This window comes from Cynocephalus volans, chromosome 17, assembly GCF_027409185.1.
Source record: "Cynocephalus volans isolate mCynVol1 chromosome 17, mCynVol1.pri, whole genome shotgun sequence".
In the NCBI taxonomy this organism is placed as follows: Eukaryota; Metazoa; Chordata; class Mammalia; order Dermoptera; family Cynocephalidae; genus Cynocephalus; species Cynocephalus volans.
In genome coordinates, this window is record NC_084476.1 from 32,255,110 (window position 1) to 32,327,198 (window position 72,089).

A 72,089-nucleotide genomic window follows, 5' to 3' on the forward strand; every position below is an offset into this window, starting at 1 on the left:
TTTTTTCAGCCAAGATTTTATTTATTTTTTTTTTTAAATGTCTTTCTGACATTGAAACATCTTAAAAATAAAATTTATTATCTTTCCATGATCTGAGGTCACTCTTCCTACTTTTTCTTTTTTTTCTTTTTTTTTTTTTTTTTTTTTTTTTTTTTTTTTTAAATTTTATTTTGTCGATATACATTGTAGCTGATTAATGCTCCCCATCACCAAAACCTCCCTCCCTTCTCCCTCCCCCCCTCCCCCCAACCATGTCCTTTCTGTTTGTTTGTTGTATCAACTTCAAATAATTGTGGTTGTTATATCTTCTTCCCCCCCCCCGGTTTGTGTGTGTATGTGTGTATGTGTGTGTGTGAATTCATATATTAATTTTTAGCTCCCACCAATAAGTGAGAACATGTGGTATTTCACTTTCTGTGCCTGACTTGTTTCACTTAATATAATTCTCTCAAGGTCCATCCATGTTGTTGCAAATGGCAGTATTTCATTCGTTTTTATAGCTGAGTAGTATTCCATTGTGTAGATGTACCACATTTTCCGTATCCACTCATCTGATGATGGGCATTTGGGCTGGTTCCAACTCTTGGCTATTGTAAAGAGTGCTGCGATGAACATTGGGGAACAGGTATACCTTCGACTTGATGATTTCCATTCCTCTGGGTATATTCCCAACAGTGGAATGGCTGGGTCGTATGGTAGATCTATCTGCAATTGTTTAAGGAACCTCCATACCATTTTCCATAGAGGCTGCACCATTTTGCAGTCCCACCAACAATGTATGAGAGTTCCTTTTTCTCCGCAGCCTCGCCAGCATTTATCGTTCATAGTCTTTTGGATTTTAGCCATCCTAACTGGGGTTAGATGGTATCTCAATGTGGTTTTGATTTGCATTTCCCGGATGCTGAGTGATGTTGAGCATTTTTTCATATGTCTGTTGGCCATTTGGATATCTTCCTTAGAGAAATGCCTACTTAGCTCTTTTGCCCATTTTTTAATTGGGTTGCTTGTTTTCTTCTTGTAAAGTTGTTTGAGTTCCTTATATATTCTGGATATTAATCCTTTGTCAGATGTATATTTTGCAAATAATTTCTCCCACTCTGTTGGTTGTCTTTTAACTCTGTTAATTGTTTCTTTTGCTGTGCAGAAGCTTTTTAGTTTGATATAATCCCATTTGTTTATTTTTCCTTTGGTTGCCCGTGCTTTTGGGGTCGTATTCATGAAGTCTGTGCCCAGTCCTATTTCCTGAAGTGTTTCCCCTATGTTTTCTTTAAGAAGTTTTATTGTCTCAGGGTGTATATTTAAATCCTTAATCCATTTTGAGTTGATTTTAGTATACGGTGAGAGGTATGGATCTAGTTTCATTCTCCTGCATGTCGATATCCAGTTATCCCAGCACCACTTGCTGAAGAGGCAGTCCCTTCCCCAGTGAATAGGCTTGGTGCCTTTGTCAAAGATCAGATGGCAGTAAGTGTGAGGGTTGATTTCTGGATTCTCTATTCTATTCCATTGGTCAGTGTGTCTGTTTTTATGCCAGTACCATACTGTTTTGGTTATTATAGCTTTGTAGTATAGCTTAAAGTCAGGTAGTGTTATGCCTCCAGCTTTATTTTTTTTGCTGAGCATTGCTTTGGCTATTCGTGGTCTTTTATTGTTCCATATAAATGTCTGAATAGTTTTTTCCATTTCTGAGAAAAATGTCTTTGGAATTTTGATGGGGATTGCATTGAATTTGTATATCACTTTGGGTAGTATGGACATTTTCACTATGTTGATTCTTCCAATCCAAGAGCATGGAATATCTTTCCATCTTCTTGTATCCTCTCTAATTTCTCTCAGCAGTGGTTTGTAGTTCTCATTATAGAGATTTTTCACCTCCTTGGTTAACTCAATTCCTAAGTATTTTATTTTTTTGGTGGCTATTGTAAATGGGCAGGCTTTCTTGATTTCTCCTTCTGCATGTTCACTATTGGAGAAAAGAAATGCTACTGATTTTTGTGTGTTGATTTTGTATCCTGCTACTGTGCTGAAATCATTTATCAATTCCAACAGTTTTTTTGTAGAGGTTTTAGGCTGTTCGATATATAGGATCATGTCATCTGCAAACAGGGACAGTTTGACTTCATCTTTTCCAATCTGGATGCCCTTTATTTCCTTCTCTTCTCTGATTGCTCTGGCTAGTACTTCCAACACTATGTTGAATAGGAGTGGTGAGAGTGGGCATCCTTGTCTAGTGCCTGTTCTTAAAGGAAAAGCTTTCAGCTTTTCCCCATTCAGGATGATATTGGCAGTGGGTTTGGCATATATGGCTTTAATTATGTTGAGATACTTTCCCTCTATACCTAACTTATAGAGGGTCTTTGTCATGAATGAGTGCTGAACTTTATCAAATGCTTTTTCAGCATCTATAGAGATGATCATATGGTCCTTGTGTTTGAGTTTATTAATATGGTGTATCACATTTATTGATTTGCGTATGTTGAACCAACCTTGCATCCCTGGGATGAATCCCACTTGATCGTAATGAATAATTTTTCGTATGTGTTGCTGTATTCTGTTTGCTAGTATTTTAGTGAGGATTTTTGCATCTATATTCATCAAGGATATCGGCCTGTAGTTTTCTTTTTTGGTTATATCTTTACCTGGTTTTGGTATCAGGATGATGTTTGCTTCATAGAATGAGTTTGGGAGATTTGCGTCCGTTTCAATCTTTTGGAATAGTTTGTAAAGAATCGGTGTCAATTCCTCTTTGAATGTTTGGTAAAATTCTGCTGTGAATCCATCTGGTCCTGGGCTTTTCTTTGTTGGGAGCCTTCTGATAACAGCTTCAATCTCCTTTATTGTTATTGGTCTGTTCAAATTTTCTACGTCTTCACGGTTCAGTTTTGGGAGCTTGTGTGTGTCCAGAAATATATCCATTTCCTCCAGATTTTCAAATTTGTTGGCGTATAGTTGTTTATAGTAGTCTCGAATGATTCCTTGTATTTCAGATGAATCAGTTGTAATATCGCCTTTTTCATTTCTAATTTTTGTTATTTGAGTCTTCTCTCTTCTTTTTTTTGTTAGCCATGCTAATGGTTTGTCAATTTTATTTATCTTTTCAAAAAACCAACTTTTTGATTCGTTGATCTTTTGAATTGTTTTTTGGTTTTCAATTTCATTCAGTTCTGCTCTGATCTTAATGATTTCTTTCCGTCTGCTAACTTTAGGATTGGATTGTTCTTGTTCTACTGCAAATTTTGTAATTGATTCCTGGTATACTTTTTATCTCATAAATGTGGGTGCTGAAAGTGAGACAGTTTGATATCAGCTCAAATTTGAGAGCTCTGATGTGATCTGATGAAGTTTTTGTTAGCAGATGGTTTTTTCTCAACCACATTCTGCGTTTACTCAACAAACAAAATTGTGTACTGCATTCTGTGTCAGCAGCTGAAGAACCAAAAACAGGAAGAAATCAAAACTTTAGAGAGAGATACCTTCCAACAATCACAGTATAACATAGGTTGTAAAATAGATACAATCACAAAGTGAGTGCATAGAGGAAGTAAGCTAGTCTTGCCTTAGAGATTTGAAAAAGGGTTCAGAAAATTGATGACATTAGCAATGGAACTTCGAAGATGAAGGAATATCCTTAGGTGGGAAGAGACAAGAGTTCCACAAATGACTTAAGTAAGGAATGAATGAATTCATGGCTGGAGGAAAGAATCCTCTTGGGGAGAATGAACAGAGAGTTAGTGTGATCTTGAAGGAGCTTTTGCACCATATTAAGGAGTCTACCATTAATTTGTAAGCGGTGAAGAGACATTGGAGGAGAGTGAAGTCATCTCATTTTTTTCCTCACAGGCACTCCAGTGTTTTCTTTATTGCATTTTATATGTTAACAAACCGTATACACATAATGAACCATCTAGACACACATAATTTTATGCTTTTCCCCAGTTTTAAGTCTGTAGGTATGATGTCATCATTTTGGAATACCCTTCCTCTACTTTTTTCCCCCAACCATTTAATTTTGATGAAAGTGAAATCATGGACAGCTCTGCATGTAGGCTAGAATAGAAAACTGTTTGAAGCAGAGAACCTGGTTTTCTAAGCTTCTGCAATTTTTCTAGAAAGAAAAGGTGTTGGCTCAAATATAGCACAAGTAGAGTGGATGAGTGGAGGTAGGGCATTAGCAATATTATTCCAGACTGACAGGATTTATTGACCAAATATATGTGGGCTTTGAGAATGTGGAGTGTTAAAGTGTGATAGAAATAGCTTGTAAAATCAGAAAACCATAGTGCCAGCAATCAAAAGATGGTAAAATTAAGATGTATATTGTGATCTTAAGATGTGAGGAAAAGAGGTAGGGTACAAAAATATTTCTATTGTTATTGTTTAGCCTCTTAGAGAGTACATGTTTTATTGTATGAATGTCTCCCTTTTTAAGATGCTCAAGTTAATCTTCTATTTATAAATTAAGTTAAATATTTTATTCTATTAACATTTATAATTCAAAGTTAAATTATCAAATTGCGTGTTTATGTGCACTCTACTTGAGCAGCAAGTCGATCCAATATGTAATTAACTTAGTAGATTAGGCTATTAAATGAGCCCACTGCTAGTTAAAGAACAAAGGAAAGATCAATTACTTAATACTCTGAGGATTTTGGCTATAATTATGTGAGACCAACCAAAATCTTAGGCTAGGTTTTCTGTAAATGAATAATTATACAACTGGAAAAATAAATAATTATGCTGTATTAATTATCTATGGAAACAATCCAGGAGAATCATACATTTTTACCTTATCTCTTGGTCCCAGAGAATGAAACACCTTGCTTTAAATCTTGGATCCACATTGTCTACTCCCAAAGTCAACACTTATGAACACTTGCAATTATATATCTCAAACAGATTAGTGAGGAGGACTGATGGAAATTGTGTGGTGACTTTGTAAATCAGCAAAGCCTTTGGATGCATTTTATTTCACAATTAAGCCAGATCCAGGATGTTCCGCATTTAATGGAATGAACACTGCAAGAAACAGAACATCCAGGTCGTGATAACAGCTCCATTGCTAATTAGCTTAAGAACTTCGTCAAGGTAAAAGCTGTTTGAATCTTAATTACCTCATGTATAAATTATAGCTAATGATACCTACTATACCAGCTATGTAGAGATTTTGCATGCCAAGACGATCATATATGAAAGCAGGTGGAACTCTAAAACAGTACGAGAATGAAGCTGTTACAAGCAGAACACTGAACCGCATGCTCGGTGTGTCACAGCTATTGAGAGGAGTAAATGCAACCACATCCTCATGTCTGTGTCTTCCACTTTTCTTTTTCTAGTCTGCTTCTGTTTTTCAGTCTGCATAATTTCAAATTTAATTTAGGTGAGGAAAAAATGTAGACTGTCCTCTTCTGACCCTTCCTGACCCAAAATTTAATCTTTTAGATACCTTGTACTTTTTGAGAAAAATAACTATTTGGACTCATTTGTTTATGTTATATAGAAACTGAGTGTATAGCAACCAAGTGTAGCATGTTATATAGGTTGTCATATGGCAACCAAGTTTGGCATTAATATAAAATAATTGAAATAATAAGAATGATGATAGTTAACTATTGAGCACTTTCTCTATGCCAGGTACTGAGAATTTTAATTTATTAACTAATTAATTCTTTTCTAAAACCCAGGTTATTGTTGAAAATTGTTCACTCTCCACACTCTGCCTCTATGAATGGAGTTTATATCTCTGTCTCTTGACTTGAGGTTTGGCGCTGTGACGAGCTTTAACAAACAATGTTAGCAGGTATACTGTAACCAAAAGCTGAAGTGCTGGCATGACTGTGCTTGCTCTTGTACAAGGAATAACTTGTCCTAGCTAGCCTGCTAGTCTCAGGAGAAGAAAGATAGATTCGTGGAACAAGGACATCCCAAATGAGACCCACCAGCTGGGTCTCATCTGATCATCCAACCCCCAGCTAACCACAGAAATGTGAGCTAAAGAAATGTTTATATTGTACATCATTGAAATTTTGTGGTTGTTTGTTACACATCTTTATTTTATCAGTATTGACTGATAGAATAAGGTACTATTATTATCCTTACTTAACAGTTGAGGAAATTGGAACACACAGAGATTAAGTAATTTGCACAGAATCACACTGATAAAAAGGACCACAGCTGAAATATGAACCTCAGGAATCCAGCTCCAGGACCCATAAAGACCAGGAAATCAGGGCACTTGGATTCCATTCTTCTTACTCTGTGCACACAAACTCTAGAATTACAGCAGATGTATTTATTGACTTAATTTATTTCTTTATCTTTTCAAACTCTTGTATTGATAAATGCCGAAAAGGATGCTGAAAACAAAGACTGATGCCATAGCATTAGTGGAAAGGTAACGATAAGGACAGGTTTTCATATGTATTTAGTATATAGTGTATTATTAAAACAATTACTAAATATTACATTATATTATTAGTATTTCAATCGTAAAAGTTCTTACATCAGTAACACACTATGACTGTTACCTTCTCTTTTTGTTAAATTCAAGTTCAGTTTCATTTTTCTTTTTCTAATTTGTGCACTATCTTTATGTATTATTCATTCATACAACACTTTGAACTAGTCATTACCCACCACATCTGACCCTCTCAAAAAAAAAAAAAACGTAGAGTTTTCATTCTAATTTTATTATAATTTTCTATTAATTTGTGGAAGTCTTAATGATATTTAACTTTCCGTCCAGGAACATAATTCTTCTCACTTGATTTGTTTTATGTCTATAAGTAAAGTTTTCTAGTTTTCTTTAATAAAGTTTCAGTTCATTTTTATAACATTTGCTTTGTTTTTACCTCCTTTGCGGGTATCCTACTCCCTCATTCACTGTGTTATGTCAACACAGAAAACACAGAAAAGCAGCTGATGCCTCTATATTTGACTTACAGCTAGGCTGACAATATCTCTCTCCCATTTTGCCCAGGATATTATCAGTTTACACCTGTTGTCTTGATGTGATTGTTATAGCAACTCTTTTCATCTCAAAAAAGAAAATCACTATTCGGATAACAAATTAGTCACCCACTTACCATCAGCATATTACAGATAATTTAGTTCCTTGATTTTCCACGGAATATTATATCTTGTCTTAGTTCATTTTGTGCTGTTGTAACAGAATATCTTAGACTGGGTAATTTATAAAGAACAGAAATTTATTTCTTACAGTTCTGATGGCTGGAAAGTCCAAGATCAAGGCACCAGCACCTGGTGAGGCCTTCTTGCTGTGTCCTAATATGGCAGAAGGTGGAAGGGCAAGAGAGGACCAATGCCATGTCCTCACAGGGAAGAAGAGCAGAAGAGAGTGAACCTCTTCCACAAGGCTTTTTATAGCAACATTAATCCACATATGAGGGCAAAGCCTTCTTGACCTAAACACCTACCATTAATTCTTACCTCTTAACACTATCTGATTGAAGATTAAGTTTCAACATTAGTTTCAGAGGGGACAAAAAAATTCAAACGTGACATATCTTTATTATATAATTATCTTAATCATAGTTCACCTTATTTCTTAAAAACAAAATTTACTAGATTGGATCTATTATTCAACTATTTTATGTTATTAATTTTTATTTTATGTTAATTGAGTCCATCCTTTTTATCCTCTTCCCCCTAGGCTTATTTAGCCTTAATTTTTAAAACATCACATGTAATGCTTGTTTAATTTACTTTTGCTTTCTCATATTTGGTTATGAAACATTTATTGCTCTGAATTTTCCTTTGATTTCAGCTTTAACTGCTCTCATATGATTTGAAAGTTATACAGTCTCACTAGAAATAAAAAAGCAAATTAAAACAGATAATTATTTCTTATTTATTAGATTGGAAAATATTAGACAAATAAAAGAAACAGTGTGGGATAATTATCACCCAAAATCAAATATTACGAAATTTGGACTATATATCTTAAGGGCAACCTAGCTTTTTTTCATAAGAAAATAGGGAAGTACCCCCAAATATGAAATATTTTCTAGTCTTAACCTATCTTATAATTTGTTTCTAATGCTATCTCAAATAATTCATATATATGAATATATACACACCCCCCCACATACATTCTATAAATGTTTGTCAGCTGCTTCAAAATTATCACCTTTGTAGCACAGCCATGGTTAATCCTATTTCTAATTAGAGCACAGCTTTTGTAGTTGAATCAAAAGACAGAAAATAGATGTGAAGCAAAGTGACTTCCAACCTGTTTTCCTGGCAATTTGTTTTTAGGAAGCAAAGTGTGTGTGCCATTCCACAGAACCAGAGATGGTTTTAAGTGCATCGTTCCACCTGCCTTGTGGGCAGTATTATTTCCTTCCACACTTGAGAGTAGAAAGTTTTTAAGTTTCATTTTCCCAAATTTGAACTTTTATTTTTTCTAGATAACAAAACATGTATTAGTGAATAGATAGTAGAGGCCGCTTCAAGGATATGCTAGACAGACGGACATCCTGTTAATCTTAAGGTCTGAAGTTCTCTTTGAGCATTTAAGTATTCTACTGATCTTGTTTTCATTGTGACTGACTACCTGTCCTGTTTTTTATGCTTAATAAGTAACTATTTTAAATCTTAATTCAGAATTTCACAATAGCATTCAAAGAGCAAAAACACCATGTTCACTTACCTCCATTTAATTGTGTTAGTAGTTTTAGAGATAAAATGCTTAATAAATTTAGTGGGTCATCTTTCTCATTTTATAGATGAGAAAGAGTTAACAGCTTTCCTTTGGACAAAAGATAAGCTATTATTAAAGCAAGTTCTAAAATCCAGGCACTTGTTTGCTTACTCCAAGTTGCTTCTAACTAAATCACACGGTTTTTAGTTGTTAATGTAAATTATACTAGGAGGTAAATCTACTCAGAGACTGAGGGGTAAATTGTGGAGAACAAGAAGGCTGGAAATACAGAAAGGAAATTCAAGTGATTTATCGACTTATCACATGCTACACAGTGTGAGAGTGTCAAATGTTACCTCATCTAATATTCACCACCACCACATGGAGCATGATATTTTCCCAATTGAAATGCAATAAAAAAAATCCTTCACTGAGGTCTTCAGTCACTTGTTCAAGGTCACACAGCCAGTAAATTCAGGGCCCTGATATTAGTACCAATTTGAAGGGTGTATTGAACTTCTCTTCCCATTTTTAGACATTGCTTACTTTGTCATGCTACTTGCAATCCCTGAGTCTTAGTTTCTGCATTTGTTTAAAATAAAAAAAAGGAAAAAGAAGAAAAAGATTATTACCTATCTTATAAAATTGTTGTGAGGGTGAAGTTGGAGAATGAATGTGCAAGTGCTTTGAAAAGCATATTGTGCTGTACAAATGTTAGATCTTATTTATATCCTCTTAAAGTAGTCATCATCACCAGGTTTTACCATCACATTTAACACTGAAAGGCAGTCGAGCATTACGGAGTTCTGCTCTGACAAGGGAAAGATAACAGCAGACTAAAATGAATGCTCTCTAATCCCTATCCACTCATCCACAGTTGCTGTGAATTGATAATACTCCTCCGAATTTTCCACTGTGGTTTGCTAGCATCAAAAGTCTGATGAACGAATGTAGCTATTCAGCCCCAAACAGCATTTATCTGCAGAAGTCCATATCTTTTTGCTTACAGAGTTGTAAAAACAACCTGCCAAGATGAAAAACATAAAATATTGCCTTACGTTTATTTATAGCAGGTTATCGTATATTGCAGACGTATTTTGTCCGTCCATGCTGATAGAACACCTGGTGGCCACTGTTAAGTGTGAAAGTGGAGATTTTGTCAACTCAGGATGGGAATTTAAAGCAGTTTTAAAAATAAGGATTTGTTTTGACTGTTTTGTGGATTTCATTTCATAGTTTGGCATCTTGGTTTCCATGTAGTTGTATGTGCTTAAAATAATACTATTATCTTTTAAAAATAGATATTATTTTATATTTTGCAGGCAAATATAAACATATCAAGGAAAATTCTGTCAAGTAAGGGAATTTTTATAAGAATAAAAGAGTCTCAAATATTCTGAAATACGTTTAAAATAAGAAAGGAATTTTAAAAAAGGATAAATGTTTAAAAAATATTAGAAAAGTATTTCAAATTGTGTAGCTTAATGAAAATCTCTGTGTAGAGAGAAGGACAAGTATTATACCCCTGACAGACAGACAGGAAAACTGAAGATGGTGATATTAGGTGTTTTCTCATTGTCATTCATCAGTCAGAGTTCAAAGTATATGTGTGAAGGGAGAAACATTTTATATTTACCCCTCTTTTTTATCACCAGACAGTGTTCCTTGGGAAGTTTGGTATTTCATATAACTGAATTCCCAGATAATGAATTTTTATTTCTTTGTATCCCCACAACCCAAATCTTTAATTTGAACACTTGCAAGAAAATGTACTAAAGATAAATTTAATATTTACTCTATCTTTTCCTTGCTAGCTCTGTGTTATTATCATGAAGGTCAGCAGGCAGCAGGTCAACAATGTCTTTAGAATCACATGGGAAGTGCAAGGATTTTTTGCCCCTACCCTCGATGTTCTGCTTGAGTTTTTGTCTGAATGTTTCTGCTGTTAGTTTTCAGTTGTCTATTTTCCCATACGCCTATTTAAGGAGGTAACATTTTTCCCCACTTTCACCACCAGTCCTGACTTTCTGTTTTGCTCTTTATTTTTTTTTTTAAGTAAGGGCAATACACCTAGACTTGAGGGTTTGAGGATTTTCCTGAGATTAAAATGTACAAGATGCAATGCCAAAAATTGCTAACTTTGTGAAATTGTGACTAAGAGTTTGTTTTTTAAATTCCTTGTTTTCAGTTATGTTCTGAAGGGGTATAATATATGCAGATTTACTAAAACTTCTTAATAGTGACATGTTACTTGTCATCAATTGAGAATTTATTTCGTAATATTCATTTCATGAATCACTTTTACTGGACCTCTATGTTTAATTTTTTTCTATATTTTTGTTCTTTTTCTTTACTCCTGTACAAACCACTTTTCGTTATTTTTGTACTAAACATAGAACTTTAATACAAAAATGTGCTAAATAAAGACATTGGAAAACTGAGATTCAAAGGTGTCTCTCTGAGCAATAAAAAAAAGTGATAAAGAAAAGGGAAGAGATACTATAATGGTCACCATCATAGGGGTTAATCGTTCTTGCCCAAGTTAAAAGAGAAAGGGGTTCCTAGGACTCTCTTTCCCCTGCATTTTGTGCCTTTGATGTCAAAGATGTCAGCAAAGATCAGCCAGCACTATTCAGACCAACAGAAGAACCTCAGAGTCTGTCATCAGAGAAGAAACGAGAGAGAATTTCTGGTCTCTTCCCTCATTTGACACTCTAATTGGGCCTAGAAATTGTTAGAAAAATGGACATAGATGAGAAGTGCAAATTCTTATCTCTGCCTTGGAATGGTCCTCAGTTTTCAAGGGTAGCAGGTAGAGAATGGCTTTTCTTATGTTTTATGTCTCTTAAAAGTCACACAAAATGTTTTGTAACACAAAGGACAGTTGGAGGACTTCCTGCTTGCTTACCATTTCACATTCCTCCATAAAGCTTGACCAAGAATTCAGTCTCTTCACTGGCTTTCACAAGGCATGCTGCCCCACCTAGGATCAGTGAGTCTCTGAAACTTTGCTTAAGTAAGGAACAAGTGGTGTTGGAAGGACCCCTTCTGGTTAGGTGATGTAACCACATGCACGACACACTTCCCACTGTTGGTCTGCCCTTTTCCCCTCACCCCCTTTTTACAGGTTCCTCCCGCAAGCTCTCAACTTACCAATTCTTTAATGCAGAGGAACTTTCTCTTTCTTGAATGTCTTGGCTCTGGTTACTGCATCTACATAAGGAAGCTTTTAAAAACATTTTCCCATAGGCTAAATTATAGATTAACTGTGATTATCTGTGACTAGAAAATAATACAATTTTCTATTTACATTTAAAGGAAAAAAGCTATTTAACACATGAAAAGTGCTTGATTGCAGGGAAATTCTCAGAAGCACTGGAAACAGGGACTCAGCCACGTAGAAATACTTCCTAAAAATAATTATTTAAATGAAGCCATGAACTGTTTAATAGTGTGTGTTGCTACATACTCATGTGCAATTTCTTTTGCTTTTTTTAATTTTTTAGTTATAAAAATTCCAAGCATACCGAAGTAAATAGCACAAGGACCATCACCCATCTTTAAAAGCTATCAACGGTATTCTTTATATATTTTATCTATTCCTTCTGCTGTTTTGCTTTTGCTGGGATATTTCAAAGCACAAATCCTTAAATTCTTCAGTCTACATCTCAAAAAGGACAGTTTACAAATCCATTGTGCCTTATCACATCGAAATTGTTAACAAAACTGACTAATCACATCTAATACCTAAGTTCTCTGGTTATTTAAAAATGCTTCTTTTTTATAAAATCAGCATCAACTCAAGGTACATTACATCTTCTAACATGTTTCTGTTTTAAATATAAAAGCTTTTAATTATTTTTTTCTATTTTCCTATCCTCGAAGTAAATGCTGAAAGCAAAATTCAAATAGAGCAGAAGAGGAATGCTGTGCATCACAGGGAAAGAGCCAGTTTGAAAAGTGGATGGCAAGAAAGAGGAGGTAGGTGAAAGGACGATTCGACACCAGTTGACGGTCCACCGGAGAGAGCCCGTTTATTAGGCAGCACACACACATATATAGGGCTTTAAGGGGAAAGCTGATTGGCTTAAAATACAATCCCTACTTAGCATACCGCATGGGGTTTGGGGGGGAGCTGATTGGTGTGCGATTTGCGCCGGCGGGAAGGAGAATACGGAAGAGAAGGGCAACCAGCGCCATGATGGGGTGTGGCCGAGAAGGGCTTATGTGATCGGGGTGTGATCCCTTGGGGCATTTGGGTCCCTACAGTAGGTCTCGGAAAGTACTTTAACAACAAAACACAATGTTTAGAGGAGTGGAACTGCCATAAAACTTGTGCAGATTCCATTGTGGGCTGTTTTTCAAACATATCTTAGTCTTAAGTTTTTAAATTCATTTTAACTTTTTCATTATTGTTTTTATCTTTTTTTCTTTTTCAACATTTATTTTTTTAACCGACAAATAAAAATTATATACAATGTGTTTTGAAATATGTATACATGTGGAATGGCTATATCAAGCTAATTAACATATACATTACTTTGCATATCTCTTTTTGGTGGGGAGAACACTTAAGTCTACTCTTTTAGCAATTTTCAAGAATATAATACATTATCATTAACTAGTGTCATCACATTGTACAATAGGGCTCCTGAACTTATTTCTCCTGTCTTACTGAAACTTTGTATCCTTTGACCAACATCTTCCCAACACCCCCTTCCCCAGGCCCAGGTAATCACCATTCTATTCTCTACTTCTATGAAATTAACTTTTTAATTTTTTTATTTTTTTAATTTGTGTATGTGTGTGTGTGTGTGTGGCTGGCCCCTGTGGGTATCTGAACCCTAGACCTTGTTGTTATCAGAAACACACTCTAACCGAGTGAACAAACCAGCCAGTCCTGAGATCAACTTTTTAAAATTCTACTAAATGAGACCATGTAGTATTTGTCTTTCTTCATTGGGTTTGTTTCACCTAATGTCCTCCAGATTCATCCATGGTGCCACAAATGACAGGATTTCCTTCTTTTTAAAGGCTGGATAGCATTCCATGGTGTATATATACTACATATTCTTACCCGTTTATCAGCTGGTGGACATTAAGGTTGCTTCTATATCTTGGCTATTGTCAATAAGGCTGCAATGAACATGGGGGTACATATATCTCTTCGACAAATTGATTTCATTTTGTTTGGATGTATACCCAGTAGTGGGATTGATGGACTTTAAAAAAATTTTTTTTTATTTAAACATATTGATGTTTATATAAATGGGTACAGAGTTATATTCCAATACATATATATACAATGTGTATGAACTATTCAAGGTAATTAGCATGTTCATCATTGCAAAACCTAATCGTTTCTTTGCAGTGAGACCATTTGATCTCCTCTAGTTTGGTAACATGCAGTAAATCATTGTTAATTATAGATACCTGGGTTGACTGTACACCACTAGGACTTATTTTTCATATCTGGCTGAAATTTTGTGTCCATTCACCAGCCTCTCATTTTTTTTTATGGTAACATTTTACATATGTGTGTTAGTTATATCTTAGGATATCATTTGTTTTAGGGTGAATTTTAACTTTTCAAAGGAGATATGCGTTTGATAACACTAGCATCATTAACAGTTAAACTATTTCAGCAACATTTTAATTCCCCACACTTTCCTTAGTGATGTTCCTCATTCTTTTTCATTTACCCAACCTTGGAATTCACAAGGACTTTTTCCAAATATTTCTGGTTGTTCTCGGATTCCTGCTTAATATACAATCTTGTCCTTTTGGAGTGAGTGTTGGGAATTTCACAGGATGTCTTTTCTCTTTCTGATCTCATTGTTATTAATGCTCAATATCTTTGAGGAGTATTGATCGTGTTCACCCATATTCTGGATTTGCAGGGATTATTTTGTCACCTAGTTCTCTTTAAGATATCCATGCACGTGTTTAAATTTTCACTTTACTATTTTTTCTTTTTGAAGAAGGGTTTTAAGGAGGTATATGATAGATAGATGCACAGATAGAGTGATTGTCATGTTCATGCTACTGAAATATTTCTATACAGCTGACAAAAAAGACTCTCACTTTGAGAGCACTGAATTGTTATTTCTGATATTTCACTAACATACCCTTAGAGAACACAAGTTCTAGTGATAACACATGCCAAAACAAAACCCCCTGCAATCTTTATTCTGTGTTTTTGTGTGTGAGCACAGTCAAGAATCCCTTGAGGATATAATACTTATAAATATTAAAGTTTGCTTCCAAGTTAAAGTTGTAGTTGTTCTAACAATTTTAGTATCACAATATACTTTTAGATGTAGTAACGCTGAGTTTCCGAATGTCACCGTAGAAAAGAATGACTAAAACACTTTGTTACATCATTTCACGTGAAGCAGAAGCAGGATAAAAGTTACGGGCATCTCTTGCCTGTAGTCATGGTGCTGGGTCACAGTTTGATGTCAATATGACCCCCATAAGCATTCATGTGAGTCCAGTGAGTATATGATGAACAGCTTTTTATCATCACAGAAACTAAAGGAGATAAATGAGTAGGTGTGAAGATGGGAGAATAGTTTTAGATTTAATCTACCAAATGCCCTGACTGAACTACCTCTGGATTACAGCCAAGATACCATCACCAGTCTCTTTTCCTGGCAACTGTAGGGAAATGCAGATACCCATGAGTCTAATTAGATTAAAATAAAGGATTAGCCACATTTACACATTGCCAAGGGTAATTTATGGATGTTTTACCTAAACATTAATCTCAGTTTGCTATTCAGCCTAGCTTGTTTTTCTACCATTAGAATGCATTTAATATTCTTTGGATGCCAAACTTCAGACTCTTAGGAGAATGCTGTGACTGACAGAATCCAAGTGGTAGGATGGGCTGTGCACCTGATTATATACACTGTTATTATTGGGTTTTCTTAGTTTAAAATGTACTCAGATCATGCTGAGGAAGCATGTGAAAGGATGTTCAGTAGGTAAATTTTGCTCAGCTTTCCTGATCTTCTTTACTAGCACACAGAATCATTAGCTGGTAAACCCAGCAGCTTGTAATAGGTGGGTCTCGTCATGTCTGAGGGGACCTTGAAAAGGGCTCCCCTCGCCCTGACTGATTTCCACAGGCATCCTCTTTGATTTTTCCTTTATCATAAGGAACAGCTGGCACTTACATTAAAAGATACTCAACATATTTCAAGTTAGGAGTATATTTAGCTTACATGTCTCTGGATTGCTTCCCTTGAACAGTTTTGAATGTTTGAACAACTATTGGCATAAACACACACTGCTATGCACATGCTGGTCCACTGAATTTTGTTATTTAATCTTTGAATCATATAAAAGGTGATGATCACCAGAAGGTCTCAATTCATAACTGTAGATTTAAATATTTTACAGTTTTATTGAGAATAATGTGTGGGGGTTTTTAACATGTTAACCCACACACTTGAGTAATAGGCACCTATGCCATCTATGCAGGAATTTAATTCTAAATTCTAAAATGCCAATTGTGTCACGATCATCCTAGTTACTACACATACATAGTCTTTTGAGAGGGTGTTATTAGGGGCTATGGAGAGTATGAAACTGGATACTTTTATAGAAAAATTATGAAGACAAATAAACACACAAGCGGCACACAGTTTCTGTACGATACCATTACTTGCCTTTCAGAGTGAACCATCTCCCTTTTGCCTACCTGAATCTTTGGTTAACATTTTTATGTGGTGTCTCAGTGTCCATTCAGTAGAATTCTATTCATTGCACAAAGATAAATATATTCTCCAGTTTTTCATCACTGGAAAAATTGTAGCAAGATGTTTTATTTAGACTAAAAGTTGTATGAGAAAACAAATGTATTCCACAAACATCAGAAGGCAGCATCCAGTAGGAATTCAAGTAAAACAGACAAAAACATCTCACTTGTCCAAAGGACCAGACTACTCCACAGGGCCGTTATTACTCCCATAACAGGATGTGGCTTTAAGCCCCGGGCTTCCGGACACCACTACCATATCCTTCATCTAGGACCACAGCAGGTTACCTGAAGGCTCAAAGAAGGGAGCAGAAATTGCTACCCAGTCTAAACCCCATATTGCCTAGGTAATGAATAATGAAGTTCTCTAATTATTTCTATCTACATGGTTATTAGAATAGTGAAAGATACTTTATATAGAATTCACAGATGTATTTCTGGGAGAAGAGAATCAAGAAAGAAAAAGTAAGAAAGTTAAATCATTCTTAAGGTTGAATAATTAACGTGTAGTTCCTTTTCAATAAGGGTTGCTTTTAGGTTTTCATGTTAACAAAGAGAAAAAATAAGGGATAAAATATTGTAGAAAAAAATGAGATTTTACAGTAAGGACTTAACCAACTGCATGGAAATTACTTGGCTGATAAACAGAGACATGAAGTGGTATTGAAGATTAAATTACTGGACTGTAGTGCCAAATAATTGATAAGTCTAACAAGAGTATCATGTGATAGGCTCAAATGCCATTTCCTTCAGCTAGTGATTACTACACTTTCTTCCTAAGAAGGAGGTTGTACTCAGAAAAACTGTGAGATTATACTAGCTAATTGAATTTACTACCATTTAATTAAATACTTAAAGTAAATTTTTCAATCAGGTATAAAAACTATAATTGCTAAGTTTGATTTGGAATGCTAATGACTACAGGTTAGAGATGCCTCTAACTTTTATCCTGCTTCTCCTTCACACGAAACGATGTAACAAAGTGATTTATTGCTTACAGTTTGGAGGCTGGAAAGTCCAAAATCCAGGGAATACGTATGATGAGGGATTTTTTGGTAGTGAGTTCAGCAATGCAGAATATCACATTGCAAGAAAGGCGGAGCAGAGAGAGAGCTAACTCCTAACTCCTCCTCCTTTTAAAGCCCTCAGAACCATGCCCATGGCCACCATTAAACCATCAACTTATTAGTTCATTTACTATGGCATGGTTCTCGCAATCTAATCACCTCTTCAAGGCCCTACTTTTCAGTCACTGTAATAGGATTTCCCACCTTCTCAAAACTGTCATAGTGAGGGTTAAATTTCCAATACATGGACCGTGGGGGACCCAATTCACTCCACAGCAAAGCCTAATTTTTATTCATCCTCCTGTACCTTCCATATACCCTGTTCTCCAGTTGAAACAAACGCTCACCATTCCACATACAATTATGCTTCCTCTTACTGCCATAATTTTACACATGCACATTTTTTCCACTGTGTCTGCAATTCCCTTGCTCTTTTCTTTGCCTGGCAAATTCATATTTCAGGATGAGTTTAAATATAACCACATTTATAAAGCTTGTCTGGTTTCTTCAGGCAGAGGGAGTGTTTTGCCTCTTCTAGGTTCCCAAAACATGTCATATATGTTTCTTCTATAGTTAGGAAAAAATATCAATCTTAGTGCTAATTCTTTCTAATGACAAAGAGTATTCCAACATGTGGAATGTTTAATTTACTTAATCATTTTTCTATTTTTGTGTAATTGTATTTTGCTTTTTAAAAATTTCTCTCTCTATATGTTCGTTCACATAGTTTTAAGATAAATGACAGAGGTTGAGTTACTGGCTCAACACTGTAGTATTGTTTATATCTATTTTTTGTCATATTGTTAATTTGATTGATATTTAAATACACTGAGCATCTCAAACTCTAAAGAGACCTACTTGTGAATCAAAGGGTATTTGTGTAATATAAATAATCACCACATGTCTTTCTGTCATAGTCCTTGTTTTCGGTATATAAAGTATGTTTAATTTAAGAAGATACCCATCCGTGTGATATTTTTCCAGCATTTATTTTTCTCATTTTGAGAGTTTTATTTTTCTAAATAAGAAAGATTTTATGTTATTAATAATGCACAAATAATATGCTTTTCTCCCTAAAGCAAATATTTTAGAATTTACATATTTAGATGACTGCCAGGTGCCTAAATTTTCATCTTGAATAAATGATTAGATATCCAAAGATGCTTCCATTACTCAAATAAGTTTTTTAATTTTTTTATTTTTATTTTTATTACTTTTTAAAATTTTCATTGAATTAAAATTGATTATACATATTTTGGGGGTTCAACATTGAGATATATTGATCAAATCAATATTACTAACATATATTTTTACAAATCATAATTATTCTTTATGCCCCTTATCCAATCCTTCCCCATCCCCTCCCCCCACCCCCACTCTAATTACCCTAGATTTCTTCTTTTTCTGAAAGAATAATGGTTACTCTATTGATTTGTTGCTGAGAGGTGTGATCAGGTCCCCCAATATTATCATAGAGCAGATGCTTCTTCTGTCACTCTGCAAGGGCTTTGTGGAGAGAGACATCCTCATCTTTTCTTTGTCTCTGCTGGTCACTCTCCTTGTGTCAATGCACTCCAGTGGCTGGTGGACCCTCTATGTGGTGGTTGTGGCATCTAGCTGCTTTCATGGCAGCCATGGTTATTGTGGTGGCTGTGGTGGGCCACCCACATGGAGGAGATGTTTTTGGCATGCTCCTTGTTGCTGGCGGTGTGCCTGGTTGTGGGGAATGCCTGCTCCCTGGCTCCATGCCTCAGGTCCCTGGGCGGGACCCATGGTACTGGTGTGGTGCCTGGTTGTGGGAGGGGGGTTTGGTCTCTGGATCCATACCTCAGGTCCTTGGGTGGGCTCCAAGGTTCTGGTGTGGTGTGCCTGGTTGTGCGTGATGGGTCTGGTCCCCTTCTCCCTGCCTCAGTTCCCCAGGTGGGATATGTGGTGCTGGCATGGTGTGCCTAGTTGTGGATAGGGTGTCCAGTGCCTGACTGCATGCCTTGGGTCCCCATGCAGGCCCCAAGGCACTGCTGGTGTGCCTTGATGTGGGAGTGGGGTCTGGTCCCTGGCTCCAGACCTTGGGTTCCTGGGTGGGCCCCGAGGTGCTGGTGGTGTGAGTGGCTGTGGGTAGGGGTCCTGTCCCCAGCTCTATGCCTCATGTTCTCTTGCAGGCCCCAAAGCACTGGTGGTGTGCCTGGATTGGAACTAATTTTTTGTCCTTTGCTTACTTCTAAAATGGGGGAACTTCCTGTGGGAACCAGTACTTGAGCTGTATTGTTGAGCTAAATTGCTGCTTTGCTGTTGTTTCCCTGGGGAAGGCTTTTTGTGCAGTTCAGGGTTTAATAGCTGACCTTATAGGTACTTCCGGCTCTCCAGAGACTAGGTGCACCTGGGTTTTGTAGAAACTCTGATCTGGGCCTGAGTTTTTTCATCAAACTGCACCCCATGCAATTCTGCATTCCCGACCAGTATCCTCTGAGTGGTCCCGCACTGATTGGAGGGCAGATCAGCTGTCCTTGCTGTGTCCCAGTGTTCTCCAGGTGGGCCCATCTCCCCTATTGCCTGTGCTCCAAACACTTCCCATGGGATGGGCCCTGTGCCAGTCCCTTGCATTGACTCACCAGCTTCTGAATGGCTCCCCTTTTTCAGCTGTTGTGATTCCTCACTCCTGCGTGGGTCCACAGGAATTCTATTAGTGGTCTTGCTGTCCTGGGGGCCACCAAGGTCTTCTTCTCCCCTGCCGCCTCCAAATAACTCCATGTGAAGGGCACAGCTATAGCTTCTGCCGACTCCTGCTCCCTGCACTCAGCAGCTCCACCATTAAAGTGGCCGTGGCCCAAAACACTCAGAGCATTTTTTCTTTCTCTCATCATGGTTTCTCCTGCTTTCATGAACTACGTAGGTCACTCCACCTCTTCCCCTGAGCTCCAGCAGTCCCAGCTTGGCTGATGTTACATTTTTATAGTTGTAAAGTTGTTGATTCGTGGGAGAGAGTGACACTAGGCACTGTCTATTCTGCCATCTTGAGCAGAACCCTCAAATAATTTTTGACCTCTCCTTTGGACCAGTCTTTGAAGACACCCTCATAAAAATTACTATTTTACACATACTTTCCTTTTTCCCTACTAAAAAATTCATCACTTCGCTGATAACTTGTATTGTTGACCAAGTTATATTCTAATTGTCCCCAAATTAAATATACCTTCATATTGCAAATGTTTAAATAAAGTGAGACACTTCCAAAAGGAGACTTTGTAAATAATCTTTAAGTTGAAATAAGTATAACCTTCTATAAAGACTACCTAAAAGTTGATAAAACTCACCTTTTTTTATTTATTGTGTTTACCAAGAAAACAAGGAAATCTGGGTTGGTTTTGTTTGTTTGTTTGTTTGGTTTCTTTTTTTGGTGCTCTACATTTGTATGGCATTTCTTAATTTTTAAAGAGTTTTCACACACATGTTTTTTCTTTGACCTTCACATCAGCCTTGTAATGTGTGCAGGCAGTTATCAAACATCATTATCTTATGGATGATTTTGTCACCCTCGAAGATACTGTGTCCAGCCTGACATCATAAGGAAGTACAAAGTAAAATGTAACCTAATACTCAGGACTCAATTTCTAGTCAAATTTTACTCATCATATTTTCTACAAGACTTTAGGGCTCCTTATTTGAAAATGTCTCTAGAACTGTGAATTAACTGACATAATAACAGACTTTGTAAATTCTTTACTTTATAATAAGTGTTCTCATACCTTTAGAGAAATAAAATTGGCTTCATTTTTGAGTACCTTTACATTTTTTCCACTAGCCTGTATCTACCTATAGCAATGAACTCTCATGTTATATTGCACACATGAACAATTCAGTTAACTTGCTGCACACTAGGTTTTAAGTACCTCAAATAGTCTTTTGACTAATTAATCATTGAGCTAACTGCTTTTAATTCAACAAAGACAAAATATCTTTCCAAGTCTTAAAATAAAATTTTTACCTAAGGATAAACATAAAAGGTTAAATAGCAAATCCCTTGTTTCATAAAAGCACTTTAGCCACTCAGAAGACATTGTACCTACAAAACGAGTTAGGACAATTGATTTATTAAGTTCCTTGCCATTTTTATGTATGTAACATATTGAAAATCTTCAAATAATGTACTCCAGGGAAACTCCTAGTTAGGAAGCTTAGGAAAGTTTAAAATCTCTAAGGCTTCTTTGGAAAGTTCCACATTATGCCAGATGGTTTTCCAGAATTCTGAGGTTATTACAGGATTCCCAGGAGTCTGTGAGGCAGAACAGAAATCTAAGTAAAATCTAAGTAAAATTCCTTCTGCCACTCTCTGTGTGTACTTTTGACTTTCAGAAACTTCATTCAGTACAAGTTAGCAAATACTTCATATTTAACTATATACCAAACACTTGGTAGGGCTGGCAACATAACAGTGAATAATACAAGGCTCTTACATTTAATGATCTTATCACCTAATAGAAGAAATAGGTAATTGTATTAGTCTGCTTTGTGTTGCTATAACAGAATACCTGAGACTCAGTAATTTATAAAGAACAGAGGTTTATTTGCTTATGATTTTGGGACAGCTGCATATGCTGCGGGCCTCAGGCTGCTTCTACTCATGGCAGAAAGTGGCAGGCAGCTGGTGGGTACAAGCAGATCACATGGTGAGAGGCAGCAAGAGAGAGAGAGGAAGCGAGAGAGAGAGAGAGAGAGAGAGAGAGAGAGAGAGAGAGAGAGCGCAATTCGGGGACGGGAATCACATTTATTCCTCAGAGTGCTCCAGTGATTTACAAAGCACCAAATATACATACCAGTATGGTGAGGTTTTCTTGGGATGTAACTTCTTATCCTGGTGTTTCAGACCCTACAGATAATCAGAGGACCCCATCTAAAAGATGTTGCTAAACCCTTGATTTAGAATTGCATACCTGGCTATTTTTTTTCCTTTTGCTAACAAAATAATTTAAATCATTACAGTCTATTCTTTGAATAGTTTTATTAAATGTTTTCTTTGAATACAAAAATAAGGTATAGATAGGTCATTGAAACAAAATTACATTAATCAGGTTTTAGTTAGGAAGACAGATCCCAAGCTAAGTATTTTGAATAGAGAGAAATATTTAAAGCAGAGAATTAGAAGTGATAGAGCATCACAAATGTTAACTTAGTGTATGGGAAGCCATGTTAGAGTTTAATGCCAAGGAAAGAACCCTGTGAACAATGAACAATCACTACAGTTTGCAGGAGTAATAAAGCAAGGCCATAACTCAGTAACTTGCAAAACTCAGTCTTGTTTGAAGCTGCAGATGCTCTAGGAAGGAAATAAATCCAGAGCCAAGAAGTCTGACTCCAGGCTTCTCAGGACTGAGTCCAAGGACAGAGATTAAGACATGCTGATCTGCACATAGTTACAGACCCCATCCCTGCTGCATTTTTCACTACACTTCTACCGTTTTCCTTTTGTCTTATATAAGCCCCCCCATCCCCCCAAAACTCTAAAACTCAGAGACAGTTCTAGTCTGTCTCCCCAGATGTCTGAATGTATGGTAATAAACTTCCTGCCTCACGTTCACATTTCGGACTGAAGAGTCTTTCGTTTCTGAGCAGAGAGCAGTGGGACCTGGGCTCTGGTAACGAGTTTGTGCAATATTTGAAAGGGTGCAGAAGCAGCAATCAGAAAGGTCACCACTGAGAATATTGGCTTCTGAGTGCACAAAAGTAGAGGATTCATAAGCGATATCATGAAAATATGTACGTGGTATTCTTCCTCATTTCCTGGCACACAGCTCCTGAAATCCTTAGGATCTCCAAAGTGATGTGTCTTGTTGTATGTTAATGAGTTGGCTGATGGCTGGCAGCCCCTAGGTAGCTTCAGGATGGTGGCTGGTCACTGGAAAGACCAAGGTGGGACTTTCAGACTCACTCCCCAACCTCTGGGGAGGGGAGAGGGACTGAAGGAGGTAAAGTTGATCACCAGTGGCCAGTCATGCCTATGTAACGAAGCCTCCATAAAACCTGGAGGGATAGGATTCAGAGAGCTTCCAGACAGCGGAACAGTGAAGAAGTGGAGGTTCCTGGAGGGTGGCGCACCCAGGGAGGGCACGGAAGTTCTGTGCCCCTGCTCCCATACCTCACCCTGTGCATCTCTTCATCTGTATCTTTTGCAATATCCTTTGTAATAAATAGTTAAATGTAAATGTTTCCCTGAGTTCTGTGAGTTGCTCAGCAAATTAATCAAATCAAAGGAAACTTGTAGGAACCCTGCTTTATAGCCAGTTGGTCAGAAACAAAGGTAAAAAATTGTGTAGCTTGCCACTGGCATCAGAAGTGTGTGTATGGGGGGCAGTCTTGGGGACTGAGCACTCAACTTGTGGGATCTGATGCTATTTCAAGGTAGACAGTGTCAGAATAAATTTGAATTAGGGACACCCAGCTAGTGTCCCCTGCAGAATTGCTATCTTGTTTGCTGGTGAGGAGAAATCCCCATACATTTGGTCATAGAAGTCAGAGGTTCGTCTTCTGTTGTGATTGTTGCTGAGTAACAGTACAGGGAAACACTTTGTACTTTGTGTGTGTGTGTGTGTGTGTGTATGTGTGTTTTGGTCTAAACACCTAGGAAAATCACTGTAAACAAAGAGAATCTGCAATTGACTTCACCAGCTGCCACCATCAAATAACAATTTGTCCCTCCCTCTTTATTATTCCAAGTCTTCCTCAAATGCTTATCATTGACAGAATCTTACTGGGAACCACATAGAAAATGGAATTCGAAGAGAATTAGATCAAGTTTTTTTTTCTTTGCCTTGCTGTAGTTGTGCAGTGCTTATGCGGAAAAAAAAATTCCATCATGCACCTGCCAAAATTACCCCAAACATATATCTATAAATTGGATTACTAATTTTTCTTTTCGTTATGTTCATCATTGTTTCCATATTTATATTATAATTTCAAACAGAGAATATGTGGAAGGATGGCCAAGAATTACCATATAAATGACAAGCCACTTAATAGCTGTAACTGCAGTTTTATGTGGGAAAGTGATAGTATATAAAATGGTTCAGAGCAAAAACTAAAATGACACTAGATTCAGATTTCAGTTTCACCTTTTCCATTGATCAGCTGCATAATTTTGAGCAAGATATTTAAACTTTCTAATTTTTAGTTTTCACATCCACAAAATGGGTATAATATTCTTCCAATTGCTTGGGCAGCTTGAAATAAATGATGCTTAAAGAGTACTTAGCAGGGGCCGAGCCCGTGGCGCACTCGGTAGAGTGCTGCGCTGGGAGTGCGGCGACGCTCCCGCCGCGGGTTCGGATCCTATATAAGAATGACCAGTGCACTCACTGGCTGAGTGCCGGTCACGAAAAAACGACAAAAAAAAAAAAAAAAAAAAAAAGAGTACTTAGCAGAAAGCCTTGCATATAGTAAGCAGCCAGTAAGTGACGGAAGTTACTATTGTTATCATCATCACCTTTATTATATTTGTTGAGTAAAGCATAAATTATTTGATTCTCAATCTGGTACTTAGTCTAAAAATGAGCTAAATTTAAAATAAAAGGATAGTTCTCAGGAAGATTAATGTACACATTGAGGTTTACTTTTCAAGAGAATGGGAGTATGAGGACACTAAGTAGAATATTAGCCAAATAAAGAAGCCCGTGTGTGAGTATGTGTGTGTTAATGTTTGAAAGGGTGTTATAAAAAGTAAAGAAAGCATGTTTAAGCTTAGAATGTGTGAGAATAAGATTTTTGGGGGGAACTGGAAATAGTTCAGTTTAGCTGACATTTAAAGTTTGATAAAGTACAGTATGTTAGGGCTTTCCATAGAAACAGACCCAATAGGATATATATTATATTTGTAACATTAAGTACAAACAATTCGTACTTATATTTATATAGATTTTTATTGCAAGGTTTACTCGTTTAATTATGAAGGCTGAGACAGTCTGCAAGCTCTAGGAAAGTCAATGAAGTAAGTTCTCATGTGAGTGCAGAAGAAGGCAGATGATTCAGCTCAAAAAGAGTTGAACAAAGAAAGAAACTTCTCCCTTACCCTGCCTTTTGTTCTGTTCAGGCTTCCAAGGAATTGGATGAGGCCCTTCAAAATGGGGAGGGCAATTTGCTTTACTTAGTTGGCTGATTCAAATGCAAACCTTATCTAGAAATACCCTTGCAGACACGTTTAACCAAATATCTGGGCACCTTGTGGCCCAGTCATGTTGACATAGAAAATTAATGATCATAGTTAGGGCATGAGGAGAGACAAGGATAAAACAATACATAACAGCTAGTCAATTGTAAATCAGGCTGAAGAGTTTGGATTTCATCTTAAAGGAAAACAGAAGCTAATGAATAATTTTTTGACAGTTCAGTGATAATCTCAAGTGTGATTTACCCCATACTGGACAGTTGTCAATAAGAAATAAACTAAAAAGATCAATCTGTTTAGTGTAGGGAAAATGAATTAGAGTGGGGAAAGGCTTGAATCATAGAAACAAGAATGGAGACCGTTATAATCTAGACAAGAAACAATGAAGGCTTGAGCTAAGGCAGTGGTGGTGGAAATGAGGGGAGAGGATAAATAAAATGAATTTTAGAGAAGACGGAATAAGGTATTATTACAAAAATGAATGACACTCATGTTTTGGCCTTGATTTGGTTGTACATAGTACAATTTAGGTATTAAGAGAGAGGGAACAGCAGGATGAAGGAGAAAAGTTCAGACCAGAAAAAGCTTAGCCTGACATGACCATAGGATATCGAGATGGAGGTTTCTTATAGTTACATGGACAGTGCAGCTCGGAGGACAGATTCACAAAGGTACTTCAAAAAGTTCATAAAGAAATAGAATTAAAAGACAATACAAATGTTTCCATGAACTTTTTGAAAGTCATCCAGTTATAGGATTGTTATGGGAATAGATAAGCACTTTCTGGAAAATATGTAGAATAAGAAAATAAATGTGCTATGGATGGATAACAAGGAAAAGGATAAAAGGGGAAAAGTAAGGGATAGAAAAAGGCAAGTTGCAAAATGTGAGCCTTGGACCTAAAAAATAAAAGCTTAGGGCACAATAATAATCTAAGAGCTCCCAGTTACCATCTCAGAAAGCAATAAAAACATAGTGAAGGGATTCTGAATGATTGGTCTTACACAATTCTCAAAACTTTGTCACTTTCTCATTTTTGCTGTTTAATTTTCCCAGTCATTTAACCACTATGATCTTCAATAAAGCCCTAAAATGAACACACCCTTGTAATTATTTTGAGGGTAGTAAATAAAAAGATATTGGGAGACAGAAAGAATTTCACTCTGGAAGCAGTTTTGGTATGAACAAGAGCCCAAAGAATAAAGTAAACAGGGGTAACTAAAATGAAAAGAGACCAGTATGCTGAGCTCATGCTCCAAAGGAGAAAGAACATTGTCACTGAAACCAACACTTTCCCAAGAGGCTGGTTTTAAGTCTAAGATAAAGATTTAAGAAATCCTACAGATTTCCTTCTCGTTATTATGGTAAGAGAGGAGAAGGTGAATGGAGAAACTTTAGCTATAGGAACAGAGGGAGCATTTGGCAGGAATATCCTCGGAGTCACAATTTTTAGAAAGTTGATTGTAGTGAAGTAGTTACAGCACAGTGAGAAACATGTAACACTCTATTTTCTAATGTATCTATCTATCCCTAACTGCAAGAACAGAGGCTTCTGGGAATTGATTAAAGAGGTAAAGATTCTGGTAACCCCTTGGTAGTTGATTTCTGACATTTATCAGTGAACCCACCTTTCTTTCTATTTTATGAATATCTCCCCATCAAATAGGAGACCACATTGCTCTTGGATGTGGAAACCAGCCTTCAGCTCAGCCTGATAAACTTTGCCCAGAATAAACTCTCATTGACTTCAGTTTAGAGATTAGAAGCTGTTGAAAATCTGTGATCTCCCTTCAAGGTAACTCTTAAAGTATCCGGCTGTTGTATTTTCACCTGGCACTCATAGTCCAGAGTAAGCACTTTTTCACTCATGATGCCAAAGACATTTCAGTGATAGTCCAACATGACAGTATTCTCTGTCTTCTGAAGTAACTTTCCTAAAATGTTTTGCTAATTTGAGTAGAGAGTTATTTTTCACCAAGTAGATTCTTAGAATGAGTGAAATATTTTATTTTGTCTCTGTTTTGAATACCTTGTAAGTGAAACATTCGGGTTTGACAAGTATGATATTCCTCCATTATTTGAGTAGGAAATAAAACATTTATCTTTTCTTAAGAAAAAGTAACCTCTTCCCAACACTCCACTGTTTTTTCCTCTCTGTACAACGATAGCCTCTCATTTTAACTCAATGCATTTGATTAGAGCATTGAATTTTTTCTATCTTCTCCCAGTCCCTCACTACCAAATTGTATACCTTTATTCTCCAGACTTACAGAGGGCAATCTGATATATTGGGAATGACACCTGTTTGGCTCTCAAGAGTTCTGTTGATTTCTGTTTCCACAATCTGATCCCTGTTGTCTATTTCCAGAATTAGAAGTGTTGCCCTATTTTTGACACCACGCGTGGTCTTCTTTCAAACAGTTTATTTTCCTCTCTCTCTTCCACCCCCCACCCCCGGGCTCCATAATGACTGCCCCTATTCTTCTTTATCATGATCGTCATTTTTCCCCCAGCTGGTTTTATGCCAAAGTTCCATGACGATTTCTATTTACATAAGATACTCTCAGTGCTGGCTAGAAACAAAGGCAGGTAGAAGAAGGAAGAAGAGAGATGGGCACCGTAGACATAGAGAAACTGACAAAGAAAGCTCTGAAAGGTTTGCAGAAAAAATATTTTATCTCTAGTAGACAAGCTGGCTAAGATTTGAATTTATTTATTTATGCCTTTTTAAAAAATAAACCTTAACATAGAAAGTACATTAATGCAAAACTAGAATTTGATTTTCTCTCTGTTAAAATTAACAGTTTTCTTAGATTATTTTCTCTTAATAAGAGATTGTATAAGAGGTTTTCTTAACTGTTTTAGTAACCTGTCTAGGAAACTAAGATTCTGTGTCTTATTAAAATAATTTCCTATGCTTTATGTTAACCTTTACTGTGTCCTTGGTTGTTTGAGAGAACCAAGATTTCTCACTTTTAAAAGAGCTAAGTTTTTTTGTTTTTTTTTTACATTTTTGACAGTTTTGCCTTCTTAAAATCAAATCCTAAATTAAATCTTCTTGTTCTTGAACTTGGAGATTTCCTAGAGGGCCCGTGGAAAATCTCAAAGGATTACTTTTACTTTTTAAGAGAAATGTTAAAAATAAGCCAATTTATTTGATATTTTAAATTGTATGAAAGGCATTGTCAGATAAGAAGAGATGCTATACTTGTATAAGTAAACTATTAATATAAGTGTTTCATAAATTGTATGAAGTTCAAAGAAATTTGTCAATACTCTTGTTGTCCATGATATGTCCATATAGTGTTTTCACTCATAAATCTGGTTATTATTTTAAAATATTGTATTTCACAATATTTAAACAACCAAATATTTTTGTCAAATGAGCTTTATAAAAATTTTAGCCATGGCCATTTTAAGATTTTTTTCTGTCATCAACAGATAGTATTTTTTTTTTTTTTACTCTGATGCTTTCTGAAAGTGCTTTCATACAAAAATGAAATGTTTATTTTTTTCTTTCTATCTGATTCTTTCATAATTTAGAAACTGTTATTGATTATTCTTGTTTTTATGGCAATATAGTTATTTGCATAAGTTCAGTAAGAATATATTCTCTTTATAATAATAAATAATTGGAAACACTTGTTATATGATCAAGGCTTTGACAGGAATGTCACACATGAGATTGATGTGCATAGAATCCAATTTAAGGAACTAAGGTTAACTTTATGGAGCCAATATTTATTAAGTGCTCGTGAAAAACCACCCTAGTACCTGTCTTACAGGGTTCTCAGCCTTACAGATGAATAATGAAGTTCACTTTCTAGTAAACCAGGGAACCTCAGGATGTCTTGGGGAACTTGAGTAGAGAGTTCACCAAAATCTATAGGTATAGCATGTGAAACCTGGTGGCAAGTTCCTGCCTTGAAAGGTTTTTAAAAGTCTAGTCTGAGATTCCTTCTGAAGTTCCAGCAAAACAAGCTCAAAAAGGCCTGTGTGATCAATTACCATTCTCACTGCCCATATGTAAATAATCAGGCCAAACCTAATGAGACCAGACTTATTTTGTAAACAAAAATAACCTACTTTGGTTGTATTTGATCAAAAAGGAAGGTGACTACAATGAAAAATTTTATATTTCAGTAAAAAGTATGGCATACCATTGTGGATTCTCAATTCTTCTGGTTTCCTCCAATATCTGGCTACAACTTCCCATAGTAACACTTTTAATTTTTCTCCTACTTTCCTTACTTGACATCACTGTGAACTAAAACAGCCCTTTTCCTGAAGCCTTGCAAGCTGAAGCTGGATGACTTTATATTAACTTCAAAAATTAGTACAACTTATCATGTATGGGCAGCCTTTGTGCCTGCTGCTGTGTGGACCACTCAGAAAGTTCACTGAAAACACCCAATGATATTACCAAAGACATTTAAACTACAAACCAGGAAATTCATTGGATTGCCTCTGCCTCCGCACTGCACCTAAAGAGACTTCAAGCCCATCATCTAGAAATCTCTGCTGGCTGCCCTCTGGACTCAGAAACTGGGTCCAACTATTAATTTTTTTCTTTTCTTTTCATAAAAATTTTTCTCCTTCAATGGCTGACTGCGAATCATGTAAATGTATCCCGCGAATCCATTCACTACCAATTTGCAGCAGATGATCTTGCTAGTCCTTAATAAACAAAAGGCAACTTAATAAGAAATAGACTTATAATGTTCAGAGGAAAGAAGAATGTTTCTTCTTTCCTTGAACAAGACGGTGAACTAACAAAGATTCTCTCCTTGATCAAACTCTAATCAGGTTCCTCTGAACTCTCTTCTCAACTAGACCCTGACTTTGGCCTCCATGTTTATATCTCTGCATTGTCCAGTTTTAACAAGAATCCTGCTAAGTCCATTTAGCCATAATCCCTCATCCACTTGATATCTGGTCGCTCTCAAAATCTAATTAGATCCCTCAGCTTCCACCATCCCCTTGGTAATGTCTGATCGCCCAAGCCTACCTTCCGTAAGAATACTGTTAGGTCACTTTAGTTCCAATCTTCCCCTACCTGTGATGTTTTGCCTTAGTAAATTTTCACCTGCTGACTCCAACCCTACTCCTTGGCTATACATTTCCACCTTTCCTTCTTATATTCAGAATTAGGGCTGACCTCTCCTTCTACTAGAAAACCCCATTGTAATAACCCCCTTGGATAAAGTCTTCCTCTCATCTTTAACAAGTGTAATAAATAAATAATTTTCTTTAACAAAGCATTATTCTTTTTGTCGATTGAACGCTTTTGTGGAAGAGAGTTCATACTTGTTCTGGGTGTCTTTACAGAACACAGTTACATCCAATGGTTGAAGTCAGTAAGAAGAAAGATTATAAATCCATATATATATGAACTTCTTGATAATTTGAAGGGTATAAAAATTGAATTTGGGTTGTGAAATAATTATCTTCTTCATCTCCAGAAAGTTTAAACAGAGCTACCAGTCAGGAATATTGTAGACAGGATTTCTTTATTAGGTGGGGGATTAGTTTGGAAATATTAAAAACCAAACAAATTTTTTTTAAAAAAAACTAATTTCCATAGTTCAAATAGAGTCAGTCAGTGCAGCATAATGGAAACGGTTATTAGAGTTTTGAGTCAGAAAAGCTGTCATCAATTCCTAGTTTTGTTATTAATTGAGTGTGGCTTTGAGTAAATCAGGTAGGCTCCCTGAGCCTCATTTCTTTTATCTGTAACATGGAGGTAATCATATCTACCCACCAAAAAGTGAGGATAAGATTAAAGAATGTGTAAACCACCTAGGACATAGTTTGTATTGAATAGATCTTCCCATTAATTCTATAGTTATTGTTTCTGGGACAGTTCTACCAAGCAGTACTCTTTATAAACTAGGGGAAGAGACAGAGTGTGAGAAATATGGGAAGCACAAATTTCCAGGACAGAATTGGAAGTAAACACTATTCTACACTACCATGTGAGTTTTCTGTTTCTAATTCTACTTGTGCTAGGATAAATTTGCCAAAATCATGACAAGCAGATGCCTTGTACACTTAGTTCCTATGTCAGTCATTGAACTAACCTAGAGAAATATATCAGGCATGTAGTTCACAAAGACTTGCTTAGCGCCTAGTAGAAGCCAGACACTGTGTCCCATTCCCAATAAATTTAGGGGAAAAAAACAGCCATAGCCCAGTGGTAGCATGCAGAATAATGAATTAAGATTGTAGAGTGTCTTTCAAAAACAGGCTGCCTTTCTTGAAATTTAAAATTAATCTTACTCTTGCTTTCAACATCTTCCTGGTAAAAATCATTGCAGCAAGGGAAGCATTGTGCCTACTCACTTTAAAACTGTCTTTTCATAGGAAATACATTTATACGTGTTATACTACTGTTGTCCTCAAAGTGAAAATAAAAGTTTTACCTGCTTTTCTTTTTTTTTTTTTTATAAATGTGAATTTTTAGTACTCTGTTTCCCCTTAAATTTATACAAATGATTAAGGCAGAATTTTATCATAACAAGTTCCTAAGTCGTCAGAAAATTTGTTAAGAACTATTCTAAGGAAAAATCTTTCCAGATTGTTTTAAATGTGGGCAAAATGGGCAAAACAAAAGAACACCACCACATTGTAAACAAAATTATTTTTACATCCTTTTAAATTGAAGGCTGTATCAGTTTGTTTCCAGTCAGGAAACAGAAACCATAGATTAATTTGAATAGAAAATTTTATATAAAGAATTATTAACCAATTATCAGGAAATTAAGTACTAAGTGTTAAAAATAATTCTAAAAAATACAGGATAAGCAGATATAGGGAGCAGACTTACTCTTAGGGCTTCTGCAGAGTACCCAAGAAAGGAAACAATTCAGAAGAGGCACCCTCTATTCCAAGACTGATATCTGGAGCTCACTGGAGAAGGGGATATCAACTGGATAATTGTAGCCAACTGGATAGTTGAGTGATATATGGAGGTTTCACAGGCTGTGGCTAGTAAGCAGGAAACCACCCACTGGAGTGCTGAGAAAACTTTCCAGGAAGCTGCCTTCTGGGGTGCTGAAGGTTACTGGAAAGCCACTAGGCCAACTTTAAGACTGGATAGGAAGCCAACTGTGCTGGTGGAACTTGCTAGGAATGCTACAGTGGCATTTACACTGAATCTCCTGGGAACTGGCTGTCATGCATGTGGAATTTGTTGAGAAGGCTACCTGCTGAAATTGCACTGAACTCCCTAGAAAGTCAGCTAGGTAATGACAGAACTGTGGGGTGTCAGTGAAACTCATTGGGGGTAAACACCACTGGGTGCCCTGCATAGTGACCAGCACTGCAGCAGCAAGAAAAGAGGAGAACATTGGGATCAGAAAGAGAAGCCCCTTCCTCTGTAGTGTCCCTCCAGCATCATCTACTGACAATTCTACTTTCACTGACAAAGGAAATAGGTCTGGTAAGGGCACCTAAAATGGAGCCTAGAGGCCATCTCAGCTTGAGCTTTAGGCAGATCTTAAAAGGGTTGGGGATGACATGCTGAAACAAGTTTGGCCTAAAATTGCCTCCACACCTATTTTGAGTTTGACCTAAAGGTTTCTCTGGTCTACGCAGTGCTTAAATGTAATCCAACTCTATGTGTAAACAGATTGTAACCTAACCTGGAAATACATTCTAGTAGTAAGTAGCTAAGTCTCAGCCAATCATAGCACCTGAACCTCTAGTCAATCAGAGGCTGCATGCTGCCAAAGAATGACCATATAAAGCAAATGCCAACTGCAGCCAATCAGCTTATTTCTGTATGTCACTTTCTTTTCTTGGCTATACACATGACCTGCAAATGTGGTGGGGGGAACGCATTTTCAAGACTTCTTGAAATCGTTTCTTCTGGGATGGAGTCCTAAAGAGTTCTCAAATAAACCCTCTTGTTTTAAATCTCGACCAGGTGGTTAGTTTACTTTGGTTGACAATATCATGCCAGCTGGCAAAAAAAAAAAAAAAAAATGTTTACAGGGTCTGGCTCCAGTATCACAAAGCAGGGCAATAAAGAATGGATTTGTTTTTAAGGAACAATACATTGATAACTGGCATAAGGCCATTAATAGCTTTCATCTGTGGAAATCTGAGTTAGTTGCAATGAATTATTCAAATTATCAGAAGCCTGCAGACTAACAAGTCACACATCATTGATGGAAGAAATAGCACTGTCCACACCACTACTTTGGGAGATGACAAGTGGAATCTCTGCACCTGGTTTCTACTAGATTTGTCCTATGCACCTTTTCCCATTGTTAATTTTTATCTATATTCTTTTCCTATAATAAGCCATATATAACAGCTCAATTCAGGGGTGTCACTGACTTCACAACTCTCATACTATACGTTATCTATTGCTGCATAACAAATCACCCCAAAATTTAGGAGCTTAAAACACACACATTTATTGTCTCACAATTTCGGTGCGTCTAGAATCCGGGCATGGCATAACTAAGTCCTCTGTTTCAGGACCTTTTACAAAACTGCAATCAAGGTATGAAGTGAGATCATGGTCTCATTTGAAGGTCTGAATGTTTCCTAGATCATTCATATGGGTCTTGACAGGACTGAGTTTCTCCAGGGTTGTTGGACTGAGGGCCTCGTTTCCTCACTGACTGTTTGCTGAAGCCTACCCTTAGTCCCTTGACACATGGGCCTCTCCATTGGGTAGCTCAAAACATTGCATTTTGCTTCATCAGAGAAAACACATGAGAAAAGCCAAAAAGAGTGCCAGCAATATGAAAGTCACAGTCTCTTGTAGTCAAATTTTGGAATTGTCATCCTATCCTTTTGCCAATTCTACTGATTAGAAGCAAGTTACTAGGTCCCCCCCCCCCCCACACACACACAAGGGAGGCATTACACAATGGCATGAGAAGTGGACCATTGAGAGCCTCTTCAAAAGCTGCCTACCACAAACACTTAAAGTATCTTACAAGCACTGAATAGAGTAATAGCTGTGAAAATACTTAACATAGAAGGTGCTTTTGCAATGATTAGTGTTATTAGTCCACAAGGTATAGTTTTTGCTTTGGCTTCTAATTTAACTCTCTATTCTAGTAAATTACCTGGTTCTTCCACCACATTTTATAATTAGAAGTTGACTTGGCTCTGGGTAGTTTCACTCTGGGGATTAGAGAGTGTCATGCCATATCCCTGAACAGCAAACACTAAGGTTGATGTAATAATTTCTAGTGTTAGGAACTGCAGATTTTGCCTGCCTGGATATAGAGTACTATTTAGTTTGATTCCCCATTATTATCTTATTTACTGGTTTTATCACTGGCTCAGTCCCAGAGCCAACTATTTGCTGAAGTGCTGGGAACCACACCTCGTCTGTTAAGCCAATTCCTGTGCTCAGCCTTTAGTCAAAGTACCACACTTGACATAGGACTTACTCCTCCCTAATTAAAGTATGTATGCAAGGGGGTTGGCAAGGCTTATGCCAAAGCATATTCCTACCCTACGCTTAACCAGTGTTCTAGAATTAGACCATAATTACTTATGGAATAGCGGATGACCACAGCATTTTTAATGTTTCAGAGACATATAGGATAATTCAGTGAAATTATATATACTCTGTGTGTGTGCGCGTGTGCATGTGCGTGTGCGTGTGTGTGTGTATGTGGTATGCCGTGGAGACAGAATGAGCATTTAAGAAAAACAATTCGTGGTTCTGAAACAAATTTTTGTATAAGTCTTAATTTGACCAAGGAAGCTAAGAATGCTAATGAAGTCGGAAAGATTATTTAGCAAAGGAAAATACTTATAATGATTAACACTTTTTCTGTAAAGACTAAATTCAGCCTTGTGTGCTATTGGAACTTTGTCATTTTGAGGTCAATTTCATTAACCTTGCTCTCTTTTGGTCATGCTAGACAATTGTTCTCCTCAGCAGGACAGGAATTTGTAATGTGCAATAGTTTACGAAGAGTCGGTTACATAATTTGACCTTTACATGCATGTAGAGCTCTTATTCCCACTAGCAGTTGTTAAAGCATAATCCTTTATGAGTTTAAACTCTACCCAAACTGTAGCGCTTCTTATGGGTGGTTAAAAGATTCTAATTTTAATAATTTTCTACAGTCCCAGCTCAAATTTATACTGTTATCTCGTATAAACTGAAAGCAAGTTCCTGATTCTTTAAGTTATAAATGACAAGGGTTTGAACTTTGGCAAGGCTTTAAAAATGTTTACAAGGAGGTTTTCCAGTTCTGCTACTCACTGCCTGATTTTGCCTTTCTGGATTTACTATTACAAGAGTAATAGGAATAACGATTCCATTATTGAGGGGTACATATGACTGATAAGTGAAAAATTGAATCCTGCAAGAAACTATTTTGCCTTTCAAGAATCCAAACCAAATTGTTGCAGTAGAAAAAGTATTTTACCAAACAGCCAATAAAACTAGGAAGAAAACTTATGATATACCATCTTAGAAAACTTCAAGTATATAATATAGTATTATTAACTATAGTCACATTGCTGTGCATTAATTAGATCTCTAGAACTTATTCATTTTGAATAACTGAAACTCTGTCTTTTAATTAATTTTTTACTTAAACTTACTAATTGTACATATTTATGGGGTACAGATTTGGATAGCAATACATGTATAGGACATGTGATGATCTAATCAGGGTAATTAGCATACTTATCATTACAAAACCTAGTCATTTCTTTGTGATAAGACCATTTGATTTCTTTTCTTCTAGTTGTTTGATAACTTGCAGTCAATTATTGTTAATTACAGATACATGGGTCAACTGTAACTTTGCACTCCCTGACCAACATATGCCTATTTTCCCCTCCCCCCATTACTGGCAACCACCATTTTATTCTCTGCTTCTATGAATTTGTTTATTTTAGATTCCACATATAAGCGAGATACTTGAAATGAACATCAAGTTGTACACCTTAAATATATACATTTTTATTTGTCAATTATATGTCAATAAAGCTAGAAAAAAATGGTGAAAGTTGTTTGGAAAAAAATAACAACGTAACTAGGAAGAAATAATTTATTCCTTTCTTGAAAAGAGCACTATCCAGCATTTCCTTCATAAGCCTAATATATCTCCCCCAACTATTATAGAGAAACTTCTAAGAAAACCTCTGAAATTCCCATTCCCCACCCCTGCTCCAATATATACACACTGTATAAGCTTCTTTCCTGGAGTGTGCATAGAGCATATGAATATGATTGACGTCACTTCAGTGATTAGGTTAGATTATATGGTAAAGGTAAAGGAATTTTAGCAGATGTGATTAAGGTCCCTAGTCAGTTTAAGTTAATTAAAAGGAAGATTATCACAAGTGGGCCTACCATAACCAGGTGAGCCTTTAAAAGAGGATCTAGAGGTCAGAGACTTGAAGCAGATTTTTTCTTTCTCACTTTCCCTGGCTTTGAAGAAGCGAGCTGCTATCCTATAGCTGTAAGGAAGTAAATTCTGCCAATAACTACATGTGCCCTGACCCATGGAAATTGTGAGATAATACATATGTACTGTCTTAAGCCACTGTGTCTGGTAATTTGTTACACAGCAATAGACAATTCTGTACCAATCAGCATTCAGCTGGAGAAGCAGAATCAGTAAGAAGGATATGGTTTATGCAGTTGTGGGGCTGGCTAAGGAAATCTGAAATCTGTAGGGAAGGCAGGCAAGAAGGGAAGATCACAAGTCCTTTATCAGACACATGTATTGAAAATATCAGCTCTTGGAACAACAAATCCTTTTTTTCTTTATGGTTAGTGCTTGTTGTGCCCTATTTATGGTATGTTTTTCTAGTCCAATGTAGTAAAGCTAGCCACCCATGTTTCCTTCAAAATACTTTAGTATTTTTCCTTTTACATTGAAATATGTACTCTATCTGGAGTTTATTTTTTGTGTGTTTTATGATGTAGTGGCAATATCAATTATTTTCCAAGTGGATATCCAATTTTTCTGTTGCCATATACTAAGAATGTACTTTTCATATTATATTATAGTAATATGCTTGTCATAAATAATTTCTTATTTATAAACACATATATAAATATACAAATGTGTTTATTTCTAGAAGCTCTATAATGTTCCATGGGTCTATTTGTCTACCTATGCTCATGTCAATATTGCACTGTCTTCATAACAATGACTTTGTAATACAAATTGATACGTATTGCATATCTCCAGCTTTGGTTTTATTTATGATTACCTTGGCTACCATTAGTCCTTTGCATTTTTATGTAAATTTTAGAACTAGCTTGTCAACTTCTACAAAATAATTCTGAGGTTTTGACTGGTTTGGCATTGAATCTGAAGATTAACTTGGGGATACTTGACACCTTTATAATATTGAAACTTCCAATCCCTGAAAGTGGTATATACTTCCATTTATTTAGATATTCACAAAATCTGTCAGTGTTTTATAATTTCTAGTATTGTGACCTTTTACATATTTTTTTGAGAATTATTCCTATGTATTTTATGGTTTTGATGCCACTATAAATGGTGTTATTTTTAGAAATTTATTTTCTATTGTATTATTAATATTTAGCTATTCAACAAAATTGTGTATATTAACTTTATATCCAGTGATCTTGCTAAATTCATTTCTTATTTCTAACATTTTAGCTACAGGTCCTTTTGGATTTTCTACAAATGCATTCACGAACTGTGTGTAGTAAGCCAACTGCATTCTAAGATAACCAACCATTAGGGAGCAAATGAGCCTCCAGTGTTTTTGTCTTTCTTTTTTTTTCTTTTTTGAGTAGGGAGGCACATAGGTACAGATAAAACTATACTAATTATAAGAAAATTATACAATCCTATGTTAATAAAATAAAATCTTGAAAGAAATAGACAATTCTATATGAAATGTATATAGTACTCCGAAATTGCTCCAAGAATTTTTGCTCACTTAACAAGTATAGTTATCTCAATAGAAGCATGGATTTAAAGACACACTGGGCATTGGAGTTTCACCATTCCTAACAAGGCCACTTCCCTGACCGCGAAGTTTCCTTTGTTATAGAAGAACATAGTTGTTCCTTCTTCCTACCCTACCATACCCCTACCTTGGTACATATGTTAATATTTATGGATAGAACATTTCTCACTGTAATGTTAGCCATGGTACATACAGATCACCTATGCCTGGCCTCAGCTGTGGGTAATGCAGCTTCTGAGAATTGTCTGTCATTTATTAGTTCTTCTGATAAAAGTATAAATATTATGTTTTAGTATTAGTATGTCCATATAATATTTAGGATACACTTATTCTAAAAAAAAATGTTTACGTCTCATTTAAATTTAACTGCGTATTCTGTAATTTATCTCAAAACCCTAACTGCGTGGCTCTAGTAGTGTGTGTCTTCAGCTCTTTATGGGTCACCATATCACATACCCACTTTCTTATTTCCAATTTTATATATTTTCACTGTATTTGTATTTTGTCTACTTTTCATTGATAAGCTAATTGACATTTATTTTTAAAGATATATTAGTCTAATTTTCTAACTTCTATTCATAGATTTAGTTAATACTAATTGTTTTACATTGTCTTTTTCCTTTCTGCCTCTATTTTTGTTCATTTCTCTCTCTCTTTTTTGGTTCGTCTGCTGTTTTGTTTGTTATTTTCATATTTGGAGGCTTACTTTATTTTTAAAAATTTTTATTCATTAATAAAAGTGTTTCCTGTCATACTGTGTTAATATATGTTTATATATTTATTTCAATTCGATTTTTATACTTTCCAAATTTGTTTTCTCCTTTGTTTTTGCAGTTTTGCTTTTACTTTTCTCAATTTGAGGCTGAGTTTAATTTTCAAGGGAATAATTATCACATTTAATATTTATTCCTTTTCATCACAACCTATAAAGATAATTTAACTTAATACTGAGTCTTCTAATCTATGAAATTGGTATATCCTTCCATTTGTAAGGCATTCTTAAATTCTCTTACTGTTTTATAATTTCTGATATTGGAAACTATACTTTTACTGTTACTTAGTTGATTCTTCTTATTATATCAATGCCATGGAGAATAAAAATTTTTAGAAAAATTTCCCATCTTTGGTCAATATTATTCAGAGGAGACTATTTTCTGGTCACCTCCTAAACAAGACTAGACTTCATAAACTCCTTTAGAATTTCTAAGCTAATATATAATTTTTAATAGTACTGTCTCTGGCACCATAGTTTGCCTTTAGACATAGTCCCCGAAACAGCAGTTAGAATTTATGTATTGCCGAGATGTTAAGTGAAGAAAAGAAAATCTACCAGGTTGGTTTTCTTTGCATAAAAGTGAATATATTTTCCTTTTTTCATGTTTTAGTGTTTTTATGACTTTACTGTTTTCAAAGCTCTTTAATCTCATTTCATAATCACTGAAACTGAGCACAGAAGGACTTGTATTGAACCAAGCAAGGTCCAGTGAGGGAAGGGGGTCTGCCTAAGGTATCCTGGTAATTATTACAATACAATTACAGTGTCTACCACAGCACTCTGTCTCATGCCACTCCTCTATACAACAACTACAGGAGCTAGTCTCTGAAAATTTAAATAATAGCAATAATGAGCTATTTCTCAGAAACAAATGATTGGAAATTAACACTCTGAAAATTCCTGGTTCAGCACTTCCGCTTTTTTTTGTTGTTGTTAACTAGACTGCTGTACTTAAAATTAAATCCTCTCCTGGGCTTACAGCTGGTACTGCAAACACTGCTAATTGGACAGACTAAAGTGTGAAACTAAATATATATGTTGTCATTTGACTCAACAGTTTCAGGAAAACGTATTGCAGGTAAATCAGCAGGTGTTAGCAAAGCTTTCAAGAAAGTACGCACAAGCATATTAAGCCTCATGATGGATATGTTTCCCTGCCGGAGCAAAGCAAGCATCTGACTTTTGTAGCCATTACTGAAGCAGCATAGATTTGTCATGCTGAAAACAAATGAGACTTTTCCCTTATGCAGTTTTGAATTTTTTGATTAATTTTTGGATAAAAGCTTTCCCAATTTCTTTCCAACTTTTTCCTCTGACATTTTGTTCCCTTCTCTTTGACCTAACAGGAATACCAAATATCCCCTCAAATAATTCCAAAACACAATTCTTAAATGCCTTCCGTTTTTTCCTTGTGTCAATTATATAGGAGGAACTTGTTAAATGTGTGCCTAATGACCACATAAATAAATAGAAAATTGGGTGGGGGACACGGGGTACAAAAGTAATTTCTGGTAGTGGGTATGCCCCCATTATGAATCTGGCCCTCACATCATGGGCACGAGGGGTGAAAATTAGCTTTGTATTTCATGAATATTCATAATAAATAAATAAATAAATAGATAGGCAAATAAATAAATAAATAAATAAATAAATAAAATAGACAAACATATTTTACTTTTTTTTTTTTTTTTCATTCTGGTGTATCAATGAGCTAGAAGCATTGGAAATCTAGCAATTAAATATTTTAAAGGAAAGAATAGAAGAGAAGCCTGATCAGGTTTCCCTTGGGATCCAGTTTATTCCCTACTTATGTGATAAGATTTTTCTATTCCAAACCTTTATAACCATTTTCAACTTCCTATTGGAGACATCACTGATTAGAAGAGATTTCAACTTAGAAGAGACCTGATAGAGTTTGGGTATGTTGTCCCCTCAAAGCTCACGTCAAAATCTGATCCTCAGTGTGGCGGTGCTGGGAGCTGCTTGCGTCATGGGGGTGGATTCCTCAGGAATAGATGAATGCTTTCCCTGGGTGGGGGGAGGGTAGTGAGTGAGTTCCCACTCTCTTACTTCCTGGGGACAGCTGGTTGTTGAAAGGACCCTGGCACCTCCCCTCCCTCTCTCTCTCTTGCTTCCTTTTACCATGCGATCTTACGCCCACCAGCTGCCTGCCACTTTCCGTCATGAGTAGAAGCAGCCTGAGGCCTGCACCACATGCAGATGTCCCAGAATCATGAGCCAAATAAGCCTCTTTTCTTTAAAATTTACCCAGTCTCAGGTATTCTATTACAGCACAAAAATGGACTAACACAAGACCCAAATTAATGGCAGCGATGTTTTTCTCTCTGTGACAATCTTGGTTTGTTTTTCATTCTTTTCTGCCCTGCTCTGTATCCTGTGAGGACAAATTCTATAAAACGCAATATCCAGGTTCTGTTGACTTCTGGCTTCCATTGGGTTTGGGTCAGTAATATGCACTGACAGAAGATTCAGAGGTGTGAAAACAGAGGTTGGGTATTTAATTCCCTTGCTCCCTCTCTGCCAGCTCACTGCTTTGTCAGTGACTGTGTTCATCTACCCAAGACTTAGTCCTTTTGACGGTTTCTACTTCCATCGGATTCTGAATCACCTTTTCTTCCCCTTGCCCATCGGGCTGAGTCGCAGTAACAGTTTCATGAAGTTGTTAGTCTCTGAGACCATTATCACGCCTCATTGGTTCTGTTAAGTCCTCTCCACACGTCTGTAATTTATCCTTTCATTATACTCTCTTTAATTTAACTTTTGAATGTGAAATTTGTTTTCTGACAATATTTTGATGACTAAAGTAATTGGTAGCAGAGTTAGACACAAAAACCAAGCCCTCAAAATGGGATTATGGATTTTGTTGTGCACATACTGTGGATGGGTAAAGGGATCACTTCCTTGTCACTGATAATTGATGTCAGGCAGTGGCAACAAACATTCTAAATAACCAGCAGTGGTGGAATTCCACCACTGATGGAGAGCCAGTGGAGGGCAAGCCATTGGTGGGACATGACAAAGTGGCACTTATGAGTGTTTGCTGCATAAGGGTTTTTTTTTATCTAAATAAAAGGATGAGGATGAAATCTGAAGGCAAAAAGTGTGGACTGTGCTGACTACTCCCCATTTATACCTACAGATATTTTATTTGACCTTCCCTCCACAGTCCTATGCTTTAGGAGATAACACCGTCTTTGGGAGATATCGCTGTCTTTGCTGTCTGACTATTACCTGAGCTTGACCAATAGGAGGAGCTCAGATTGTAAGAGGAGAGAGAGGTTGAGTATTTAATATCCTGTTTCCTCCCTGTTGAGCTATGGTGTTAGCAGTGGCTGCATTTCTCTAAAGCCACAGCTCATCTCTGAGCCCCTCATCCATGGCCATATCCAGACTTTTAACAAACCTTTCACCTTCAGGCCAGCAGCTCGTAGCAGCCTCCCACTGTTGCAAATCCCTGTGCTTCATGATCTCCTGTTGTCTCCATCAGCCTTGATTCATCTCTGTAAACCGTCCTTATACTGAACTTTCTTTAATTAAACTCTTCGATGTGCTTTTTCCTGCCAAGGCCCTGACTGATAAGGTAAAGTTCCTAAACAACAAGATGGAAACATTGGATTTTCTTGTCTTTGCAGCTTGTAATCTACATTATATTAGGAGACAGAGAACCAGAAGTGAAGTACTGCTCACACCTTTGAGTAATCTTTCTGTGCCTCTGTTTTGTTTTCTGTTAGCGACGAGACCCTACTATTTGATTTGCACATCCATGTGCTAGATCTGGGGTATGGGAACTGGCCAATGGAGCCTGTTGGTGTTTGGATTTTTTGAAACAACAGCAATAAGCTATTATGCTCTGAGAAATCAGTCTTAAAATTCATAATTAAAGCAGCCACACCATTTTCTAAAAACAGTCATGTACTCTGAGTTAGCAGGACACACACTCAGAAATAAGAGATAGCCAAGACTTATATATCTTAGTTTAAGACACTGATTGATTATTGGTGTGGAGAAAAAATCCTGATTCTGGTACAGACGGGAATTTCTTAACTCCGTCCCAGTTCCTGTGAAACATTTTTCAAGCTGCAAGAAAGAGGATAAGTTGTGAAACAGACAAGGAAGACTTCCTTTTGCAGTGTGTAAGACTCTTAATTGTTTGGGGAGAAACCTACTTGGAAACACCAGCATTGGCTACAGTGAGAAGAGCCAAAGCTACAGCAGTGAGAGGAAGGGGACTGTGAACTATTCTTAGTATTTGCACTATCAAAAGGAGCCATTCACAAGGCCATAAAACCAGCAAAGGCTTGCAAAGATCCATCACAAAGGGAAAGTTCTCAGTGAGCTGTAGTTCTGATGTCAGAGGTAGTCAGGGGACCTGATAGTCAGCATCAACCCACCAGTCCTCTTACCAGGTTCTTGCTCCACCACAGGAAAGAATTCAAGGGCAGTGTCACAGAAGAAAGTGAGAATGTTTAATATAATAGATGAGAAATACAGGTTCCACAGAGAGAGTGCACTGTAGCTTCCGAGACTGAGCAGGGCCCACACCAAGCTTAACACAAAAGTAAGTTCGGTACAGACATCAAGTCTAACACAAAAGCAAGAAAAACATACTTAGTGCAGAATGCAGGCCGACTAAAAAGAATGAGCAGCTGCTTGCTGAAAGTAAGTTTGATACAAAGTAAAATATACACCTCTCAGCCAGCTAAGTGCAGGTGGCCTCCAGCAAAGTGAGCAGCAACCTTGCCTTCAGCTGGGATTCGGCTTTTATAGTCTATCTAATGAATATTCAATTAAGGGGTGGTTCACAGTTATATACACCGGAATGTTCTGTGCTCTCTATTGAGCATGTCCAGCCACTGGATTTGCATAAGCCAGTCCTCTATGGTCTCATTTTCCCATGTTGGTGCTAAAAATAGGTCTAACTGTCAACAGTAACTTTCCTCCAGTGGAGAGCTTAGAGGAGAGGTCCTGAGACCTCAGGAAGTGGCTGGAAACCTATAGGAATATTCTGAAACTGGAGCCCAGGGATACAGAGCACCTCCTGTATAAGTTCTAGTGTCTCTAATACTGATTGAGGGATCAGAGCAAATACCATTATGTTAACCCTTTTTAATGTATCCTGGGAATACAGGTGTATATGTACTGATCATTAGAATTATTTATTGAGCAACTACCTTGTGTCAGAAAGTGTATGGCACTTACATTTTCTTTCATTAATGCTAGCAAGTTTCCAAAGTATCCCAATGCTCATTTTATATACTGTGAGGAAAATAGAGTAGTTTAGTCAGGCCCCCTGCCTCAGGTCTGGTTGGGGGTGGTACAGCACATTCTTTGTTAACAAGTTGTGTGAGGGTGGAGTTAGTGCACATGCACACCCAGGTACTTTTTGCTTGTTGCTATTCTTGTGTGTTCTTGTGTGTGTGTGGAGCAGCAGCTCTGAGCTGCTGGTCAGCAGAGCTCACGTCTAGAAATAAAGCCTATTATTACTTCACCTACGGCTCTGAGGACCTTTTTCCTGTTACCTAGCTTGTAGACCTGCATTTGAAGGGTTTGTGAGTGGGCCCGAGGGGTCTGTGAGCTCCAGACCCAGCCCCAGCTCTACAATTGGCGTAGTCAGCAGGGTAATTCTGAGCAGGTAGGTAGGCAAAAACTCTTGGGAGGACGGAGAAATGTGGCTACTTTTGAATATGTTGTGCCCTATGGCCACTTTCCTGTTGACTGGGATCTGGTTGCTGCTCACTATACAGCAAGGCAGTATAGACCAGGCACTACAGTAGAGAACCCATTGGAAGGGGGAGGAAATGTGGCTGCCCTTGAGCATGTGCTGCCCGGTGGCCACTTTTCTGCTGACCGCAGCCTCGCTACTGCTCACTATTCTGCAAACTGATCAAGATTTGAAGAAGAAAGCAGAGTTGTTGGAACTGTGGATAGATGTACTGGAGGATGACGTGCAGCAACTGGCCACTCCTGCTTCTCATACCAGGGGGGACAACAAACCCAGTGGTAAGTTGGAGGAGACTGTGTGTCTCCAGGCATGACCTATCATGCATCAGAAAGTGAAGCACAGCAGACTATGAGACTGGACGGACAACCAGTGGGCAATACACAGGTGATCCAATACACCACCTATGTCCCGTATACCCGGTTTGAATTGGTTGACTTGGGGAGACAGTTCCGGCAGAAACAGGGGGAGCCCCTGGCTGCTTGGCTGCTTGGCTGCTGCAGTTATGATACCTAGGGGTGGATAGTGTGATGTGCTCCGGTGAGGAGATGGAAAAATTGGCCTCCATTACCATACACCTGTCCCTGAGGTAGTGGCTACAGAATAGCCGTAGATATGCACAAGGGCCAGGTAATCACTCCTTAATGGGCTGGGTGAATGCAGCTGCCTGAACCATGTGGATGAATGCTGGGGAACTGCCCAAGATTGTTAGTAAATGGTAAACATATGCTGAGTTGGTCCAAATAATTTAGAATCTGTGGATGCAGCAGTCCATGTTTAATGTGAACACTCATGGCCCAAATGATGAAAGTTTTACAGGCAGCATGAGAGACATAGTGCTGCAAAATGCCCCATCGTCATCCTTTGGGTCATTGATGGCCATACTGGTCCCATACATTGGTCGTCCTATACATGAGGTAACGACCATGATAGCCAGCCTGGGTGAAGTAGGGGAGAGGAGACAAGCAAAAGGGATCTGAAAGTTGGCTAAGACCAAACTCCCAAGAAATGCCCAGAATCTTATCCTGAAGGGACCAAGCAAGACTAGTCGTAAGAAGATGTGTGGCTTGACTTGCTTGCAGCAGGGGTTGATAGTAAGAAAATTGATCGGCAGCCAAATGCAGTTCTGTTTGCCTTGTGGCAGCAATTGCATCCTGAACAGCATTTCACCAAATGTCTAGAAACAGGTAGCAAGGTATGCTCAGTGGGTTTAAAGGATTTTTTGGTTGCTCCTGAGGAGGCGGATGAAATGTTCAGCAGGCCAAGGTGCTCATCTTTTGGGGGCAGGCAAGGACTGGAGGCCTCATGTTGAATTGGCAAGACATTGGTCAAGGACAAATGTGCAGCATGTTTTGGCATTGGTGGATACAGGTGCAGATTGTAGCCTGATATATGGCAATCCAGATCAGTTTCCAGGGGCCACAATTTGCATAGATGGCTATAGAGGACATACAATTGAGATCAAAGCTATGTCATTGCCATTGGATATAGGAAGATTACAACCTCCTGTATATACTGTATACTTATATATATATATATATATATCTCCTGAAGCTGAATACATCTTGGGTGTGGATGTACTTTATGGATTACATCTGCAAACAACAATTGGAGAGTTTCAACTGTAAATACAGACAGTAAAGCCTGTGTTATGGGGATATGCTAAACATGACCCACAGATATTACCCAAGCCAAAACATGGAGTTAATTTAAAACAGTATCACCTACCGAGGGGACATGCAGAGATAGGTGCCACTATATTGGAGTTAGAGAAAGTTGGTATTATTCGTCCAGTTCATAGCCCATTAAATGCTCCAGTATGGCCAGTGAAAAAGCCTGTTGGTACCTGGAAAATGATTGTAGACTATCGAGAACTAAACAAAGTAGTACCTCCTTTGCACACAGCTATGACTTCATTTCATGACTTGATGGATCAACTGATGACTCAACTGGGAACTTATCATTATGTACTGGACCTTGCTTTTTTCTCTATTCCAATCTTGGCTGATAGCCAAGACGGTTTGCCTTCACCTGGGAAGCAAGGCAGTGGACCTTTCAAGTATTGCCCCAAGTTTATCTGCATAGCCCAACCATCTTTCATAGTTTAGTGGCTGGGGACCTAGCCAAGTGGACTAGGCCCAGCACAGTTACAGTGTTTCACTACATTGATGACATCTTACTAACGTCTGATTCTCTTGCAGATTTAACCCAGGCAGCTCCAATGCTGCTAAGTCATTTGGAACAATGTGGGTGGACTGTGAACACAGCCAAAGTGCAAGGACCTGGGCTGTCAGTCAAATTCTTGGGAGTGGTCTGGTCGTGTAAGAGGAGAGTCATCCCAGAAGCTATTATAGATGAGATACAGGTGTATCCCTGACCCACAACTGTAGCTCAGCTACAGACATATTTAGGACTTCTGGGGTATTGGAGAGCTTTTATACCCCATATGGCCCAAATGGCACACCCACTGTATGGATTAACAAATAAAGGAGCCCCCTGGGATTGGACTGAGGAAGTAGAACAGGCTTAACAAGCTACAAAAAGGGCAATACAGCAAGTACAGGCTTTACAAATTGCTGATCCCACTAAACATTTTGAATTAGACCTACATATAACCCAAGAAGGGTTAGGATGCGGTTTGTGGCAGAGACAAGACCAATTCCAAACACCTGTAGGATTCTGGTCTCAGCTCTGGAAGGGCACTGAAGTGTTTTATACTCTAACAGAAAAACAGTTAGCAGCTGTGTATTCTGCCTTGATGGCCACTGAAGCTGTCACAGGAACTGCCAAAGTCCTAGTAAGGAAAACATATCCCATACTAGGATGACTACACCTGTGGGCAACCAATCCTAAAATGGGCATAGCTCAGACTCCCACTCTGTCTAAATGGGGAGCAAATATAGAACAAAGGAGCACTGTGTCAATGAGTCCTCTGTCCAAAGAGTTGCAAACTGTGCTAGGCCCAGTAGAGGTTGCAGAGGAAACTTTGACACAACCCTTACCCGTGGAGGTGGAGGCTACACCTTTCCATGAGGGACAGGGACATATCACAGAGCAAGCTTAGTATACAGATGGCTCTAGCATGTGACCCTCAGCATCATGGACAGCTGTTGCTGTCCAGCCCTTAACAGATACTATGTGGTATGAAAACGGCACAGGGCAAAGCTGTCAATGGACTGAACTGAGAGCAGTATGGATGGTGATAAAAAATGAGTCTGGGCCATTAACCATCTGAACTGACAGCTGTGCTGTGTACAAAGGTTTAACTCTTTGGATCTCTATTTGGAAATATCAATGGTGGGTGGTAGGCCACTGACCACTGTGGGAATAAGCCATGTGGCAAGAGTTATGGGAATTGGGACATGAGAAAGAAGTAACTCTTTTCCATGTCACAGGACACTTCCCTTTAGCCAGCCCAGGAACCAATGAAGCCAGTGCCTTGGCTAAGGTAAGATGGCTGGAGACAGCCTCAGTTGCTGATGTAGCCCAGTGGTTACGTCGATGAATGCAGCATGCTGGCAGTAAAACCATGTGGATGGTGGCTCAAAGATGGGCCCTGCCTATGAAATGGGAAGATGTAGTGAATGCCCATTGTGCTTTTCCAGTATATGCTCAAGAGTGTCCACACCCCCAGCGGGTGCCCCATATAGATGGGCAAATAACTCGAGGTAGGGTGCCCCTGACTCAATGGCAAGTGGACTTTGTCGGACCACTGCCAAGGTCAGAGAATTTCAGATACATCTTCACTGCTGTTGATATGGCTACTGGTCTTCTGTTTGCATGGCCATGTAAGGCCCCAGACCAGGTAAACACTGTGAAGGCACTGAATAGCCTTATGGCCATATATGGCTGATCTGTAGTCATAGAGAGTCATAATGGAACCCACTTTGTTGGACATGGGGTTCAGAGGTGGGCCTACCAGTTATCTATTCAGTGGAAGTTACATGTGCCATATCATCCCCAGGCAGTGGGAATGATTGAATCGTACAATGGTCTTTTAAAAAAAAGGACTAAGGCTATCTGCCCAACCCCCATCCCTGAAGGGGTGGACATGGCAGATATGGCCGACAATCAGGATTCTAAATGAGAGACCCCTCAAGGGCAAACCCTCTCCAGTGGAAGCTCTGTTGCATAGGGCTGCAGGACCTATACATCTGCAAGTCACTACTAAAGATAAGCTTTTGAAGCCAGGATATAATAAGAATGGAAATATTCTCTTACTAGCCCCAACCTGTTTACAACAGGGAAAGACAGTACAATGGGAAAGGCCTTGGAGAATAGAAGCCCCCATATACACTGGGTAGGTCTAATAGGGCCTTGGGGGAAAGGATTAGAGGAGGGCTTGCAAATTTCATGTTGGGTGACAAGTACCTGGCCTCCTCAAGTAAAGGTAACGTGGCCTGGAACATATAAGTGCTCTATTCCAAAAGGCACATTTGTATTACCATTATGCCCAACTATGAGTTCCCTTATACTGTTACATGTAGAACCTGCAGATCCAACAGTGTTAGTGGATAATGTGTGATATCATAAACCAGGTAAGATACCTATTCCTGCTACCATCCTTTCTCAGGATGGCAAACTGGCATGTATCTTACCAGAGGGGTGAGAACTTCCCCTATTGGTACCAATAACCCTTCTGTCTTTTCACCCATAGTGTTCTGGCTGCAGGCATCAGAGTCAACTGGGTACATACCAACGTTCATATGATCAATGTGTCAGCCTACTCAATATGCATTGAACTTCCCCATCAGTATGACTACAGGATTCCCATGGAAAATCACACCAATGATGACTACTAACTGGACATATGCAGTTAATAGTTGAAAGGACAAAAGTACAGGACAAGCCTTAAAGAGAAGCCTTAAGGCATATTGAATAGACAATAGGTTATATGAATGTAAGGGTCATTTATCCTCGCTAAGGGAACATTGCGAAAGATTTTGCACTTGTAGATTGTATGGTGAGGGACCCTGAAGGGGTTTATTGTGAGGAAAATAGAGTTGTTTAGTCAGGCCCCCTTGCCTCAGGTCCAGTTGGGGGTGGTGCAGCATATTCTCTGTAAACAAGTTGTGTGGGGGTGGAGTTAGTGCACATGCATGCTCGGGTACTTTTAGCTTGTTGCCATTCTCGTGTGTTCTTGTGTGTGTGGAGCAGCGGCTCTGAGCTACTGGTTGGCAGAGCTCACGTCTAGAAATAAAGCCTATTATTACTTCACCTATGGCTCTGAGGACCTTTTTCCTGTTACCTAGCTGGTTTACCTGCACGTGAAGGGTTTGTGAACAGGCTCGAGGGGTCTGTGAGCTCCAGACTCAGCCCTAGCTCTACATATACAAAGGAACCAAATCTGAGTAAAGTTTATTAACTTATGCAAGTCATACATCTAGTAGGTCCTCCCATCTAGATTCAAACCTTGTTCTCACCAATTCCTAGTATATGCTCAACTTACAACATGCTTGCTGACTGCATGCCCACTATTGGTGAAAATTGTTTTATGCATTAGAGGTAAGTCCCTTCCTTTCACTATTGATGTTTTCATGAGAATATGTTTGCATATTTTTCTTTCTTGCTTGTCTCACCCACATGAAGCTTCCATCCCATAGGGAATGAGGTCCACTGCAGAAAGAGCAACCCATAAAAAGAAAGAGAGCAAAGAGAACAAGAGAGTGAGAAAGGCCTGGCGATAGCTTAATAGCTCTTAGGTCCTAGATGCATGCAAAACCTAGTTGGTTTGGTTTGCTTTACTTTCTTCAGTTGGTTTGTGTTGTGTTTCTGCCATTCTCAGCAAAAGAAACTCTAACAATGAAGATCTGAAAAAAATAATCATTTCCCTGGGAGTGTGACTCACTATTTTGATGATAAGCTAATTAAATTGGCCTCCTTTTACTAGTAGACTCACTTTGAACTTGTACACTGGTTTCATTTTCTAGGCATTTCCTAGTCTGTGAGAATTTTTCTGATAATTATAGCAAAAAACCTACCTTTGGATAAGAGTCCTTAAAATCTCTCTTGAGATTTAGCTAAGTACTCAGATATTCCTAGGACTAGCATTCTCTATGAGATTTTCCTATTTAAAAACCTTTCTTAAGGAATGAAGCTCTCCATGAAAATTCCCAAACCTGTGCCTGAGGCCTTACTCCCCAATTACAGGCCTTACAATTGGTAATGACTTCTGTCTTCATGTATCTCTGAATATTATCTCCTTGGTGTCTCCTTATCTTGGCCCTTCTTCCACTGGTCACAACACATTCAAATACTCTGTGATACTTTTTGGATATGAGCCTATCTGTTTTGACTCAACTGCTACTACCTGTGATTGGCTTTATAACTTCCTTGTGTACCATACCCAGCTGGACGTATATCATTGTTCTCTACCTTTTCCTGTCCTATTCCTGCCTCTTCTTCTGCCATTGGCTCTTTCCAGGTTTCTGTATCATCAATTATGACATATAATGCACTTTTTTTCCCTCCATACAATCTTTCCAGTTATTCTGATAGAGCATCTGTCAAAGAAAAAAGCACTATGGCTAATCTTTTCTGCTAATGGAAAAAAGACATAGCATGGCACCTAGGACACATTTTAACAAAACATATCAGGATTTTCTACTGCCTCGTCAATTTATGGACTCTATATAGATATGTGTGAAAACACTGCTCTTCAGAAACATATCAAGGGGAGTTGGATCTGATATTACAAGTCAAATATTCATGTCTAGGCTCATTTAATAGGTTATGGAAAGTTTTGGATAGGACAATAAAACAGTAATTATTAGATACCAATGTTATTTGTTTGTCAAGCCACCGTAAAAGAATGTAGTTACTGAAAGGGAAAAAAAAAACAAAACAACAAAACCACACATACACACACACATTATATGGCAATATGGCTCTTAAACCCTCATCCACATCTACTTTGTAAAGATTTCGATTGTGGTAGAGTAGCAGAGGATTTAAGCAGGATTTATTTTCTGTAGAGAACTGGTCTGTGAGTATTACTCCCTTTAAGACAAGAAGGAGGCATGGGGTATGCCCAGTCCTAACCGTAAGTGTTTTAAGGGGTTTTTCACAGATATATTTCTTAATATGTATCTTCTGCAGTTTAGGGTTAGTGGACCTGTTTATGATGCCCACCAGGATATTTAAAGACAAGAGGCAAGCTAGCTGTCTTCTACACAGTGAGAAGCAGAGGTAGCTGTGTGTTGTTCCCCTCTGCCTTTAATCCCTATGGATCAAAAATAACCAAATGGGAGAGTGAGCCAGACAAGAGCCATTTAAAATCCTGCCTCCACTGACCTCTCTGGAAGTGGCAAAGATAGCCAAATAGAGCAATGTATTTAAAACATGCAATTACAATAGCAACAGCAACAATAAAATCAGGGGCTGAGTGAAGTTAACTAGCAAAGGGGAGTGCATTAAACAGGTCAAGGTGTTATCGAAAAAATTTGCCAAGGAAATGCAAACACTCAGAGAAATGGAGAAGTCAGATGATTTATTATGCTAGTGGTCTTAGGTGAACTCTTGTTCCAAATTCCTGGGCCCTGAACGCAGGGAAAATTGGGGTTATATACCTTTCTTGAGCAAGCACGCAAGCTTTTTTATTGGCTCTGTCTGTATCCAGGAAGAGTCACCCAAATTGGGGGCTTCATAATATGGGTGAGGGGGCTTCACCAGACTGGGTTACAGAAACAGAAAATGTGGTTAAGGGGCTTTCTGTAAAGTGAGCTGACAACTTTTCACACACACAGGCAAAGCTGACAGATAGGCAAACGGCAGAGTTACAGAAGCTGAAGAGGTAATCAGCTGTTAACCCTTAACACAACTCTCAGGTGTCCCTTATGAGCAAGCACATTCCAGCTGAAAAATTAAATGGAGCGGGGGGGGGGGGGGGGGGGGGGGGGGGGGCTTACACTTTGGGGTCCTCTTCAATGGAAGGTGCAGTCAGTTGTTCCTTGGGAGGCATTTGAGGAATCTGGGAAGCACCAGAGAGAGAAAGTCACATTTAAACGTCTGCTCTGTCCAGAGGTACATAACCAACTTGAAGAAGCAAAGTAAGAACTTCATGACCTTGTGATGGTTAATTTTGTATGTCAGCTTGTCCACAGTGCTCAGATATTTGGTTAAACACCCATTTTACTTTGAGTAAAACAGATTACCTTCCATAATACGTGTGGGCTTCACCCAATCAGTTGAAGACCTTAAAAGAAAAACACTGTCTTCCCCTAAGGAAGAGGGAATTTTGCCTCCAGAATGCCTCTGGACTCAGGCTGCTGTATCAACTCTACCATGGTCCCCAGGTTGTCAGACTTCCCAGCCCCCACCCTCGTGACCCAATTCCTTAAAATAAATGTCTTTCTCTACATATATACACACCCTATTGGTTCTGTTTCTCTAGAGAACTCTGACCGATACAACCCCCTAACATGGATCCTTTCTTCACCTGACCATGCAGAGGTCAGAAACTCTAGTTAGCAAGATGAGGTGAATGAATGGAAGTATTAGAAATGGAAGGAAGACACTTGCTTTTACCAGCTTGTCACTAACTGAAGTATCCAAGTGATGGAGAGATTTACTTTAGATTAGCTTTGATTAATATATGGATCTGGACATTTTTACAAACCTTTTTATTGGAGTAAAATGTACATGCAGAAAAAAATGTTCATATCATAAGTGTATAGCTTGCTTAATTTTTACAAACAGTATAACATCTATGTAATCTGCACCCAGATCAAGAAACCAAATGTTAGCAATACTCAAATAAATTTCAAGGGCAGGAACAAGCAAAATAAATTTCTGATTATATCCAATAAGCCATAATTTTCTATTGAAAAGGTTATGCATAAGATTAATATTTTCTTATGATTTCTTGTAATGCAAAAGCACCGAAGAAGTGCAGGTGTGGGCATACATGTGTTCTGCTATAAAAAGATAGCATTTAACTTAAGAATTTAATTTTATGCTCTCTTCTGATAACATATGCTACATATTCAAATTCATAATGTTCAAAAGGATTTCAAATATCTCTTGTCATAGCTTTTGCTAAATGCACACTTTCATTTTATTGATAACTACCATTTTTTCTACCAACCAAACAAAAACGTGTGAATTCAGTGAAGCTAGTAAAGTTCGATGCAGTAATTCAGTAATACAAAATTTATTTGTCTGATATTTATTGAATTGGCTTAATTAACTGCTGGAATATCTTGTTATCACGTGAAACAGCTCCTAAATTCATAAATCAAGCTTTATTTTTTCTACCTAGGTAGAATTTACTAACAGTTCCTATGTTGCTTTTCTATGGGTGTTAAGTGAGAATTAAAATAATTAAAGAGAAATCACTTTTCAAAGGACTGAACATTTTATAATCCATCATGAATGAGTAGTAGAGTCCATTACTTATTAAGAAGTTCCTATAATTAATTGTTTAATCCAGTTATAGCTTCAAATCCCTAAAAACAAATCGAATTTTATGTCTACAAATATCTCATATTGACTTAGGAAACATGTCCCTATAAATTTCTGCATATCTTTGCAAACCTTAACTAAGTTCTGGATTATAATTTTTCATTAAATTTAAACCTTATAAATAGGTGGCAAAAATGAATCTGTAAATTGCCTGTTAGCATAGCTGCAGGAACACTGAAACTTTTATTAAAGATTGTTTGGTGATTTGAAGCTGGAAATAAGGAGAAAATAAGTAATATATTGCTCAGTAACTGGTAGCTTTAATGTCTTTATAAAAATAAATAAATTGTGTAATAAAATGGTTAGCATTTGTATGTTATTACACAAATATTTATGGGGCACTTTCATATTTTCCAGTCCACTTATTATTATTATGATTACACCATTTTAAAGATGAAGAAACAGGCCTAGTAAGATATAAGCTCAAGATCTGTAGTCTGTTCACATTATAATGAATTGAAAAGTTTTATTTTAATTAGACATACCCATTATTGTTTCCATAGCAGCAAAGCAAAGTGACAGATACTTCACCTACAAAGGAGATAAGTTCAGGAAAAAAAGAAAATAATTCTTAGCTTAAGGCATTGAATTAGTCCATTTCCACCTAAAATAATTATGCTGTTAACAAAAGGTGAGTGGAGTATCAAATGCTAGCATTAAATAAATTCTAGTGTATTCACAAATTTCATAAAAAGAAAATGGAGAAAATTTAGAAAATATCCCCACATAAAATTTGGATTGGTTGCATTGGTTGTATTACTCTTTTTACCTGATAGAAATAATATGGAGTTTTCTTGGGATTAACCCCGAAATGAGAATTTGTAAAATTACAGCCCTAATTTACAGACATTGGTTTAATCCAGTCTGTAAAGCCACTTTTCTTCCACTAGTTCTGATTATGCCCTGTCCTTGAAGAGTACAGAACATTATGTTTCTAACACTTAGTTCTTTCAATTAAGTTACAAGATGACAAAGAACTTCAGTGTCTTATAGAATTCTTTACAATGGAATTTTGTTATATGGCACATCTTTTAAGAATAGTAGGTATTTTGCTGAATAGTAGGTATTTTGCTAAATTGTATGCTATATTGTCGACCAGGAAAACAATACAATTAGTGAGAAAGAATATTGCAATTTAGCAAAGTGGCAGTCATAAAGTAAATATACAAATACCTGTATGTATATACACAATTAGAAATTGTGAAATACAAAAAAAAAAAAAACCCTGCCCTTTTAAATTAGCAAAAACCACATAAATCATAAAATACTAAAGCATAAATTTCATAAGTAAAATTTGAGGCCTCAGTGAAGATAGTTACCATATTACAAAAAGAAACAGAAAATATAATTTGAGGAATTATAAAACCACACCCATTTGGAGAGAAGACACAATACTTTTTTTTTTTTTTTGCATTAGTATGTAGGTTCAATTTAAATTCATCCAAAGAAAAAATTTTGTGAAAAGAACCATAATTAAGAATATTTTTTAAAGTAGGCTTTAGAGTAGGATACAGGCATAAATTATTCAAGTTATTTTAAGTTTTAATAACAGAATAGACAACTCAAAACCTGATCTTGGTCTACATATGATTTTGTGTATGGTAAAGGAAGCATTTAATAAGAATGAGAAAAAGAAGAATAATTCAATAATAGGAGCTCCAGCAAATATTTGAAGAAAAAATCTAATTATGGCATAGTATCTTATCAATAATGCCAAATAAATTAATTAATATTTTTAAATGAAACAAAAATTCCTTTTAAAAATATGAGTAAATATATATCAGACATTTCAGAGATTAAGTGTGAAACCAATGAGAAAGATTAATATATTTGACTCCATAAAGTTTAGAATACTTCCATTATCAAAAGCCCCAGATGCTTGAAATATGGAGCTTATCACATGCTTGTGAATCCCTATTTTTCCTCTTGATTACTGCTAAGTTAACTAAACCAGAGATAGTTTATCAGCAGAACCTGAAGGAATGTTCCCAACGTACCTGCGTCTTCTGTTTTCTAGGGAGACTCAAGATTCCTGAGAAAACTCACTTGGTGACCATGCTGTAGACCCGGAGTTGTACATAAACAAATGATTGGATAACATTACGAAAAGATAAACCATGGCGACAACGAATGACTCATCAGCCCAGGAAAAGATCATGCTTGTCATCCAGAACAGGTGTATCCCATAGTAACAGATTTAGTAAAAGAAACAAGGGAGGTAATAAGACAAATAAAGAATGACACAATATTTCTAATGCATAATCTCTAGGGGACCCAGGAAGATATGGAAAAGATAGAGTAATATTAGCCCCCAGATCTATTCTTCCCTTTTTTCCATCCCCACCTTTCTAGTGCCACTTTTTCAAAAATTGAATTTCAATTATAATTTTAGGTAATAAAAATTAAAGACCTTTCTCTACCTCACAACAAGATGAACACAAAAGCAACTTAAAGAATGAAAAGATATTCATTTTCTTAGCAACCGTTCATTTTATTATCATTATACCTTACATATTCCATTCACAATTTTCTTTAGAGTCCTACAGAGTTCTGTGAATTGTAATCAAAAAGGATGTAGCAAACAAAGAAAACACACTTACAGATTGTACATGATTCTGAAAACTTCTATTTAGTTCTTTTCTAATCAATGTAGGACCCAAGGAATTAGATGGGTCTCAAACTAGAGGGCTCATCAAAATCACTTGAAGAGCTGGATAAAACACGGATTGCTGAGCTCCATTCCTAGATTTTCTGATTTCAGGGGGTCTGATGTTGGGCCAAAAGTTCCTAGTTGAGGTAGATGCTGCTAGTCCGGGTATCACACTTTGTGAACCACTGAGGAGAAGTCTTTACAATAACAAAACATGGGCCTATGAAAACATTTTCCATTGTGAGAGATTTAAACTATTCATTGCACTATCGGAGGGGAGAGATTACCTCAGGAATACAAAGTACATTTTAGGAAACTTTTGGTTTGTATTCTAAATGAAATAAAAGTAAGCATGATTTTAAGAAAAAAATAGCAAAATAAATTGCTTAGAAAATAGACTAAAATACAAATGGAGATGGCTGTGGAAGATTAAAGAAGCTGTACAAGATTTCAAGGAAGGATAATGTCGTGAATAGAGGCATCCAACTCCTTTATACTCATTTTCACATTGAGCTTACCAGTGGAATTTTAAAGTCAAGAAGAAAACAGTTCTAACCACATTGCAAAAATTCTCAACCATATCTAGATATAATGCAGGTAAGAACAGATAGAAACCAGTCGTCAAGAACCAACTCCAGAAATCTGTTTCTACGAAGAATTTAGTAGTAGAATATCTGCTTAAATCCTACTAACATTCCCTAATTTGAAAAGATATGTGTTGCCCTCAAAAATGTGCCATGGGTCAGTCAAGAGGCAGGTAAATATAATTTTCAAAGAGAAAGAAAGAAAAAGAAAAAAGAAATAATGTAAGAATATACAGTTGTGCTCGCTAAAATGTTGTACATAAATGGAGAATGAGATAGTAAACAAAGTTATTGGTAAGACTGATAAAAGATATCTGACAAAGCATAAAGACAGAATTCAGAGAAGATGGGTCAAAAAGTCCAGTAATATGTCCACCTTTCAGTATGATAATTCAACAAGTAATACCAATTTCTGTGCTTATTGGTAAATGATTGTATATATATCATAACTATATCCAGTTGACTATAGATATTAAAAATAGGTTGAAAAAGACAGCTCAAGCTTAAGCAACTTCAATTACTACACCTTAGACCAATTGCATCTTGAAATTCCATGACTCATGCAAGGGTCATCTTTTCAGAACCACAGAAAGCTGCTATCTTGTCATCAAAGGATTCCTTCCTTTGACATCTCTAAATGAACTCTAACCCAAGACTCAAGTGAAGGAGGTTCTCTTTTTTTCCTATTTCCTTTTTGTGGTTAGACAAAAAAAAAAAAAAAACTTCTTGTGGTTAGTGGAGAGAAAGAGACTCATTATAAAATGCACTAAAGAAAGAGTGGCAAAACTCATACACCTTAAGTGGATATGCAGGTAACATAATTGTGTGATGTTGCTAAATAGAATAGAATGTGATCTGATCATGGCAGAACTGACATTTGCCATCCCCATTCTAAAAAGGCCAACTGGCCTTGCATCTGTTCTTGTTTTATTTCTAAACTCGAAAATCTTTGATTCAAAATTGTCTAAGGAGAAAGTTAAAGAAAACACAATTACAGTTTTAAAATTCAAATCTAGGTCATTAAGCCCATTAAGAGATGAATCAAAACAAATTTCTAAAAGTGAAAAATGATGGTTGGTAGTAAACATGGAAACCAGATAAATATTAAATTATTTTGAAATAATTGTGGTAAATATTACTGTAAAATGTAAGCACATTAAAACAGCCAATAAATAGACTTATATGTAAAAATAAAGACATAATCAATGAGGTCTCACATCCCACATGATACCATAAAACGTGGAAATACATGGGGAATTTCCACCAACTATTTTATGTTCCACTAGTGTTTCACCCACTGACTCTTCCATATTTTCGTGGAGCTCTAGAGATCACCTATGATTATTTTCCAAGCAAGCTCACTCTTCTTTTTCTTTTTACACTTTATGATTCAGCTCATCCTTTAATTAAGTTCCATTTGCATATATCTTGATTGAAAATCATTGAAATTTTTGGCATTTGTGTGTCATTCTTCTTTAGTTCCTATTGTTATGTCTTGAAATATTTATTGAAAACATTTTTTTAAATAGAAGAAATTTTAAAATTCATGTGTTGAATAAGACTTCAGAAAATACTGCTACTTTTAAATGAAAGCAGGCACTCAAGGAGAGGGGAACTCTGAAATATGAAAAGTATGAAAATGAAAAACACAATTGCCACACTAAGAACTTCAAAGAAAGTGTTGAACAGAAGTCTAGATACTGCAAAAATTCAAATCAGAGGAAAAATTACAAGCTTGAGAAGATAATTAAGAGGCATCAAGAACAGATTAAGAAGAATAAAGTGTAAGGAGGAATTAAATCATTTTGCAAAAAATAAAAAAAGTGCTCATGAGGCAAAGATACAGCTTACAATTCTCACTTATGGTTTATGATCTTGCCTGTCATGGTTGTGGTGCTCTAAACATATTAGTGTATTAGTTTATTTCATTCCACAATAGCCCTGGGTTCAAGGCTGTGATTATTATGCCCACTTACAGAAAAACAATCAAAGCAATTGCCTCAGATAAACTTCCTGAGGTCACAGTTGCTATGTGATAGAGCTAGGATTAAATCTGAGGCTCTCAGTCTCTGCATTTTGTGAGATTAACCAGTTTAGTATATCATCTCTCAAGAAAGATGAGCATACATCATTAAGCACATGGTAGAATTAATTTAAATACAACTACATTTAGTGCAGACTTGATTTAAGCAAATTATATATATGATGTATTATTTTCATCTATACAATTTGTATGCAGAACCCTGTCCAACCCAGCACCCAAAACGTAGTACTTTGCCCCAACCTGATAGTAGTAGCTGAATGGTTAAAGTTTCATTTTTCTTGTTCATGGCTTCATATTATAGTCAGGGAAACTTGAGGGCTAAGGATGCACTGTTCATAGATTGCATAACACTTAGATGTCCATATCTCATTTATGTTCGTAAGCAGGATGACGATGTTTTTCTAGGTCCTCTCACTATATACCTTTTTGATATTAGAACTTCCTGTTAGTTTTTAAGCAGTGTGGGATTGGGAGGATGGTAAAATTGGACATTCACAACTACTAACCAAGTATTTAGTATTCTTTATCTAGTTTCATCTCATTGAAGTAAGAAAGAATACCCTGATGCCTCTGTCTAGTTATTTAATTTTATGAGGATATTTCAAAAAGTTCATGGAAAAATAGAATTAAAAGATAATACAAATCTTTCCATGAACTTTTTGAAGTACCCTTGTATATAAAGAAATCTATTTCTGCATTATTTCAATAGTCATATGGTAGAAATATTTTAAATCAATGTGTCAAATAGAAATATAATGCAAGCCACAGTGTAAGCCATGTATGTAACTGAAATTTTTTTCTAGTAACCACATTACATTAAAAAAATTAAAAATATTGCCCAAATGCTGAATGATGTTGAGCATTTTTTCATATGTCTGTTGGCCATTCGTATATCTTCCTCTGAGAAATGCCTATTTAGCGCTTTTGCCCATTATTTAATTGGGTTGCTTGTTTTTTTCTTGTGAAGTTGTTTGAGTTCCTTGTATATTCTGGATATTAATCCTTTGTCAGATGTATATTTTGCAAATATTTTCTCCCACTCGGTTGGTTGTCTTTTAACTCTGTTAATTGTTTCTTTTGCACTGAGATACCATCTCACCCAGTTAGGATGGCTAACATCCAAAAGACTGTGGATAATGGAATATTATAAAAATAAAAAGAGAGTATTAAGGGGGAAATTTATTGCATTAAATGCTTACCTCAGAAGAATGGAAAGATGGCAAGTGAACAACCTAACACTTCACCTTAAAGAACTAGAAAAACAAGAACAATCCAAACCTAAAGTTAGCAGACGGAAAGAAATCATTAAGATCAGAGCAGAACTGAATGAAATTGAAACCCAAAAAACAATACAAAAGATCAATGACTCAAAAACTTGGTTTATTGGAAAGATAAATAAAATTGACAAACCATTAGCATGGCTAAAAAAAAAAAAAAAGAAGAGAGAAGACTCAAATAACAAAAATTAGAAATGAAAAAGGCGGTATTACAACTGATTCATCTGAAATACAAGGAATCATTCGAGACTACTATAAACAACTATACGCCAACAAATTTGAACATCTGGAGGAAATGGATAAATTTCTGGAAACACACAAGCTCCCAAAACTGAACCGTGAAGATGTAGAAAATTTGAACAGACCAATAACAATAAAGGAGATTGAAGCTGTTATCAGAAGGCTCCCAACAAAGAAAAGCCCAGGACCAGATGGATTCACAGCAGAATTTTACCAAACATTCAAAGAGGAATTGACACCGATTCTTTACAAACTATTCCAAAAGATTGAAACGGACGCAAATCTCCCAAACTCATTCTATGAAGCAAACATCATCCTGATACCAAAACCAGGTAAAGATATAACCAAAAAAGAAAACTACAGGCCGATATCCTTGATGAATATAGATGCAAAAATCCTCACTAAAATACTAGCAAACAGAATACAGCAACACATACATAAAATTATTCACCACGATCAAGTGGGATTCATCCCAGGGATGCAAGGTTGGTTCAACATACACAAATCAATAAATGTGATACACCATATCAATAAACTCAAACACAAGGACCATATGATCATCTATATAGATGCTGAAAAAGCATTTGATAAAGTTCAGCACTCATTCATGACAAAGACCCTCTATAAGTTAGGTATAGAGGGAAAGTATCTCAACATAATTAAAGCCATATATGACAAACCCACTGCCAATATCATCCTGAATGGGGAAAAGCTGAAAGATTTTCCTTTAAGAACAGGAACTAGACAAGGATGCCCACTCTCACCACTCCTATTCAACATAGTGTTGGAATTATTAGCAGGAGCAATCAGAGAAGAGAAGGAAATAAAGGGCATCCAGATTGGAAAAGATGAAGTCAAACTGTCCCTGTTTGCAGATGACATGATCCTATATATCAAACAGCCTAAAACCTCTAACAAAAAAACTGTTGGAATTGATAAATGATTTCAGCACATTTGCAGGATACAAAATCAACACACAAAAATCAGTAGCATTGCTTTTCTCCAACAGTGAACATGCAGAAAGAGAAATCAAGAAAGCCTGCCCATTTACAATAGCCACCAAAAAAATAAAATACTTAGGAATTGAGTTAACCAAGGAGGTGAAAAGTCTCTATAATGAGAACTACAAACCACTGCTGAGAGAAATTAGAGAGGATACAAGAAGATAGAAGGATATCCCATGCTCTTGGATTGGAAGAATCAACATAGTGAAAATGTCCATACTACCCAAAGTGATATACAAATTCAATGCAATCCCCATCAAAATTCCAAAGACATTTTTCTCAGAAATGGAAAAAACTATTCAGACATTTATATGGAATAATAAAAGACCACGCATAGCCAAAGCAATGCTGAGCAAAAAAAATAAAGCTGGAGGCATAACACTACCTGACTTTAAGCTATACTACAAAGCTATAATAACCAAAACAGTATGGTACTGGCATAAAAACAGACACACTGATCAATGGAATAGAATAGAGAATCCAGAATTCAACCCACACACTTACTGCCATCTGATCTTTGACAAAGGCACCGAGCCTATTCACTGGGGAAGGGACTGCCTCTTCAGCAAATGGTGCTGGGATAACTGGATATCCATATGCAGGAGAATGAAACTAGATCCATACCTCTCACCGTATACTAAAATCAACTCAAAATGGATTAAGGATTTAAATATATACCCTGAAACAATAAAACTTCTTAAAGAAAACATAGGAGAAACACTTCAGGAAATAGGACTGGGCACAGACTTCATGAATATGACCCCCAAAAGCATGGGCAACCAAAGGAAAAATAAACAAATGGGATTATATCAAACTAAAAAGCTTCTGCACAGCAAAAGAAACAATTAACAGAGTTAAAAGACAACCAACAGAGTGGGAGAAAATATTTGCAAAATATACATCTGACAAAGGATTAATATCCAGAATATATAAGGAACTCAAACAACTTTAAAGAAGAAAACAAGCAACCCAATTAAAAAATGGGCAAAAGAGCTAAGTAGGCATTTCTCTAAGGAAGATATACAAATGGCCAACAGACATATGAAAAAATGCTCAACATCACTCAGCATCCGGGAAATGCAAATCAAAACCACACTGAGATAGCATCTAACCCCAGTTAGGATGGCTAACATCCAAAAGACTGTGAACGTTAAATGCTGGCGAGGTTGTGGAGAAAAAGGAACTCTCATACATTGTTGGTAGGACTGCAAAATGGTGCAGCCTCTATGGAAAATGGTATGGAGGTTCCTCAAACAATTGCATATAGATCTACCATATGACCCAGCTATCCCACTGCTGGGAATATACCCAGAGGAATGGAAATCATCAAGTCGAAGGTATACCTGTTCTCCAATGTTCATTGCAGCACTCTTTACAATAACTAAGAGTGGGAACCAGCCCAAATGTCCATCATCAGATAAGTGGATATGGAAAATGTGGTATATCTACACAATGGAATACTACTCAGCTATAAAAAAGAATGAAATACTGCCATTTGCAACGACATGGATAGACCTAGAGAGAATTATATTAAGTGAAGCAAGTCAGACACAGAAAGGGAAATATCACATGTTCTCACTTATTTGTGGGAGCTAAAAATAAATAAATAAATAAATAAATACACACAAAAAAAAGGGGGGGGAAGAAGATATAACATTACAATTCCTTGAAGTTGATACGACAAGCATACAGAAAGGACATTGTTGGGAGGGAGGGGGGAGAGGGAAGAGGGTGGGAGGTTTTCGTGATGGGCCACAATGATCAACCACATTGTATATTGACAAAATTAAATTAAATTAAAAAAAAAAACACCTTTCTAGAAACAGAAAAAGAAATTAAAAGTAATAAGTATTGAAATTTTGTTTAAACCAATATATCTAAAATATATAATTAACAGAAAACATTAATGAGATACTTTATGTTTTTTTAGTATGAACTCTTTACAATGTACTATGTACTTTACACTTAGAACACATCTCAATTTGAGCTAGCCATGTTTTAAGTGCTTAATTTCCACATATGGCTAGTAGCTACTATATCGGACAGTGAAATTATAATCCCTTACTAGGAAGAATGGATAAAAGTGTAGAAACCAAGGTACACTCCTCCCCTTCCTCAGAGATATTCTTATTGCTTACTTTTTATTTTAGGAAGTGGTCTATCATTACATGCTTTCGTCTGCTTTAATTAATTAGATGTTATGGTTCCCAAATCCATATAGAGTGTTTTTCACTGGCGATGGGGTTGCAGGGTAATGAAAAAATGTTAATAGTAAAACAAAACAATACAAAGCAGAATAAAACAAACAAAAACCACCTTTCAGTCAAAGATGTATGACTCTGTCCTCTAATAAGCGTATGTCGAAGGAAAAGTGCTATATTGGATGTGAATGAAAATATAGCCCTCTTCCTTGGATATATGCTTATTGTATATATGCTTACTATGAAATAGATAAACACTGAAAGTGCTTATATATGCTTATCATATAAACGCTTACTGTGCTTTCCCTGAAAGTGCTTGTTTGCTACAGAGCTCAATCTTCACTTTGACTAATGAACATTTCTCCTCGGTTTTAGCAGATAATTAATCAGTACACTTACTTCCTAATGCTATTGTATTTGTGTGTTTCTATCAATTGTTCTTGTGAGTGGTTTGATAGGAGAGTGAGGAAAGACAAACATGAACTGCTAAAGAACTATCATTGTAACCTGCGAGGCTCTGCTACAATTCTTCATAAACCAGAAAAGTATTGTACCAAAAGAAAATACTTATTTCTATTCTCTATGAAGTTTGATGACAATGTAATGATAATCTTTGCCATCCCCCACCTTCAAACTAAACAAATATTTAACCCCTGGCTCAATTTGTAAATCATAGGCCAAATAGCATTATCTGGGTGGGCATATACTACTGTCTTCTAATTTCTTTCTTTCTTTAAACTTTTAAACATCTTGTTCATTTTTTATTCATTATGTTTCTCCATAGAGGAGTAATCTTCAGGGAATTATTTCTCAATAAAACGCATGAATATGCAACAAAAGAAGTAATTAATTCATTGAATTAATCATACCATTATGTTTGGTAGTCAGGCATGTTATATCATTTCTTTGATATGAACCACCATTGGGAACAATCTATCTTATCTGCCATTGCAATGAATTTTATTAAAAATTAAAAGTCTCCAACCTGTAATAAAGCTAAAGATCAAGGACATGCCTAACAATATTTTATTCACATTGCAGCTGTGCTTTGGCCTTTAAATATTTTACTCACTTTCCAGTGTGCCATTTTGAGATATCAAATCCTATTTTAGGCTTAAATCTCTATAGAGAAACAACTCAGAAATAATAGTTTATGCTTCAGCCTTTTGTTATCAAATATTTAAAAGCAAGATATTTTCTTAAAGACTAGAGTAATATATTTAGCAAGAAGATGAGAAACGACACTCTATAAAAATATTGAGCAGCACTTTTAGTGGCCGGTAAACAAACTGCAGAACTGTATTAGGTCTCTACTAAAAGCCTAGAGAAGTCTACTCTGATGTGATATCAGGAGACAACACAAGATTATTTTGAGTCTCTGACTTGCAGAAGGAGTGTACTCCAGACAGCCTTCTCTGAGTATCGAGCTTGCCTTTTCATGGAGTGAGCCCCAGAGAAATCGAAAATGACTACTGGCATTTTAGTTTACAAAGACTACTGGCTCTGTTTCAGGTGTCTTTTTAATGTAAGTTAATTTCTTGTAAGTTAAAATGTTTTAGGGTATGGGAATGTTCATTACTTCATCCAGAACAGTGCAATTTGCTGACCTCGTTCTCTAGAGATATATAAATAAAGCACAGTCTCTATTTTAAAGAGTTTGCAGTCTAGTGGGGAAGGTAGACAAATAGAACATTTCCAGTTGTATTGTGATAAGTGCATGTAATCAAAACTTTAAACATTTGCAACTTAATTTACAATTAAAACTTAGTAGTCATTGAATATTTTCTTTGTGCCATGTACTGTAAGTGGCATTCCTTATATCTTAACTCAATAAATGCTATGTGGTTGATATTATTGTCACCACTTTACACATAAGGAAGTAGAGTTTCAGACAGTTTAAGTAACTTGCCCACGTGAAATGACAGAGCTGGAGTATCAATCAAATTTTCTGACTCAGGTGCCCATGAACTTTTTTTTTTTTCTATACCTTCTCTCAATTTTATATAGGGGTACCAAGAGAGAATACAGGAGGAGAAACTTCCTGGCCAGGTGGTCAAACATTGATTCCTGGAAGAGATGCAATGTGAACTGAATCTTAAAAGATGAGCAGGGATTATCTGCTCCCACTGAAACAGTGGGAATGGATGCTGCAGGCAGGTAGGATTCCTTGTATAAAGGATGCATAGATAGGCAAAGTGTATGGTATGAGCACAGGAGTAGAAATGAGGAAATGAGTATGAACATATGGGGACATGGAGCAGGTCATCTATGAAAAACGCACATCATCTGAAGACGAAGAGAAGTTTTCAGAATTTTTGTAAGAAGGGATTGATATGATGATATCTAAATTTTCATTTTTGGACTCTGTTGATGATTAATTTTATGTCAACTTGATTAGGTTAAAGGAAACACAGATAGATAGCTGTTAAAACATTATTTCTGGGTATGTCTGTGAGAATGTTTCTGGAAAAGGTTAGTATTTGAATCAGAGGACTAACTAAAGAATGTTTACCTCACCAATGAAGGTGGGCCTCATCCAATCCTTTGAGGGCCCAGATAGAACAAGAAAGTGATAAAACAAAGAAGGGAAAATGCTCGCTGCTTGAGCTGGGGGATCCATCTTCTCCTGCCCTCAGATATTGGAACTTCTGGTTCTCAGACCTTCAGAGTCAGACTGAATTACACCATTGGCTTTCCTGGTTCTTCATCTTGCAAATGGCATATTGTGGGACTTCTTGGCCTCCATAATTGTGTGAACCAATTCTTAAAATAAATCTCCTTTTATACAATGGTACTTCAAAAAGTTCATGGAAAAATAGAATTAAAAGTATATGCGTGTATTGCAACAACATACTGTACCCCACAAATATGTACAAGTAAATGTCAAAATAAAAAAAATTGATAATATGACTCTTTCCGTGAACTTTTTGTATGTAGATGAGATAGATAGGTGATAGATAGAGTGTTAGTTCTGTTTCTCTGGAGAACCCTGACTCATACAGACTCAAACAACACAGACTAAACTTATGGAGAAAAGTTATGGACCAATTTTAAGAAAACAGATTAGAAGTGATAAGAATTTGACTTAAGTTAGGATAATTGAGAGGCAAGAATTTGCCAATATTTTTCAGATATTAGGAAAAAATCAGCCTATGAGTTAAGCTAAGTAACAAAAAAATATAGGAGAGGAGCTTGCTTTAAAGTTGCTACCAGGAGCTTACATGGTAAAGTGAAAATCAAACAGGCCTAGGTTTGAATTCACCATCTCTTAGCTGGTAAACTTTAAACACATGCTCAGATTGTAAACTATGGGGGGTACAGATAGGCAAGGAGGCAAAAAAAAAAAAAAAAAGAAGGGGAATTTTATTTGAGAGTTAATATAAGTAAAGGATTCAGAAAAAGGAGAAAAATAATTGATGACAAACTTTCCATAAAGCTAAATTCATTCAGCTTGGTGGATTGCTTTTATTCTGAAAGAATATCCCTCCTATTTTCTATATTTTACTGTTAGCATATTGTTTCTTTTATGAAATTATGGTGATGGCAGAGAGTGGTTGAGACTAGTTTTTCCTTCTTTAGAAAAATTTTAATTGGCAAAATAAAAGCAACCCTATGGCAGTTCTTCAACTTTTATTTGTGTTTTAATTGTACTGATCTATGAATCCCAAGTCTAGGAATCCTGTTCTAACCAAAATTTCAGAGAATTTTTTAAAGTGTGTGGGAAAAGCTCACTGATTATCCAGCTTGTATTACACTGCATAAAGATTCCTGTCTATCATTTTCGCAGAGAAGACCAATTTGCAAAAGATTATATAATTGCAAAAAAAAAAAAAATCTAAAAAAGGGCATCTTCTCTAAACATTACAGTTACAATGGTTGCCTTACTGCTTATCACTTCTCAGCAAGGATGGCTTTGAATCTCAAGCTGGTGTATGTTTCCTTTCAGGACTTCAAACAAAGCTTACTCAAATGAGTATCAGATAACTAGACTGTTAGTGTGGAGAGGACTTAAATTAAAGGTCTGTGAGCAAGAAAGAGCAGATGTTGTCTAATAAAATCTGCTCAAGGAGCAGTCTGGGGAAAACCTGCAGCCTTTTTGATGCACCTGCTGAAAGTAGCATCTGGAGGAGCCACCTTTACATTTAGGTGCATGTTGACTTCTATGACAGGTTAACTTATCTACACAATACATAAAATCAGCAATAACATTCTATTTGGTATAAACCCAGTCTTTTGGAGGAACTTATCACATCTCTAATATGCTATTTTTGAGTCAAGTTTTTATATCAAACTTGTCACTATCTAGGAAGAAATGGTTTAATCAATATAGTGAGAGTCTGGATAAATATTTGAATGTATTACATTCATCTGTATAATTTGTACGTAAAAATCTGCCAAACTCAGCCCCCAGAATATACTTTTGCCCCAACCTGTTAGTCATAGCAGAGAGGTTAAAGTGTCATCTATTCCTGTTTATGGCTCCATATCTGTCCTTGTTACAGTCTCAGGGAACCTTGAGTGCTAGGTATGCCTTGGGAGAATAAAGAGCCTTTGTGTTCCAAAGGTATTGACTTTAGCACAGGGACATTAGCAGCAGAAAATAAATCATAAGTGAGTCATGGACTTTGGAGATGCTGCCTTCTTTAAAAAACAAACAAAACAAAACTGAAAAATAGCAGTGTGATGTTTAGATTTAGCTAGGAAGGAGCATGGGTTATTTTCCCTGCCTGAGTCTCTATCACCATGCTATTTATAACGTGATCCCTGCACAGCAGCGTCTGTATCACTGAAGAGCGTGTGTGAAATGCAAAATAAGAATCTACATTTTTAACAAGACCCTCAGGTGATTCACATAAATATTAAAGTTTGAGAATCACTACCCTATAAGATCTTATCCATCTTCTGAATCCCAGCCAATGTTAGTTTCTTTAGTTCTGCACGCTGGTGTTACATACCCTTTGATGGCATACTCTCTCATCCTGTGACTCAGGAGTCTCTACCTTAAAATATGTAAGTGAGCAACATGTATCCAGGAAGTGTAATCTGACTACACTTCCTTTTTTGCTATCCTTCCCAAGCAAGACTTAATTAGCCCACCATTGCAGCTTAATTCTCATTATGGTGAATTTTGCCAAGTAATATCCATTTTTTTCCATAACCAAAGCTTCACCCAGCCACGGAATTTAGTCCCACAAGCATTTTGTATCGAGTGTCCTCTGACATCTCTGCTAGGAGATATCTCCAGCTATATTTGAGATCGTGCTTCAATCATTTGGTACTTGACAGCACAGAAAGCCAAATTGCTACAACTTCTCCTGGGTCAGCTTCAGGCATGCTAATTTGCTATGTCCCAGGAGGTAATTTGTTGATTTGTCACAGCTATCTTGTTTGTGACCATCTGTTACCTTAGCAGCACATTAGTAGAATTAATTTTCTGTAAGGGCTGCGTGTCTTCTCTGGTGGCTATTCTAGGAGGGAGGCTCCTATCTTCATTCATCTGAAGTTTTGAGCATAATGAATTTGAATTATGTCATATGAGTGTCAAGTTCCACACTCCAGCTCTGAGTTGGGTCTACCCTACCAGTGCCTTCTGTTCTGGACTCTTCCCTAAAGAGCAGCCAATACTAATTAACTCTTTCTCTCCCTTTCGTACAAATAGGGAGAATTAGGAAGGGAATATTAAGAGGATTCCTGCAAGGAGACCTTGAATGAGGTTTTCTAGCAGGATTTTACCATAAATATTCCCATTATTATTTGCTCTAATCAAACCTTGTTCATTCTTCTCTGCAAAGTAGCAGCTTCATACACAGCTCTTTGCAAAAACCTGTAACATTTTTAACACATACGAAGAAGATTTTTTCTTTTTTCTATTGGTAAAAATTTGTGCAGAGTCCAGCTGTTCTCCATGTTATTAAATACAAATAAGTACTTAATAAGGTTGCTTCTCAGCAGCAAGTACCACACCCCAAAACATTTGCTTTTAACACTGCGGGTAGCTTTTTCACTATCCTGCCTCTTAGCCCTGTCAGTGTTATAACATCTCTGTGGTAAGGTCCAGCCACAATTTTCTGGCAATGCAGTTAATTAGATTATCTCCAGTTTCAGATGGCATGTGGTCTCTACCAGTAGTCTCAGAGCTGCTCCATCGCTTCATCGACAGCAGAAGTCTGCCCTCCAGGAGTTCTTTCTCAGATAAAGTAAAATTTACTTCTCCAAACAGTCCCAATATCTTGATCAAATACTTCTTCATAATCCCTTGCCGCAAATCTTTGATTTTCAAAGAAAGTGTGTGCCAATTGATAATGTTTTTACACCAGCTTTCAGTGTTTTTTCTTCTTATACTTTAGGAAAATTTTGGAACTAATTACAATTTCTCTCAGCAACTATAAGTAATGCCAGGCTTTCTATCTGGAACTTCCAATCGAGAATACCAAAGATAAGGGCTGTAAAACCCAGATAAGAAAGCTAAAACTTTCTTTTGATTTCAAAGTGTTATTCAGTGGAACATTACAATCAATATTGTGTAAATTTAGTCTTTCCTTCACCTTTTCTTCACTTTCTAATTTCATGATGCAACAGCCACTTATGGGGATAAAATATTGGATCAAATATTAGGTAGTAATTTAGCCTGCAATGCAGATAAGCTTAACACAGGAGTTTGAAATAACCCTCAATAAGCCCCACTTGTAATCCATATGTTATGTGGATTCACCCTACCTTTCAAGATTTCATTTAGATTGGAAAAATTCTATTTCTACTTAAAGTATATGTATGAAGCCACAGCAAAATATTGCACCCACTTTACTAATGATACCAACTAGAAAAACCTGCAAAATTAGATTTTAAAATTTTATTAGAAAACTGAGCTCACAAAGAAATCAAAGCAGAACTAAATGAAATAGACACCAAAAAAAAAAAAATCAATGAAATCAAGAAAGTGTTTTTTTAGAAGAAAAATGAAATAAACAAACCATTAGCTAGACTAACAAAAAATAGAAGAGGAAAGACCCAAATAACAAAAATTAGAAATGAAAAAGGAGACAACTGATACCACAGAAATACAAAGAATCTTTAGAGACTACTATAGACAACTATATTATAGACAAATTTGAAAACCTGGAGGAAATGGATAAACTTCTGGACATATACAAAGTACCAAGACTGAACCAAGAAGAAATACAAAACCTGAACAGACCAATAACCAGCAACAAGATTGAAGCAGTAATTAGCAGTTTCCCAACAAAGAAAAGCCCAGGACCAGATGGTTTCAGTGTTGAATTCTACCAAATGTTTAAAGAGGTATTGATACCAGTTCTCTTCAAAATATTCCAAATAATTGAAACAGAGACCATTCTCCCAAAGTTATCCTATGAGGCCAGCATCACCCTGACACCAAAACCAGACAAAGATACAGCAACAAAAAAGAAACTATAAAGAAACTACTGGCCAATATATTTGATGAATATAGATGGAAAAGTACTCAATAAAATATTAGCAATCAGAATACAGCAACACACCAAA

At 36.8% G+C, this 72,089-nt stretch overlaps 1 long non-coding RNA gene across 3 annotated transcripts; it reads right to left on the reverse strand.

The window, feature by feature from the left end:
* Nucleotides 1–4,867: 4,867 nt before the first annotated feature.
* On the reverse strand, nucleotides 4,868–56,666 carry LOC134366199 (uncharacterized). Of its 3 annotated transcripts, XR_010022253.1 has the most exons (5): nucleotides 56,566–56,666; nucleotides 55,054–55,099; nucleotides 53,014–53,075; nucleotides 22,303–22,355; nucleotides 22,029–22,130 (listed from the first exon to the last, which is right to left on the reverse strand). It is a non-coding gene; the product is annotated as an uncharacterized LOC134366199 (long non-coding RNA). The 3 variants fall into 3 exon arrangements; XR_010022254.1 differs by lacking the exons at nucleotides 22,029–22,130; nucleotides 22,303–22,355 and adding an exon at nucleotides 4,868–5,016; XR_010022252.1 differs by lacking the exons at nucleotides 22,029–22,130; nucleotides 22,303–22,355 and adding an exon at nucleotides 43,355–43,464.
* Between the last annotated feature and the right edge of the window lie 15,423 nt (nucleotides 56,667–72,089).